The sequence below is a fragment of the Petromyzon marinus genome, chromosome 16 (assembly GCF_048934315.1).
Source record: "Petromyzon marinus isolate PM22_M1 ecotype Great Lakes invasive population chromosome 16, UKy_Petmar_22M1.pri1.0, whole genome shotgun sequence".
Lineage (NCBI taxonomy): Eukaryota > Metazoa > Chordata > Hyperoartia > Petromyzontiformes > Petromyzontidae > Petromyzon > Petromyzon marinus.
This window is the reverse complement of record NC_133682.1, coordinates 6,809,776-6,862,298: the sequence shown is the minus strand read 5'-3', so window position 1 is coordinate 6,862,298 and position 52,523 is coordinate 6,809,776. Positions and strand designations below refer to the sequence as shown.

The window sequence follows — 52,523 nt, the reverse complement described above, 5'->3', positions numbered from 1 at the left end:
ATCGTTAACAACACACACACAAAGACGTCCGTTGCGTGCGCAAAGATGTGCATTGCCTTGTACGCAACATGCAAAACTGCCACTTTTTCTAGTTTTTCGACAGGGCTTTTTAAATTTCGATTTAAAGCTTTCGTGACTGCAAGGATTCATCTTCTTTGGTTCTTTCGGTAAAGTCACGTAGAATGAGAATAAAATAATAAATTGATAAAATAAAATAACGCAATAATATTCTCACGACGTTTCGGCCACAACACAAGCGGCCTTCATCAGGTGAAGGGACGAGACTGTCTGGTAGGACAGCGCTGGAGTGAAAAGCCACGCTCAGATCACGACCTTTAAGCTGTGTGAGAAGAAACAAAGCGCCTTGACAAAGGAATTAGCATATAATTTAGCATTGAAATGGCTGAGTGATTAGCTTGTGACTGGTCACAGAAATGGCTATGTTAAAGTTAAAGCATACACATCCGCAGAGGCACCCCTTGACATCATGTCCAGAATGTATTTTTTTTGTTTAAACCAAATCTATATGTAGCAGTTATCGAGTGTGCAACCAGTAACAACTGCACCGGGCCCCACGGGGAGGTGGGCATATCATTCCTAACCACCAAGGCCCACGCCAACCATGCCTCGCCACTGAATAGGTGTGAATATATGTGCCAGTACCTGATACGCACACACACACACACGGGGGAGAATTGTTCATTTGGACAATAAGCCACGACGTGTGGCGTTTGAGAACGGCGTGTCTGTAATAATTATTATCGTGTGAAGCCATTACTAGTGTCGCACACGAAGCACATTGCTATTCTCTATCCAAGAAAGATTCGCCGTGAATTCTGTAGTTTTTTTTTCTTTAAAGAGGGTCCTGCTTCAGCATGTTTGGTCAACCCCCTTGCTGAGTGTTTGGTTACGTGGGAGGAAACTGGAGTACTTGGTGGGTGGGGGGGGGGGAAGAACACCCCAAGCATTTGATGGGGAACAGGATTTAAATCCCAGCACAAATAGATTAAACCCACAGACTGACCAAATTCAGTGAGTTGAGCAGATGTATCTGCAGAGTACACCCACTGCTGCACTGCCATGTGCTGCCAACTCGCAGCTCTTGCAGTGTACGCCTACACAAGTTAGCAAGCCCTGAGGATCAATAATGCACATGTCTGTTCTGTTATTCTGTGATGATGGGGGTTTTCTCGTGAGATTTCGTTACTGTTGGAATTGGCTAAGCTAATGGGGGCTCCACATACACGACTCCCAGAGGCAGACTTCTGCAGAAGTGAGCATTGGTGACTATACTGCACTGCTGATGAGTCCGAATGAGCATGACACCGATCCACAGTTGCCTATCACTGCATCTCCGTTGCTGTCAGTTGGTCAAATTTGTTCACATTTATTTTGTTGCTGATCTCAGACAAGAGAGAGTGCACTTCTTTAGGAAATGTTGATCGATTTTTTTGTCGTTTTAGATGTACATTGGGGCCGTGTGCTTTTTACGCATTGTTTTGAAATCATTCAAGCGCGTCTTTAAGCATGTTCGAAAATCCTGCTTGGCTTCCGAGACGTTACCAGATTGGATGCATTCAGTGTGGTTTGGTCGTTGGGCACTCCGATTGTATTTAAATCTGAGGTGAGAGGACGTATATTATGAATTCATAGTTCATATCTGTCAACCCATATTGTTTCCCTCGTATCCTGATACAGCGGAATTGAGTTTTCAGGTTCATATGGCATACAGCCGTTTCAATGCGGGCAAAATGTTTTATTATCTATTTGTGTTTCTTTCTTGTGATGGGACTTTGTGGGATGAACGTTGAGATTTATCAGGGCACGGGCTGGCCAATAAGGTCTGAATTGGTCTGTAATAAGGTAGGCACTGATAAGTGGTTGACAGGTTTGATAGTTTCCTATAACCCCTCGGCATGCTACCAGACACTAACCACGTGCTCGGTCAGGAAGGTGGCAGCTGCCTCAGTTGTGTGAGTCTCGTGCAACACCCGCTACTGACACATAAACTCTCCCTCCCCACATCTGAGAGCAAATGCATACAGCAAAGCCAAGTTATAATGATAATAAACATAATTGTTGATTATTACATCGGCTATTTTATGTACATAATGTCCACATTGTCCTGTTAAACCTAGGTTACCAAAGTTTGTATTTTGGTCTACCCATGTTGGTTGTTTTTACGGATAAATACAAGTTAATCCATTTATAGATACCACGCCACAGCAGTACAGTATGGAGAACATTTTAATATTTTGATTAAGGGTTGTTAAGCATGGCCTCCAGTGCAAGCGGCACATTGTTCGCAGTTGTCGGAATGTTTAGTTTACAATTGTCATTGAACTTGTGTCAGATTTTGCAATACATTTCGTGAGGACATTAGTTTCCTTTCATGGTGACGCGTGTTCCCGTTTCCCGTGTGTCTGCGTGTGTCAGAGTGAATTTCCCACCCAGACCACCACCACCTTCCTTGTATGTTCACGTGTAAGATACGGGAGCCACCGCTCTCATAATATTCATCACCTGTTGAAAGGATGGTAATTATAAATCAATGGGGTATATATAAATGGGTCGCCATGCATACTCTGTATATATCCTTTATTCAATTGACCAACATTCTCCCCGTGTAACCATTTCCTTGTTCTAGATGTCTCACTCTCCACTCAGGAGCACCTTGGAGCTGAAGTGAACGGAGTGCTGATCTAAATTTCGATTTAAAGCTTTCGTGACTGCAAGGATTCATCTTCTTTGGTCCTTTCAGTAAAGTCACGTAGAATGAGAATAAAATAATAAATTGATAAACAGGCGAATTTAGCATTGAAATATTTCAATGCTAAATTCTCCTGTTTGATTTGTACTTGGTGCCTTGGTGAATGTATATGCTCTGACTTTAACATAGCTATTTCTGTGACCAGTTACAAGCTAATCACTCAGCTATTTCAATGCTAAATTATATGCTAATTCCTTTGTCAAGGGGTGCCTCTGCGGATGTGTATACTTTAACTTAGCTATTTCAATTCTAAATTCTATGCTAATTCCTTTGTCAAGGGGTGCCTTTGCGGATATGTATGCTTTAACTTTAACATAGCAATTTCTGTGACCAGTCACAAGCTAATCACTCAGCCATTTCAATGCTAAATTATATGCTAATTCCTTTGTCAAGGCGCTTTGTTTCTTCTCACACAGCTTAAAAGGTCGTGATCTGAGCGCGGCTTTTTCACTCCAGCGCTGTCCTCCAGACAGTCTCGTCCCCTTCACCTGATGAAGGCCGCTTGTGTTGTGGCCGAAACGTCGTGATAATATTGTGTTATTTTATTTTATCAATTTATTTTATTCTCATTCTACGTGACTTTACCGAAAGAACCAAAGAAGAGGAGTGCTGATCATTCACGGATTTGTGAGGACCTTCCACCAGCACTGCACACTGAACGTATGCATTGAATGCGGGATACAGTACAGTACTATCTCCCGCACCGTGGGGTATATATACACGGCTCACACTGCATAATGTCAAATAGAACCAAGATGTCACGCAGGATGTAGGATTGTCCTTTACTATGAGCACGATGGTGACACGCACTCATTCTCGGGATAAGTCAAGTCGATTTATTTCGGATCGGGCCCATTTCAGCTAAGAAGCTCTTTTTCAACGGCGATCCGGCCAAAAGTCAAAGATTGTAACAAAATGAAAACGAAGATTATAATTTGAAGTTTTTTTTATCGCGTTTTTGTTCTTGTAAAGTTATTCCAATCGGCATAAAGTCAAGAGAAAAAAAAAAACATCCGTACCGAGCTCCCGCAGAGCGCTGAGTCGCCCTGTGTTGGCCCGTGGATGGAGATTTCACAGAACTCTTTGCAACACAGACATGTTAATCGCACCGCCGTTAAAACAAAATTTCACATTTTTGAGAGCTTGTAATGTTAGATAAAGCTTGTGACAAATCGAATGTGATTTTTTTTTCCCGTTAAGTCATTGGGTAACCAGACTGACACAATTAACTTGCTGCACTGGAGCACCCAGATTAATAATGGATGGCTGCCCAGAAGCAAGCTCGGGATTGCAGTTATGCTGGCTCAGTTCCTGTGAACTCTGAGCTGCTCCGCCATCTCCGAGGCTTGTAATTTTGTTTGTGCTGCAGTAGCAACTGTTTGGAGTATCTCTGGGACTTTTTTATGCCAGTATTAAGATGCTAAAAAAGAAAAGGCTTTGGTCCTTTTTTGGCAATAATACAGGGAGTGTTCAGATGTTCAAACATCAAATAGGCACCTATTGGTAGGCATTATCAAGTCTGCATTAACGCACAAAATATGCTCTCTCTGATGTAAGCCAATCAGTTTCAAAGACGATGCATAAATTATTATCAAAGCAAGTATGTGTGGTTAATGAAAGCTTGATGCCTTGTAATTGGTCGCTATTTGGTGTTTGGAGTACTTTGTGTTTCGTGGTCATGCTATTAATCATATATTAAAAAGTATATCGTTCGTTTCTCACTCCGCTTGTCCTGGTGAGGGTCGCGGCAGCATGTTGAGTAGGGTGGTCCAGACCTCCCTTTCCCTGGCGACAGACTCTAGCTCTTCCTCGGGAATTCCCAGGTGTCCCAAGGCCAGCCGAGCGACATAGTCCTGCCCAGTGGGATGTGCCCGGTGGAGTTCCAGGTGGAGTCGATCGGGGGGCATCCTTACCAGATGCCCGAAAACACCTCAACTGGCTCCTATCGATCTGGAGGAGCAGCGACTCGACTCTGAGGCTCTCCCGGATTACCGAGCTCCTCACCCGATCACGGAGAGTGAGCCCGGGAACCCTGCAGAGAAACCTCATTTTGGCCCCTTGTGCCCACGACCCCCATCCTTTAAGTCATTACCCAAAGCACATGGCCATAGGTGAGGGTGGGAACATAGATCGATCTGTAAACCGAGAGCTTCATTTGAGAACTCATCTCCCGCTTCAATACCACGGAATGGTACAGCGCCCACATCACTCTGGATGCAACACCGATCCGCTGGCCGATTTCCCGCTCCCACTTACCATCACTCGCAAAAGAGACCCTGAGGTACTTAAACTGCTCTCCTAGGGGTAGCTGTCCCCCCCCCCCCCTCACCTGGAAAGCACACTCCACTGTCCCCCAGGGGTGAACCATGACCTCAGATTTGGAGGCACTGATCCTCATCCCCAGCTGTTTCACACTCGGCATCAAACCGTTTAAGTGCACGCTGGGGATCGCAGACTGACGAGGCAAAAAGGACGTCGTCTGCAAAAAGCAGCGACCCCACAACCTCAATGCCCCCGTACTGAATACTCTCCATACCTCGGCTGCGCCTTGACATCCTGTCTATGAAAATCACAAACGGGAGTGGAGACAAGACGCACCCTTGGCGGAGTCCAACACCCACAATGAACGACTTTGATTTAACACCAAGAATACGGACGCAACTCTCACTCCGGGAATAGAGGGACCGGATCACGCACAACAGTGGCACCGGTACATCATACTCCCACAGCACCTCCCACAAGACATTACGGGGGACACAGTCATATATATGCTTTCTCCAAGTCTACAATGCAGAGGTAGGCTGGAGAAGCATATGATGCACACTCGAAATGAAGGATGTGGGCAGGTGCTCCAAATCGAGGGCAAACACGTTTATTGTGATAATCTGTAAAATGCAACAGCACGTGGTGTCACACGCAGCAATTCTCAACCGAGTCGCCATTAACCACGTGACTGGTGTAGAGGTCAGGTTACTCAATACAGTTTCCCTTAAACTCAATTCCACTACTGAAAAAAACATCTTTGTCATTAATCATAACCTTTACACTTCACTATTCTAATATTACTTTAATCCTAAGTTGTATGTCTATCCATACCATCCACTTAAATTGATATTGTACACCCATTATCTGTACTGTATATGTACTGTACGTGTACTGTATTTGTCACCATTGTACAACTTACTATACATGTGTGCGATTCTTAATAGCATTGCAAGTAGTCATTACTCTGGGTGCACGGGCATGGTTATAAAGCAAACAGTATTAGGGTTAGAGAATTACCAGTATTATCTACAGCACGTGATCCTTTACAGCGTACAGTGCTAAACCCCCCTCCTATTGAATATATCACAAACTACCAATTCAAAACCAAGCTTGAAGCCTAGAACATTTCTATAGCTATCAAAACAACATTTGGGTCCTTTACCTCTAAAATGCAACAGCACGTGCGTCACAGCAATTCTCAACTGAGTCGCCATTAACCACGTGACTCGTGTAGAGGTCAGGTTGCTCAATAACCCTGCCAGCCACCTACAGGCCCGACTCGGTATCGCATGCTGGCAGACACGCGTGCATTGATGTACCGCACAGCACATAAGGACCTTCACAAAAGCACACTTTACTCCATTGCTGAACGAGGAAATAATTATAAGAGTGGTCCATTCGGAACGTGCCACACATACTCCCACGACCCCCCCCCCCCCCACCACCAAATAGATGTGAGAGGAAAGAGAGCCGGTCCATTGTTTCACGACTCTGATGGCATCCGCATTGTTCCTCCTGAATCTGAGGCTCGACTATCTCCTTAGTTGAGTTCAATGTTACGCCACCCTTACGGAGAACAGCCTGGGCCACGTCCCGTCGACCCCTCCTAAGCCGTCGAATGGTTTACCATGGCCTCTCAAAACTCCTCGCATGCCTGGGCTTTCCATTCAGCGACTGGTGCTGCTGCCACCCTCTTGGCAGGCCGGTACCTCTCAACTGAGTTGGGACACCTCTTTCCGAGCATAGCTTGGAAAGCCTTCTTCACCTTGACAGCTTACATCACCACTGGTGTCAACCAGCAGGTCCTAGGGTTGTGCCATGACAGGCACCAACTGCCTTCAGGTCACAGCTTTTCGCAGCTGCATCGAGAATCGAGGTCATGAATATTGTCCACTCTGACTCAATGTCCACGACCTCCCCTGGAATGTAGGATACATTTTCTGCACTGGGTCTTCCACCAGAAGTTCCCAGAAAACCTGCACTATTTGTTTGGGCCTTCCACGTCTGTGTGGTCAGTGTCCCAAGCGTCGGATCCAACTTACTACCAGGTGGTGATCAGTTGACAGCTCTGCCCCTCTCTTCACCCGAGTGTCCAGAATATCTGGCCTTAGGTTCGATGATAAAACTATAAAGTCAAACATTGACCTTCGGCCCAAGGTGCTTGGGTACCAAGTACACTTATGAACATCCTTGTGTTCGAACATGGTGTTTGTTATTGACATTCCGTGACTAGCGCAGAATTCCAATAACATCTGACCATTCGGGTTCAGATCATGGGGGCCATTCCTCCCAATCATGCCTCTCCAGGTATCTCTATCGTTTCCCACGTGAGCATTGAAGTCGCCCAGTAAGACTATGGAGTAGCTAGGCGGCACTCTAACGAGTACTGCACCCACCATCTCCAAGAAGGCCGAATACTCTGAACTGGTCTTTGGTGCACAAGCACAGACAACAGTCAAGAGTTTTCCTTTATGAGACCGGAAGTCTCATTGAGGTGACCCTCTCATCCACTGGGACAAACTCCAACTGAACAGCATCCAGCCGAGGGCTTTTGAGTATCTCCACACCTGCCCGGGGCCTCTGACCAGGGGTTACTCCGGAATAGGAGAGAGACCACCCCCGATCGAGAAGTTTGGTTCCAGTGCCAATGCTGTGTGTGGAGGTGTTACCGACTATATCTAGTCGGTAATTTTCCACCTCCTCCACCAGCTCTGTCTCCTTCCCCCCCAGTGACGTGGCATTCCATGTCGCAATAACTAGGTGTCCATCGCCAAGGTCCAGTCCATCTGAGACCATCCCTCTCCCTGCCATACTGGCATCGCACCGCCCCTCACCCTTCGTCCTGAGGATGGTGGGCCCACATGACGGCACCCCGCAGACATTTTGGGCTGGGCCCAACCGGGTTACGTGGGTCACCCGGCCACCAGGCGCTTACCGGTGAACACCGCTCCCAGGCTTGGTTCCAAGGGGGGTGTCTCGGTATATCTTGTCCGGGCGAGGTTCTTTGATTTTTATGTTTCAGAACCATTCATGAGGGGCTTTTGTTTGAACCGTTATTTGCCTGGAACCTCCCCCCAGACCTGTTCGCTAAGGGAGACCCTACCAGGCGTACAAGACTCCACCACCACGATAAGGTCACGATTCTTGGTGTATATTCGTCAAATGCAATGTTTTTACGAATTCAAACGATCTATGTGAACATATACACTGCATATTCTTGGTTCTTTCGGTAAAGCCACGTAGAAGGGAAACAATAAAATAATTGTTTTATATTTTTATTATTTTATTGTTTCCTTTCTACGTGACTTTACCGAAAGAACCAAGAATATGAATCCCTGCAGTCACGAAAGCTTTCAATCAAAATATGCACTGCATTTTGGATAGTTTTCCCTTGAAAAAACCCCCCTACATATTCCTGCTCAAATGCACATGGGACATGTTCATTTTCTGTTCACAGTCCTGAGCCAGTGACGGGAAATCCATATACCTATGGTGTGGACAATTCCATCCAAAGAACAATCCACTGTTGATACCCACAGAAAGTGCTACTCATTTTATGGACTCCAGGGGAATTACTTTTTGTTTGTTGAGAACAAGCGACCCAAATACGTTTTTTAGAGTAATCCTTGTTTCGTTGTATTCGCATAACATGCCTACATTTATATTCTTGGTTCTTTCGGTATTATTTTTTAAAATTATTTGATTGTTTCCCTTCTACGCGACTTTACCGAAAGAACCAAGAATATGAATCCCTACAGTCACGAAAGCTTTAAATCAAAATTTAAAATGCCTGCATTTTGTAAAATATTTGCCAATGTAAACGTCTAATTTCTACCCAAGCCACGATTGCTTTGCTTTGTTTTCTCCATGCCTCTCCCCGTCAGCTCTCTTGGCAGCTGTCCTGTCTCCGCCGTTCACTTCGCCGGTTCTCACCACTCGGAGGAACCTTGCAAGAAGATAGCCGGAGTTATTTTCACCGCCAGATCCCACGCGGTTTCTAAGAAAATGACAAATTAAATGTTTTCTGTTTGAAACTGAATGGAAGTTTATTCAGCAAAGAGAGCCCCCCCCCCACCTCCAAGAGGTGGGGGGGGGGGGCGTCACAAAAAATATCCCTCTTTGTGATGTGTTGCCGATTGCTATGAAACAGGCATAAGGCAGCCGGGTCAGCTGCCTGAACTCGCTCTGAACCGCTGACTTATTTTTGAACCCGGCCATAAGGAATGAATTACTCGCCGATGTTGGCAACTACATCGGTGCTAAGGCGGACGGCGGTCGTTTGACCGGGTCATTCTGCCAAACGACAGACCCAGCGTAAACACATGCGCACACACACGCTTGGAAATATTTCGTACTCCGCGCGAACTGCGTGTGCAGCCCTTCCAACCACAGCGGGGGGCCACTTTGACATTGGCTTTGTTACATTTCAGTCATGAGCATTTGCGGCACGTTCGCGCGCGCGCGCGTGTGCACGTACGCTCGCGTGCTTCATGGGTATCGAATAAAAAGTAAACATTCTCCTTCCAAACAAATAGCGTGGTAGCTCGCCCGCACATAAAGAAAGCGTAATGGGCTTGTCGATGTTAAGTTTAGCGGAACATTTGCATTTCGATGATTACGACTTTTAAAAGTTTAGATTTAAAACTGTTAACGCCTTTCAATTACTGGCCAAGAAAAGACTCGGTTGACTCTCAATGCTGCCTTTTTGAATGAATAGTCCCGCGTGACGTGTTGAGTTCGGCTCTTGTTGAGCAGATTTTTGCGTGTGCCGGAGGGGGAAACTCAAGTGGCGAAGAACAGGCAACACATGCAATGGAATAACCTTCAAGAATCCACAATTAGTTAGCGACCTATTTGCTGTATTTGCTTCTACAGAAAACCCAACCGAAAGCCCGACAGGTGGAAGAATAAAAAAGAAAATTGATTCCGATTGAGCTATCCGTGTCGTGCCATGGGATGGAAATTTTCATAAAAAAACTTTCGCGGTCTGCAAATAATGTCCCCTGAAGAAGATGATGCAGAATTACATCTGAATGACGTTCAATAGAACATTTTTGCTATAGTGGGGTGCACTTTTATATGCCCTGCAATGAACGTCCATCATGTTAGACAAAGCTTAAAATTCTCAGAGCTAAAATAAGTTTAAATTTTTTTTATAACCGATGACCTGACCGAGACTGTTAACGTCACAATACTTGAGAACTTGGCTTAATCATGGGTGTCGAAAACCCAGTTTCACACGCATGATCTCAGTGATGTTGGCTCATTGCTCTGAACTCTGAATCGCTGTCACACCGTGCATTTATGAAGTACTTAAGGTGGCTTTCAGACTGCATCCATTATTTTCGTCTCCCCCCCCTCCTTTTTTCCGAACATAGATGGACTCGTCCATCTGAACAAACTTTCAAATCGCTCTCCGTGGTGCTAACGTTAAAAATAACCGCCACTTTTTTTCAAATTTTCTTGCTGTGGTTTTCACACCTGATGATGATTGCTTGTGTTGCAGTCGAAACGCCGTGAGAATTTTATTGTTTTATATTTTTATTATTTTATTGTTTCCCTTCTACGTGACTTACCGAAAGAACCAATAATATACTTGAAAACAATAAATGCGTAATAATGCATATAAAACGTTTTAACATGAACAATAAATGCGTAATAATGCATATAAAACTTTGAACATGAACAATAAATGCGTAATAATGCGTATAAAACTTTTAACATGAACAATAAATGCGTAATAATGCGTATAAAACTTTTAACATGAACAATAAATGCATAATAATGCATATAAAACATTTAACATGAACAATAAATGCGTAATAATGCATATAAAACGTTTAGCATGAACAATAAATGCGTAATAATGCATATAAAACTTTTAACATGAACAATAAATGCGTAATAATGCATATAAAACTTTTAACATGAACAATTCATCGGGCAGAAAATACTCACTTGAGTCTGTGTTCTTTTGTTTTAGTTTGAGACCAGTGAATTTCTCTCTCGAGTAGATATGTGCAACAGAAACTCGCGATGAGATAACATTCAAGAATACACACACACACGTCCGCAACCCTCTTGCTGTACTGGCTTCTTGAGGCCACCGATGAGTGTCAGGTCGCAGTTTCGCAGTGCACTACGTTATTGAATCATTATTGCAGAGCACAGAGGCCCAGAGGTCCAAAACGCCCAGCAGTCGACAGCGAGCAGTATTTATGAAGCAGGATTTATTGAAGATGTCACAATTGACCCCAATTTCACTCGATCTTTGAAGCCACACGAGAGGCACATTTTCGTTTTTTGCGCTCGCAATGAGTTTCCATTTCACAATTAGTCATACCGACATGTTAAAATCCCAGAGATGGAATAAGCCCACTTAATTAAAAAACTAAATGTAATATGATGTTTCTGTGTTTCAGTCATTGGTGTGACCTGGACGAGACCGTCAAATCGCTCCACTTTTGAACCCGGCTTGATAACAAGCGGCTGAAACCTGGGTTCGGCTCAAGCAACCTCTGTGGTTGCTGGCTCAGTGAGTGCTCTAACGGTGGTACCCTTACGAGCCAACTGGCCTCCTTCAGAGTCCTGTTATAATTCACGAGTTAAAAAAGAAATGTGAAGTACTCCAATGGACATATGAAATGAGTGGAAATGAAAACACAAGTTTAGTTTGGATATTATAGTTAGAATGTCATTATGTCCCCAAAAAAACAATGGGTAATTTGTAGTTCCAGTCTAGTTGGGGGGGGGGGGGGGTGGTAAGAAACTCAAGATTCATGGATAGGAGGTCACACTGACTGGATGGAATGTGGAGGCAGTGGCTTTTTCAGAGCTCCCTTGAACCAGAAGGGCACACAAAGTTATCTCGACTTCCTAGGATAAATGATGCGATGCTCACACTGGTGAATCGTACGTCGTCTCAACATTCCATTTCGCAGTAAATCGCCTGAATGCAAGGGCCAGGAAACTTGAGCGCTTGCACTGCCACAAAGTTTTTCTTTTACTCGTGGCAATAATTATTGAGGTGACGCCACCACCGCCACCTCATGGGTAGGTGCTGGAGTGAGGGAAATCTGGACGTTCACAGGGTGCCAAGTCCAGAATCGACGGAGGCCTGTCCCGTGGCACATTTGAGGCCGAGTGAGAGCGCGCACCAGCAACGCAAACTCGCCACCAACAAACAAAACTCACCGCCACGGCCGCGGAAGGTTTTCGTGGTCACGGCAGCGAGGGCCATATTGCTGTTTGTGGTGAACGAGGTGGTTGTGATCGGGAGACAAAGGCGTGGTGCTGGCCACCCACCCAATGCCATGCTGGCCTTCATAGTCGCTCGTTAACATTACTTGCTGCCCCTACAGGCCGTTAAGACGACATGGGGGGGATCTTTGGCGGTGGTTGTGACAGCGGCAACTGTGGAGGTGGTTGTGAGAGTGAATTGACATTTTGCTGAAAGTGCGGGTCGTCGTGTTGGCCGTGGTGAATGATGTGGTTAACAGTGGTGGTGATTATGGTGATGAATAACGATTTTTGTTTCTGGGTTGTGGTATTTTCTAATTGCTTATTCCTCAAAAGTATAGAAAATGGCTAGTATTCCCCACAAACTTTGCTTTTGTGACCAGGACTTTACGTGAAGGAAAGACACAAATGCACACCACGTTTTCTCATTGAAAATCGGTAAATTTCAAAATATCACTGTCCTGGTTGCAAAATAAGTTTGTGGGGAATAATAGCCATTTTCTGTACTTTTGAGGCATAAGCAATTAGAAAATAACACTTACTACCCAGTAACAAAATTTTTGTTTACACTAATTATCGTCGGAAGAGATCAATTACAGGCCAGAGCTGTGGAGAAAATAGGGGGCTTCTTCCGCCCCCTTGTGGTTAATTGGGGGGATGGCAAGAAGCGCGTGAAACCCCACAACGTGCATCTTATATTCTTGGGTCTTTCGGTAAGGTCACGTAGATAGGTTCAAATAAAATAACAAAAAATACTACTGTTATTTTCTTTGAACCTATCTACGTGACTTTACCGAAAGACCCAATAATATGAATTCCTACAGTCACGAAAGATTTAAGTCAAGATTTAACATGTATCTTAATAAGAATGTTTTATATCGACTGGAAGAATCCGATGAGCTCTAACGCTCTTTTTCATTGATGTTTAGTAGGGGCGGGTCAGCAAGTTACAACAACATCAATGATGCATTATGAGTGACGTCAGTTTGTGGACATGGGGGGGGGGGGGGTATTAGCCAATGTTATTAATTTCGCCAATAACAAGCGCTCATTGATTGAATATGTACCCCGTTAAATCGACATGATATTGTAAACGCAAGGTAATACAGATTGAGTTAATGCATCGATCCTTCACATTTAGAAACATGCTTTTAGATAATTTCGATTGTTTTGCTGATATACATTTCCAAACAGTAAGCCACTCCGTTGAGCTATCATTTTGTGCCAGGTCGTTTCTTAATAGCTCAAGTGACTTTACCGAAAGAACCAATAATACGATTACAATAGTTTCGTTTGTATATATTTTAAGTGATTTGCTTACCGTTTCTATAACTTTCACTCCTATCGTGTTTTTGTATTTGTTGTTGTAACGTTCTGACCTGCTCCTACTGGACATCTGTGAAAAAGAGCTTGAAAGTTAATCGGATTTCTCCACTATAAATGCATTCTGATTCTGAACTCGCTCCGGCGAGAGAGGCTGCAGTACACGGGGCGACCCACTAGGGGCTCTTGCTTTAGCACGCGACGACGAGTTTAGATTTTTTTCTAACGTTAAAACAACTTCAATTGTCTAATTACTTCAACATTAATTTGCATTAATGAATAAATATCGTTATTTATGGACAGCTGTCTAAAATGTCATTCATTTAGATGGTCGTGATAGAGTGATGTAAATTCGAATCTTGTTATAGAAGGTGCTGGCTGAATGACTGAAATAGGACCTTTTTACCGGTATCAAAGTGTAGTGGCATGTATATTCTTGGTTCTTTCGGTAAAGTCACGTAGAAGGGAAACAATAAAATAATTGTTTTATATTTTTATTATTTTATTGTTTTATATTTTTATTATTTATTGTTTCCCTTCTACGTGACTTTACCGAAAGAACCAAGAATATGAATCCCTGCAGTCACGAAAGCTTTAAATAAAAAAATGTAGTGGCAGGGTTGGCCACGATCGCCACGACTCGTAGCCGGCAGTACCAGCGCAGGCCAGTAGAGAGCAGAAGGGAGGCCGGACCTGCTCAACAGTAATCATGAGGGGCAGTTGGCCCTAGGGCAATCCCTGGGGGGGGGGGAGCATCGGGACCAACGGTTGGGACCCCAGGCCCCCGGAAGGGGGCTGGGGGATGAGGTCATTCTCCAGGGCCTTCGAGAAGGTTCTGGAAGGGAGGCGCGTGGTCAGGGGCGGGGTGAGCCGGGACCCTGTAAATAAGAATAGGTTTTAGTGCATCGTATTTGTACGATTCGCCTTTTGGCATTCTCTGGTCTGACACTGGTGAGACTAGGCCCTAAAGAAGGCTGTCACAGACCAACCAGTTTCAAAGACAATGCAAGTATATTATCAGAGCATTTTTTTGTGCATGTTTACCACAAGTACTGTGTGTGGTTAATACAGACTCGATTTCTCGCAATAGGATTGTATTTGATGTTTGAACATCTTAACACCTCATGTTTTATTACCAGAAAGGGTAAAACACATTCTTATTCATTTTTTCCATGAATGATTGAAGTTTGGCACGGGCGCAGTCCAGTTTATGCTGAGAACTAAAATCTGAAAACGATGTTTTTTCAAAGTAGGGGGTGCAAAATAACAATCTCACAATATTTCTAAAACAAATATTTTGACACTTTTTTAACGTTTGTAATTATATCTAAACATGTTTTCATATGGAGGTTTGTTCAAATTGTGTTTAATCCAAATGTAAATAGTTTGGATCCTCTCAATATTTCGCTTGCAAAAAAACTAGTTTTGCAGGCCATTGGTCAGTGCGGGTTGTCCAAACGTCTCTCGCCAGAATGCAGTGCGTTAACAACTGCGCCCACCGCTCCACAGGTGTTGAATTCAACACACACGATCAATAACTCAAATTGATCTCTTTAGAAGAGTGTGACGCTATAGCTGATAGGAAGCGGGCCAAGCCCGCAAAGCGTTACTTTGAAAGATTAAAAAGCAGATACATTTCGATTTAAAGCTTTCGTGACTGCAAGGATTCATCTTCTTTGGTTCTTTCGGTAAAGTCACGTAGAATGAGAATAAAATAATAAATTGATAAAATAAAATAACACAATAAAATTCTCATGACGTTTCGGCCACAACACAAGCGGCCTTCATCAGGTGAAGGGACGAGACTGTCTGGAGGACAGCGCTGGAGCGAACACAGCCAAGCTCAGACCGCGACCTTTAAGCTGTGTCGCGGTCTGAGCTTGGCTGTGTTCGCTCCAGCGCTGTCCTCCAGACAGTCTCGTCCCTTCACCTGATGAAGGCCGCTTGTGTTGTGGCCGAAACGTCGTGAGAATTTTATTGTGTGATTTTATTTGATCAATTTATTATTTTATTCTCATTCTACGTGACATTACCGAAAGAAGATTAAAAAGCAGCCCTGCGATTGCTTGCTCATCAGTCCGCTGCTGGCGGACTGATGAGCAGCTGGCGGACTGGTCTCCACTAGAGGGGGTTCTAGAGAGGCTCTCGAGACGATATTTGGCCTAGTCTTCCACGCTGGCTACGCGTCCCGGAAGAGGTGTGGACAGAGGCGTATGATTTAATGAGAGGCGCCCCGTTGTTTCAACTGCCCGGTCGGAAGGACTGCACAGGCGGACCCCTGGATTGCAAGTTTTGCAAGAGCAACCCCATTCATCGTTACGGTACGGTCACGATTAAAGCATTGTTTTGTCACTTAACATATGTCACACAGGGCCATGTGATGTAGCCATAGTCCGAATGTGTTTTTTTTTCTCTCTCGCTCGTTTGCCCAGGAAAGCCTCACCGAGTCTCAAGACTCTCTTTCAGGAGGGCCCCGCCAAGTTTTTCGCAGTCAGTGGGAGTAATTTGCCATCATTGGGAAGTTTTGGCCAATCCCGGTTAGTATGGAGTTTTTTTTTAAATTTAGCTATGGGAAGAAAAACGGAGAACTCGGAGGAAACTCATGGAGCACAGGAGGGAGAGAAAGCACTGTGCATCCAGAAGTGGGAGGACTGGAAAAAATGAGTTTACATACAAACATATAAAAAGCTGGTAAAGCAGCCGCTGCCATAATGGGACCTCCTTTGCCAGTACCAAAATATGAGAATAGGTTTTTCCCCTTTTATATGGCAACAAAAGAAAGCTGTGACTGGTGTGGACCAATCAGTTTCAAAGACAATGCATATATTATCAGAGTATGTTTTTGTTTGCATTTTGACCACAAGTATTGTGGTTAATGCAGACATGATTCCTTGCAAAAAGGTTTAAGTTTGGTGTTTTAACAACTTAACACCTGTTTTGTTGCCAGATAAAAGGGGACAAAACCTATTCTCAGCCGCTGCCACTTCAACAGATCTCACGAATCGCCGACTTCAATCGGTGAAATCGTCAGTCGGTGGTCGCTTTTGAAGAGCGAATGTCAGAGATTAGCGGAGGGAATCGACTGCGCTGAAAAGAGACTGTGGCCCGCGCTATTCAAAGGGCCCATGAATAAGTGTTTTCCCGTAGAGCGAGACAATGCCTGTTTTGCCACTGTATAGTCCCGCTGATGACTACGTTACAGCATTTTATCAATCCACTGCTGCATGACAGATTGCTCTCCACGCCGTGTCGGCCATGGCAGTTGTTTGACCATACTTCAATTTCACCACGCTGGGCTTGGTAATGGCAAGGGCCTCGGAACCGGTTGACATATCACCGATGTCAGTCGTGGCCGGGAATTGTACGACTATACTATACTGTTGTAGCCAGGTTTATAGCGAAGCGCGCTAACCACTGCACCACCGCTTTACCCCACACACATTAATTTAAACCGGCACAACGTCTGCTGTGTCTATTAGCAGCGAGAGAACCCCCACCACCACCACCATGGGATGTAAATCCTTTACCCCTCCCAACCCCCGTCTATAATTACCCATGGCTCGGAATCGAACTCAGGTTGGACTACTTTACCGTGTAATGTGCGCTTTAACATATGATGAATCCGCGACAGAATGAATGATCAATTATGTTAATGTGCAGCGAGGGCCAATCAGCGTCAATGGGCAAAGCCACGACCAAATGACTCCATAGTTGGGCTTGAATATTTTTGAAACATAATTTTGTTTGTATTCATTCTGTCGCGGATTCATTATCGGTTGTTACAGCGCTAGCCACAGCGCTATCGCCCCACCAAGGGATTGTCACGTTGCCGTGCGAGTTGGCCAGGAGATGGCAATGCGGAGTGAGTTGTCTCCGGAGACCTCGGTGGCCTCTCATACCTCCCACTGTAGCGGCCTTCTGAAAAAAAAGTCCGAAGCCTCATTGAGGTTTGTCGTGGGTAATTGGAATAATAAATAGATGCCATTGAGTTCGTATTTGAGCTCGTGAATTTCAGCGCCGTGACTTTACCGAATAAAACCAAAGAGTATGGATTCTTGCAGTCACGAAAACTTAAAATCTAGAAAGGAGAGGGTTATACCCAGGCTAAGATGTATGTTGAACTTCTTTCACACCGTACGCAGTCAACCATGCTAATCGGAGGTGCAGGGGGAAGGACAACACACTAAACACTAAAAAAATTTCTAAATCAATTGAGTTTTTAATCTATATTTAAAAGTGCATAGCTCCAGTGGCTTCCTGATATCGGAAGGAAGAGCGTTCCAGACGGCCACAGAAGCGCATCTGAAAGTGCGCGATGCAGTGAAGAAATTTGTTCGATGGCCAGCAGCCAAAATTCGCTAGCGAGGATGACCGCCGTGAGAGTTCGCGTGGTGATGGTTGATGCTCCTTGACGAGATCAACATGGTGTTGTGGTTCATTTGTGGCAATCACTTTGTGTGTGTAATGAGTGCGACCTAATAAAACACAAGGCATACATTATCCGAATTTTTACGATTAAAACTTGAACTTTGGCCACCGTCCATGAGCAGATTTGTTATAATAACACCCCATAGAATTCCCCAATGGTATTCAGAATGTACATATACCGCACATACGCCAAAGTCATTTATCTAGGCACGGGAATACAAATATAACGCGAGAAGCAAGTGAAAGGGGGGCGAAAATAAAGAGTTTGGCCCAATGTGTTGGACGTCGGCGAATGGAGACAATGTTTTAACTTTTATTTAAGTAAAGCCACAGTCTGCCTTAGACAAATAGGTCACATGTTGCGCATATGTGAAATATTTACCCTCGGGTCTCACGCCCAATCGCCTGGGTCGCTCCCATGTGAAGCCACATAGGAGTTGAAAGAGTCACACGCCTGGCGATACGATTAGACAATCGATTTTGTTTTTAATATCACCAGCAATTATCAATCAACCACACACACACACACGCGTCGCGTCGCGTGTGTGTGTGTGTGGTGGGGCAAAATGTAGGTGGGTACTTCCACCTTAATCCACGACGTGTGGCTAGCGTGGAAGTGCAGATGGCCTCGCTCGAGCTCGATCCACAGAGGCCCTGCTGTCGGTTGGGAGGCGTGGGCGAGACTGAAACAAAACCACAATTTTTATTTTTTACCAGGTAACGTTCACTGAGCTATGTAGCTGTTTTTTTTTCAGAAGCGACCTGGCCACACGTGATAGCTCAACGAAGTGGCTTATCGCGTGGAATTTTTTTTTCGGACAAATACTCTAAACGCGTGTTTTCTAAATGTGGAGGGAAAACCCAGAGGACCGGGAGAAAAATCCACACAACCACAGGGAGAGAGAGAGAGACACGCAAACTCCAAATATACAGCAGCAAGGCGACAAGGTCGGGGTCGAACCCACGACCTCCTGCATAGCAGGCGAGGTAGCTAACATCTCGCCACCGTGGCGCACCTTTACCTTTCTAATTCTTAAAACCTTTAAAACTTCACAACTCGATCCTTCTCTTTGTTCCACGAGCTCCAATGGGTCTGCAGCCAAGAGTGCCCGGGGCTGAGCACGTGCAAGCCCGTCTGCATTCTCCACGCGGAAAGTCTTGCGTGCATGAAACATCACAAAAGTGTCCACTCGTCTATCGCATGTAATAACCCTCGCAGATGTGGCTTGCGAGGGCAGATTGGCAGCGCTTTCGGGAAAAAAAAACAACTCAATAATGAGAATCAGGGGTGCGTGCCACTGTGCGTGAAGATTAAGGTTTGGCCATCGGCGTACAGCAAGGGTTAATTTCTCATGAAATGTATTTGTTTTAGCAGAGCACCGTAACCTCCTCCGATCTCCCGTACCTCCGGGCGGGCGTGAGTGAGGAGGAGAGGGGGGATAGGAAAATATTTTCCGGAGCTCATCACCCGGACAGCTTTTGATAAACCCCCGAAGCCCTGTCTGTATAGAGTACCACCTGCTGTGATGTATTTATCGGAAACGTGGACGTTGATAGATAAAGCGTGAGAAAAACTGAAAAGTGCGTAAAAAGGTGTGCAGAGGTGCGTGCTTAGAGCTACACTGAGATACCACATTGGGGCACGGGGATTGGAGAACAGGTTCGAGACATTGCATAGATCAGTGATTCTTAACGTGGGGTGCATGCACCCACTGGGGTGCAAGATGCCCTTTGCGAGGGTGCGAGACATGCCAGATTCTTTTAGAAGGTACAACTACTTCGTTTCATCAAACCTATGTTTTTATGAATATAACTTGTTTTAAAACGATTGAAAACCAAAATGGGTGCAGGGGCTGCAGGAAAGGTTAAGAACCACTGGCATAGATGATAAAAGTGTTCTTGCGTGGGACACGTCGCTACGAGCGATGATGGCCGCTGGTCGAGACCAACGATGTAGTGGCAGCTAAAACAGGGAACACGCCCCGAGAGGACGCCACCGCGGATGGAGATGGAGTGATAAAATCAGCTCATGTATGTATGTGTTGTGTGAACGATTCGTAGACAGATTTTCCAATTATTTACCCAGGAAAGCCTCAATGAATCTCAAAAAAATATTTCCAGGAGGCTACTACAAATTTGAATATTTAGCCAATCCCATAATCGTTTAGAATTTTGTGGGAGGAAAACCAGAAAAGCCGAAGAATACCGACCACGAATAGCGAGGTGGTGACACTCAGCAACTGCCATTTCCTGGCCACACCTCGCAGCTCCATGCCTGCAGCGCCTGGCAAGAATCAGTGCCGGATTATCCTAATCGCAGAAGTAGCTACATAGTAGCTACATATGTAGCTACTATACACATGTAGTAGCTACGGGCCCCGCACTTTCACGGGCCCCACGCTAAATGCTTTCAAGCTATGAATTCCGATTCAGTGATTCTGTACTTGCTCTATTACTTATAGTACTATACTGCCTTCAAATTTTATGATCGACTGGGTGTTTAAGGTCAGCGATGTGTATTATCTGGCTGTATCGCAAATAAAAAATAGTACAATTACTTTCCTATGCAAGTACAATTTTGTGTTTTAATATTTGTGTATTTAGGGCCCCTTTTAAACATATGCTCCAGGCCCCGCACGGGCTTAATCCGGCACTCGCAATAATTGTAATCATTGGTCACCCACCCAAGCTTTAACCAGACTTAAAAAAACATGCGTAGCTTTGCGTGATCGGACGAGCTCATTGCATGTCGGGCGATTTGGTTGCAGGCCAATTTGGCACCAGGAAAAGCTCCACGTTATTTTTCTGAGTTTGTTTATCCCGTTGCCGCCTTGGTCTCTCTCGGCCGCGCCACATGAGGTAGCCCATTGTTTATGTTTATTCAGCACATGGGCTCAGAGGATGCGTGTGGGGATGCCACATGGCTGACTGTCATTTGAAACGTTGTGCATGGGCTCAGAGGATGTGTGTGGGGATGCCACATGGCTGACTGTCATTTGAAACGGCGTGCCAACGTTCACGTACACGTCAGACCACTGCTGGATGAGAGCCTCCACAAGCCGCGCAAATTCGTCGGGGTTGTGTGACCTTACTTCACCTCGCTGGTCATCAACGTAACAAAAAACAATACATCAACACGCAAAGACAAATACCTATCTATAGCCGTACAGACTGTTGGTGGATGTGCTATTAGCGAGCACCAATTAAGACCGATACCGCAAACAAAGGGGTCTGTTTGGCCAGCACCACGTCTGGTCGCCTTTGTCTCCCACGTGTTGATATTCTTTTTTTTTACACCGTACCAGACACTATCTTAAGACTGAGTAGACCTAGGAGAGACATATGCCCGGCTCACATATTCCTCACAGATGTCAATGAGCCTTGTGCCGGGAATCGCACTCAGCCCCTAGGGCTCACAGCGCAGTGCGCTAACCCCGAGTCCACCGCTCCCCATGACGCACACACCACCACCACCACACACATGGCACGCCTGGCGGTCACTCATCCAAGTTCCAACGAGGCTGAAGGCCTGCTTATCTTCCGACTTCAGACGCGATGGGGCGCACTCGTAGTGGGGGGGGGGGGGGGGGTGATGTGGTGGTCACTTCCCGCAACACAAAGGTCGCGTTGAAGTTATGGACTTCACGTAGAGCCACAAAAATAGCGACGCCGTTCGTAAATTCCTCATGCGCGGCACAACGCTGGCTCGGGCTCAGCCGAGGAGGAACCGATAATTTATCGTCTGTGGATGAAAACTTTCGTGACTGCAGGAATTCATATTCTTGTTTTTTTTCGGTAAAGTCACGTAAAATTTTTAAAATAATAACAAAATAAATTTATATAATAAATAAATAAATAAAACATCAAAATAATAAAAGCAAAAAATCCCACAATAACCAAAATAAAAAATAAATTGGAAATAATTAAAGCAAAAAAAAACCCACTGCTTTTATTATTTTCAACGTATTCTTTTAATTGTATTTTTTTATTCGTATTGTTTTTAATTATTTTTCTTTTATTTAACATTTTTTTTTGTTTTTTTTTGTTTTTACATGACTTTACCGAAAGAAACCAAGAATATAGTCGTCTGTGGGTTACGCGCTTCTTCGTGGACTGGTTCCATCACCACCGTCGTCATCGACGTGATGATGACGATCCCTCTCGGGACTCGTTCCCATCATCGTCACCGTTAACTTTGTCACCTTCCACGATCTATCCGCCGCTGGATGCAATTCTCCCCACGAAAGGCGTCGCCACCCTTCACGATCGTGCTGACGCACCGATGGGTACTATCCGCGTGGGTCCAGCGCACGAGCTGATCTCGACCGAGCTTCTTCGCAGCGTTGGGGCGTCCTCTCTGGCGCCTTCTTCTCTCGTTTGGCTGCCACGAACAACGCCGTCGTTCTCCACCGTCGGCCAATACCTCTTCCGTTCGGAGATAAGTCCATGCTCCTCGACTTATATCTCAGACACCACCATCATCATCATAACCTCCTCCACGGATTGTGGAAACACAGGGTGGGTGTGTGTGTGGGGGGTATGGATCCTGTGCTCGTCACCGCTTTTTTTCACTGAAAGGATGAACAAGATCAGCCTTTATATCCCCACCCCCCCATCCGCCGCCACTTAAATATACAGTATATCGAAGCAATTGACAGGGCAGATGGAGGCGAAGGCTGAGAGGCGACGGATAACGAGAAAGGACGGACGATGCTGTCAGCGACGTAAGTGTGGGGTTTGAGGCAGCGGTGTTAATGACGTGACGACGTATTTGCGAAACCACGTAAAAGGGGGAGACGTGAATCGGGGTATTGCTGTGTATCAATGCATACGTGTTATTTTTTTTTACTATTAAATTAAAACGAATTGGACATTCACATGAACTGCATTCCAGATTACTTTCACGTAAGGCCCACTGAGCATTGTGACTCTTATTTCAGCAGCGACCTGGCCACAAATGATAGCCCATCGAAGTGGCTTATCGCGTGGACGGTTATAGCAGCCGAATTACTCTAAACGCGTGATTACAAAATGTGGCGATAAAAACCGGAGGACCCGGAGAAAAATCCACGCGACCACGGGGAGAGAGACACGCAAACTCCAAATATAAAGGCTCAATGTTGGGATCGAACCCACGACCTGCTGTAAACCAGGCGAGATAGTTAACATATCGCGACCGTGGGCCTATAGATGAATTGTTGCATCTAGCAGTGGATACATCATGGCTGAGAATGAGCGTGGGTAAGAACAGTGATTAACGGATATTTAGTGTTATTGAAAAAAAAATCTTATTGTGGATATGATTTATTCATTGTATGGATACGTCACTTGTTATGCAATGACACACAACGTGTTAGTTGCGATGTTGTTTCGCATGTATGCACTGTAGTTTACACACAACAAACACACGTGTTCGTCATCACAACGCTTCATTTGAGATGAAGGTTAAGAGATCACAGCAAGGCGCTGGTGTTTGGAGCCCGGATAGCTCAGTCGGTAGAGCATCAGACTTTTAATCTGAGGGTCCAGGGTTCAAGTCCCTGTTCGGGCGCTAGTATTTTTTTAATAGATAAATTCCTTGCATCGTGAGAGACGCAATTGTGACAGACTCACTCGGAATTGGGAAGATATGCTGCATTTAGCAGTGAACAGACCACGGCCATTGATGATGATAATGACGACGATGATCACCGAGTTAAGGCGCCACGCCCTCATCCTCCTCCTCGTGTCACCCCACCCCCCTTCTCCCCCTCCGGCCACGGAGTCATTTATCCAACCCCCACTCTTTCCACCCATCCCCCCCTGCCACTTGCATCACCGCTGCGCGTGAAACTTTAGGGGATGTAGAGTCGGCGGCACGCAGCGCCGCAAACGCACTGAGCAGCAAGTGGCTCGAGGCAAAACTCCCCACCCCTCTTTGCGAACAGTCGTCCAAGTCCACCGGGACACTCCAAGATTCGCATCGTCCTCCTCCTCCTTGCGCTCATCCTCCTTGCGACCCTTTTGCGTCTCGGCTTCATCTTCAGCCGCACCGGCGCCTTCCTTCTTGCTCCTCTTTTCGCCCTCGACTCATTCCTTCTTTCTACTAGTCCTTCTCCTCCTCGCGACTCTGTGCTCCCACGCTTCATCTTCAGCCACAGCAGCCACTCCCCCCTGCTCCTTTCGGCGAGGCGCGTCCGCAGCTCCCCGCGCGCCGCCGACCCTGCTGACCGCTGCCTCGAACCACCGTCGATTGTGGTGGTGGTGATGATACAGCGATGGCGGTGGTTGTGACGACGACGATGGCGATGTTGGTTGCGATGGCGATGTGCGGCGTTAGCGTCCGTACGGTTGGGTCATCCGCGCCGGGATCGGATATGTTCACCGCGCTGTCTGACCTCCAAGCGGCCGTGTCCAGCGAGAAGAGGCTCGTGCAGAAACTCGGAGAGTACCTGTCCCTGGAGGAGGCGAGGCTCGAGCACCTGCGCAGGTGAGTCGCCTCGTCGTCAGACCGACTCCCCGACGAATGTCGCCTGCTCTGAATAATAATAATTGTTATTATTAACGGATGCGCTTTCTTTACTCGGGATGCACGTGTCTGCCTCGCTGTTGTGCGCTGGGGATGATGTCACGTTTAGACACCACGTTGGTCGGTGACCAAACCGTATATAAATGGTATAAGACGATAGATTGCCTCCATGTAGTTATGTATTGCTCATGGCTGCTGCTGATGATGATTCTGGTGATGTGTATGAACTCTAACGCAGAGGTGGCTGCTTCTTCCGAATGTGGTGACCGGGCAGTGTGGTGTTGGCCGGTGCCACTGGGAAACGGGAGTTCGTTTCCCAATCACGGCGAACATCGGCAGAGATTGAGTTAGATCTCAGCCGCTTAACCAATCCGCATTGACCAGCGGGGTGAAATATATTCTTTGTTTTTTTTTCCGGTAAAGTCAGGTAGATAGAAAAATAAAAATAAAGTGAATAAAAAGATACAAAATAAAAAAAATACTGTAGCCTGGTTCTTAATCGGAGTGAGTGTACTGGCAGTCTATAATGTAGACTGTAGCCTGGTTCTTAACCTCGGTGAGTGTACTGGCAGTCTATAATGTAGACTGTAGCCTGAAAAAATAAAATGAATAACAATTAAAAACAAACAAAGCCACCTGTTTCGCACAACCTCTGTGTCCGTCATGGCGCAGGGAATGCCATCATCCAGCAGCTAATTGACAAATGGCTGTATCGTTTTGTTCCTCCTTTAAATGAATATGAATTTCAGCGCTCGCAAAGGTCAGGTTAAAAAAAACAATACAGTATATACGAATGATGAATTGTTTTAAGAACTAACCCAGGCAGTGGGAGGAAGGGAGAGAGTGTATGATTAGAGACGGACGGTTTGGTACGGGGGTAAAGGATTTACACCCCGTGGTGGCAGGGGAGAGGGGCTCTGGCTCTTAACAGACACAGCAGACGGCGTGCAGGTTTAAATGAATGTGTGGGGGCAGAGCGGTGGTTCAGTGGTTAGCGCACTGCGCTATAAACCCGGCCATATGAGCACATATGAGCGATATGTGAACCGGTCCCGAGGCCCATTCCTTCTCCAACCCAGCATGGGCCAGTGTGGGGAAGAATGGTCAAACAACCCCCAGCAATGACGGGGGGTTTGCCTTCATCCAGCAGTGGATTGACAAAGGACTCTGATGCTGCTTACCAGAAAAATGAAAAGGTCAGGCTAAAGGCAAAAATAAAGTAAATACAAAATCGATTTTATTAATTTAACGTGGGCCTTAAAAATCATTACCAGTCCACGAACCGATGCATTGATATACGCTTCGTAATTAGCGTTTCAGAAATTGCCGGGTGACTCGAGTCGGAGAACTGAATGGGCACCACTGCTGAGATCATGAATTCGAATCCGGGTTTCGGCCGGATTCTCAAGATGCGGCGAGTTGATGGGGCCGGTCACGAATGGTTTGTCACCAAGCTCGCGATGACAAGAGAATTGCGTGCCGATATCGAACGAACGCTCTTTGAAAGGCGTTTACATAACAGCTGCGAGCTTGTGTATAAAGTGGGCTACTGAATCTTTATTTGAAGCTTTCGTGACTGCAGGAATCCATACTCTTTGGTTCTTTCGGGGAAGTCACGTGGATAGAAAATTAATAGATCACGACGTTTCGATCCCAACACAAGCAACCGTCATCAGGTTGAAACAAACACAGCGGGAGAACTGCTGACGTAGCATCTATTAATTTTATATCTACGTGACTTTACCGAAAGAATCAAAGAGTATGCGCTACTGAAGTTACACTTCTCGACACTGTTCGGTGCACAGCCGGCTGTGAATTATACACGGAAACGCAACTGTGATGACGTTGATGGCACCACTTGAATATCATTTGATACACTGAAGCATTCGGGAGACCTGCATGCCTTGATTATGTTGAACAAAAGTTGGTATCTAAGTGTTCATACTGTACTCTTTGGTTATTTCGGTAAAGTCACGTAGAAAGAAATTAAATAAGTATAAATATTATAAATAATATAAAAATGTGTATAATAAATAAATTTATTTGATTAAGTCATAATAAAAATAATAATATGATATTATTTAATTTAATTTCTTTCTACGTGACTTTACCAAAAGAACCAAAGAGTTATTCCTGCAGTCACGAAAGCTTCGAATCTTGTTCATGCCCTCTTTACATTTGAGCCACGGTTAAGATCCAGCTGTTGGAAATTCCACACTGCCATGGCAGGGGCCAGTCCTGAACACTCTTGACCTGACCCGTGGTAAAGTGCCGTATTCTGGTCCATATATTGTTAAATACTTACAAAGGAGTAACAGCCATTGCGCATAAGCATGTGGCAATCCATTGACAGATAAATTTGATTTATTAACGAATACCTAGATGGAGGTGGCCGGGTGACTTAGAGGTCAGCTTTGAGTTGGCACTGCTGATATCTTTGCTTCGAATCCAAGTGACTTGATGGTCAGGCCAGGAGCGTAATGGTGCTCAATTTGAATAGAAGAACATTACTCTCCCTGGCTGAGTGAGAGGGAAATTGCTCCAGCCGACTGTGTGGACCAGAGTTCACTCGAATGCATTTCAGAGTTTAGCTCGGCGGAATCTGATTCCGTCCGCCATTCTCTAACGTGAAGAGCTGCACTGTTCTGTGAGAGATGTGGATGGACTTTTTGTCTCATTACGTGATGCATATTTGCAAAATCGGGATGAAATTGTTGAAAAATACAATAATAAATAGAAAAAGGTGTACCTGGGGAACATGCCATCCATTCCCCGCTGGATTAACATACCACTAAGCGCATTTAGTGGTAGCTGCTCCACTTGATGTCAGCAGTTTTTGTTGTTGTCGTTGTGTGGAAACACTGGGATGGCTCTACCATATACACATGCACTTTCCTGCCCACCATTGCCCTCGGGTTCGGAGGTCCACGAGTTTGCGAGACTGGCCACTGTTGCCCAGAGGGCGTGAGAAACGCGTTAAGTGAGTGATACTTAATCATGTCTCTGCAACCACAGGCTGAAAAGAGGAGTGATCGATGAGCCCCGTGATAAGTGTCCTCAGGAGCCATGAGCACATTCTCCACTCGAGTCGAAGCAAGAGCCACAGCTTCAATTGTAGCCCCAGGCAGGCCCCTTTGCTTAAACCGCGTTCTCACGTGCAGCGAGTCGATGGTCTCAGACCTGGTCACTGTACAACCCGCCCCCCCCCATAACATCCAATTTGAGTTTTCACTTCATGCCATTAACAGCACATTAGCGGACTCCCACACTGAGAGTCCAGAAGGTAGGAAAGTCCACGATTGAACGGTGGACAAAAAAAACCACACACACGGCAATTCCTTCACGAGAAAAGGGACGATGGCTGGTGGTTGAAACTAACAGCAGAGTGGCAGACAATGGAGGAGACCTGTTTGAGAGGACGCCCACTGCGGAGATGGAGGTATGAAATTGGATCGCGTGCTGTAACCTGGACGGATCGCCGCCATCCTCCAGTTGCGGGACTGGTGGGGGAGGCGGGGAGGGGGGAATGGCGACGGCTTTGGGGGGGGGGGGGCTTCATCTAGCAGTGGATCGACGATGGCTTCCTCCTCTCCCAGGTTCCTGAACAAAGTGCAGCGGGCGCACGAGCGGGCTTACGACGCGCGGGTCGCGGGCACGGAGGGCGCGGTGCCCACCAATCCACTCGACGCCTTCGGCCTCATCAAGCGCCTGCACCTGGAGTGGGCACGGGTGGTGCACAGCCCGGCAGCGGACGACAACATGCGCGGTGCGTGCGCGTTAGTGTGTGTGTATCACAACGGCGTGTGCGCGCGTGTATGTGCGCGTCTGCCTAAGTGGCACAGTAGGGGGGCACAGCCGGTGCATCTGCCAGTCATCTTGGTCAGCCAACCCATGGCATCTGGCTCTGTCCCGAGAGCTCCTGCCAGCGAGCCTTCGACACTTCACGTGGCCTCAAAGTGCACCTGGCCTGGCACGGGCGCCGTGGTGACGTCACCGTCACTTAGTGGCGAATGGCGGGTGTTGGTATTGGCCTAAGTGGTGGGGAGCGGTAGTGTAGCAGTTAGCGCGCTGCGCTACGAACCCACTCGTGGCCAATATTAGTTACGATTATCAGAACCGGTCTTGGGCCTCCCCTAGGTCGACTCGGCCTCAAATGAGTACCTGGTGCGGTGTTTAAAGATCGCCAGTGGGGAGACAAAGGCGGCCGGGCGTGGTGCTGGCCACCCACCCCCTCGTGCGTCGTGCCGGCCTTCATAGGTGCTCGCTAACAGAACTTGCTCCAACAGTCTGTTACAGGCTACACGGGGGATCTTTGTCTTTTTTTGTGTGCGCACGTCTGCATAAGTGGTGCAAGCGCATGGTTACGATTTCGGTGACCCGAGCTCAGTTCTCGGTCATGCGCACGGTGCGAAAGAAGTTCAACATACATATATAAATATCATGGTTGGTAACTGCACCTGATCTGGGATGACCAGTGGGTAATGTTGCAATGTTACGCAGCCCTTTGTCAATCCATGGCATGATGATTGCTTTCCTACACCGTGATGGTCATGCCGGTAGTTTGACCACACTTCACCACGGTGGTCTCTGTGGGTTGAAGGAGGTTTCGTTCGGGACCAATGCAGATACCACTCCGCCACTGTTAGCTTAAGGCCAGGATTCGAACCGCCACAGTAAATACAACCTTTTAATTAACACCCGATGCAGTGGTGTGGTTAACATCAGCAGGTGGCGAGACAAAGGTGGCTGGGGAGTGTGTGATGATATATATATGGCTCAGAAGGAGCTCTTACAGTACATATGTCACACACGCCTTGTATGGCTACATGCGGGATCCGAGTTTATTGGTTTATTTTGAGACACCTAAACTAGCCAACACATATTCTCGTGTCCCCATATACCGCTCACGCCCATGGGCAGTTGAGATGTACCTGTTTTTAACCATAATAATGCATTTGATTTCTATCACGCTCTTCCCACGCTCAAACCACTGAACGGTAAAAAGTATCCAGTGCTATATAAACTAAATACAACTATTACATGACAGAAAAAACACAATGGCTTATGTATAAAACATAACCATATCCAGGCTTGACAACTCAAAGGGCACCCAACAATTGATATAAACCGTGTGCAGGGTTATACGATTCTGCTGTTTTGCTCTGAATGCTCGCCATCATTTTAGTTTGAAGTAAGCTATAAAACGATATTTATTTATTTTAACCCAGGTAAGGCCACACTTAGCTATATGGCTTTTTTTTCAGAAGCGACCTGGCTATCACAAATGATCGCTCGTGTGGAAATTCATAGCAGCCAAATACTCTAAACGGGCGTTTCTAAATCTGGAGGGTCAAACCGGAGGACCTGGAGAAAAATCCGCGCGACCACAGGGGGAGAGAGACAAGCAAACTCCAAATATACAACAGGCGTCAGGGTTGGGATCGAACCCACGACCTCCTGTGTACCAAACGAGGTAGTTAACATCTCACCACCGTAACGCCCCCTCTGGTATTGCCGTCAACATCTGGGAACCCAGCGGCAATTTGTGCTCCGAACGCTGAGAAAGCCTGAAGTGGTGCCTTTTCTCACCCTAATCAAAAGCTGGTGGAAAACACATGCTTATGGACTTGGGGAAGTAGGTTATATATATATTGTTTTACGTCGACAAACATTTGTACTATTATGTGCAAATGTGTGGGTTTAGTATGCAACGTATTACTGCTGTTTACTAACCGTGCATAGCATGCGGTACTTTGTACTTAAACGCGTGCGCTTAAGGTGTGCACGTGTATTCCATGCCACATTTCCGTTGAAGCGAGCGAAACGCCTCGAGTAGTAAAAACACGCTAGCTCACATCTCTCCGAGGCGTTTCCAGCTGCGTGCCCGCGCGTTTGTTTCGGCGGCGATGTCCGACGTTTCGCTTCGCATGCCTAAGAAGCTACCGGCGCGAAACGTCGGACGCCGTGCCGACCAAAACCCGGTGGCGCACCTGCAAAACGCAACCCGGAGATCCCGTGCGGCACAACCGCGAAATCCCTGTGCGGTCGCGTCACACCTATATTTAGAACGCATTTTTTCAGTGACAGTTCAGCATAACGCCCTAAATCAGACGGAGGGCTCGGGAAATGTGATGGGGGCGGGGGAGGGTCTAATTCACCGGGGGCATTTTGCGGTGCGTGCCATAACACACGTTCAGGAAACCCTTTTAACGTTCACTGCCTTAGTAAGCTAAATAAGCGGCACACGTTTGCACTCGCTTCTACAGCATGAGCAAAGCGCCTCCCTTTGACTCACATTGGCGGGGAGAAAAGGGCCGCCGTTATTCAGAGGCAAATCCGTGAGAAGGGTAAAAAACGCCTCCACCTCGGCGACGGAGCGACGGGATCGGTCCGCACGTGTCGCAGTTGCCAGGTGGATTGACGCCGTCGTGGGGCTCTTGAAGGATGGAAATTGCCCTGGGGTGGGGGTGGGGGGAGCGGGGCTGAGACCTTCACGCAGCAGTGGATTGACTTTCGATGGTAGTGTCAGAAAAACACGTTTAACAAGAAGAACTAAAAGTGTAAATTCTAGCATGGCCATATAAGGCCTTTTCCCCTCTTAACGCAAATTCTGGCAGCTTCTCGCGACGCACGCGTTTTTTTTTTTAAATTCTCGGTTGGCCTCCGACGACTTTCCTCTGCGCGCGAGCATTCGACATCGACCGGACGGCCCGCTTGGGCATGGCTTGCACAGCCTGGCAGGCGCAGAGCTGGTCGCATCCCGAGTTCGGAATTCCACCCATCTGCGTCGTGTTATATCTACATTCTGATAGGATATCGAGATAAATCAAGCGGTCTCGCATACGGAATGATCCTGGGCGCAGCTGCTTGCGAGCTTCGAATCGGACGTGGCTTTTGTCCCACGCACTCGAGTTCACGGGAAGCGGTGTGCCTGTTCTCCCGCACATCACACATATCTATTCCACACGCGCCTGGATGCCTTCGTTTCCCCAGTGACCATGCAGCATCGGGGACTCATTTTGAGGCTTTAGTCAACCTTTGGAGAGCCCAGATCAAGGCCCCAATGCCATTTGGCACTGCCGCTCTATGCCTCGTCCAGAAATCAACCCGGGTCACTGGAATAATAGTGCCGTGTGAAAACCACTACATCATTCGCCTGCGCACATACACATATCACACAAAGCATGCACGCACACGCTGGTGTTGTACATCCAGGGCCACATACCAAGTGCGTACAAAAGTCTTTCGGTCGTTCCATTCTACATACAGTACTAATACAAAAAAAAATGAACCATTAAATGTTGCCATAGACACCGCGATATACACAGATTGCATGCAGGCGCATGTCTTGAGTTACACGCACTCACACTTTCACGGCTCACAGCAGCGGTTAAACGGCAATGCGGGACCCTTTTTTCAACAGCCCTGTGTAATATCAGGCATGGCCATAACATAATAAACCAACTCCAAATGTGCGTTTCAATTTTAAACACTGGCCCGCGGTTCCCCATTGCGTTCCGCTCCTCGAGTCTTCCCGGGTCTGGCTTCCCCTCGGCTGACCCTGCCCCACCGGCCTCTCTGAGATGGAGAACCCCTGTGGGGTGGAGGAGGGAGGAAGAGGAGGAAGCCGAGGGGGCGACACACGGGCCTTGCGGCTGCATCAGATCGACCGTTGCTGTCAAGACTTGGGGGATAGGGAGCCTGCTGGGAGGGGAGAGTGGGGGGTCGGGGGTGGGGGGGATGGGAGACCCCTAGGAGGTGAACTCATTTGAGGGCTTTGCCCGTAGGGACCTCGAGGGTTGGCACCGTAGGGAAGATGCTTGCTACCTGCTGTCCTGGCGCCTTAAATCGCCACTGAGACAACCCTGCAGCGTGGCCCTGTTTTAAGGGTGGGAGGCATACAAAACCTCAGGCAGGGGGGCAGGGGAGTGGCACGGCACAGTAGATTTCAAACAAACTTTCATCGAATGTTCAACGCTTAAACAGTGCGATGCAGACATTATGCTCTAGCTCTCACCCCCTATGTATAACAGGAAAGGACTGCGACACCCAACGCTTAATTGTTCATGAGCAATCGGCAGGTGAGGAGGCTAAAACCAACTCAACACAGCAGGGGCTGCATTTTTGTCAGTGAGCCTTACCCGGTAAAATAAAAAAATGATTTAGCTTATAATTGAACAGTCCTCTCCCTGATGCCGCCCACCCCCATCCCATCTCTCCAGTGCTGGAGGAGTCCTACGCGGAGGGCCCCGTGCCAGGCGCGGTGGACCTGGAGGGCGCTGCGCGGGCCCTGATGCGCGCTCAGGACGTGTACGCGCTGGACACGCGGGCCCTTGCCGCCGGGCGCTTCCGCAGCCAGGCCCCGAGCCTGGCGCTCGGGGCCACGGTGGCAGCCAGACTCTCCGCCGACGACTGCTTTCACCTTGGCAAGGTGCGCCGCGAGAGGCGCGCAATGGATCACGGCGGTTGTTAGCCCACCTGTTGACGACCTCTGGGCTGCCCCTGAACATTAACAATAATTTGTCATTCATGCCGGTGCAGATTCATTCTTACACATTTAAACGAATTTTTTTTTTTTTTACTTACTTACCAGGTAAGGTCCACTTGAGCTATTTGGCTCTTTTTCAGAAGCGACCTCGCCACAAATTATAGCTCAACAAAGTGGCTTATCATGTGGAAATTTAAAGCAGCCAAATACTCGAAACGCACGTTTCTAAATGTGGAGGGAAAAACCGGAGGACCCGGAGAAAAATCCATGCGACCGCGGAGAGAACATGCAGACTCCACATATACATGTGGCAGGATCATGGTCGGACTCACGACCTCCTGTATACCAGGCGAGGCAGTTATCATCTCGTCACTGCGGCACCCTCTCCTGTTAAAGCGCATCCAATATGTTCGGATACAAGGTCAAGTGATTTCCTTTCTCAAATGAGCATTGTGGCAGTGCTATTCACCCATTAGCAGACCCTGACCCAGTGGTCGAAATTCCACATTCCTATGTCTGGGGAGAGTCTTTCACACAAAACAACCACTGTTGACTTATCCACAAAGTGGGTACGTACTTATTTTATTGACCCCGAGGGAATGATGGTCTGAGTCAATCCTCAACCAGGATTTGAACTCTCAAACTTACGATTGCGAGCCGCTTGCTCAACCGCTGAGCGATTTGGCCAGCGTCGCCCCAGTGTGGAATAACTCACCTGCTCCTCAATCAGAGTGGAGTGAGAAGCCACTGAATTACATATTTATTTGCACAATCCGCTGCTGGACGAGTTGCCAATTTTACATGCGCCCACTGCTGTATGTATACGAATCTGATAAATACCACTCTAGTGGGGCTCTCTAGAGCTCCCTCTAGTGGAGGCCTTTACACCAGCAGTGCCGTGAGCACGCAATTGCACGACCGCACCTTTATCTCCACCTTGTATTGCTTTGTATCGCCATTGTGACCCAGTTCTCCCTTTTAATAGAGACTCTTATTCTCATCGTAGCTCTTGGATTCTTTTGAATAATGAACATCTATCTCTCTTACATGCAATATTGGTTGAAGCGATTCACCTACAGCGATTGTTGAGCCGGTGTTGCCACTCGCCCGCCCATCCGTCTCTCCGCCCGCCCTCCTTCCCAGGTGGCGTACGAGGAGGGCGACTGGTACCACTCGCTGCCCTGGCTGGAGCTGTCGGCGCTGGGCTTCAGGGCCCGACGTGGCTCGCCACGGCGCCTGGAGGACCACGCCAGCATGGTGGACGCGCTGGACCACCTGGCGTTCACGCACTTCAAGGCACGCACTTCCCCCCAACGCACACCACCTCCCCCAACACCCTCCGCCACTCATTGTAACAATTTTTTTTATACAATTTAAATAATTGGCATATGAATCCCATGGCTGTTAGCCTGCCCGTTGAAAACATATATTGGCTGCCCTGAACATTAGCGTAATTTATCATTCGTTATGTCGCGGATTGATTCTAACACATTTTTACAAATTTTATTTTATCGGGTAAGGTGCCCACTGAGCTAGAAGTGACCTGGCCACAAATGATAAACCACTTTGTGGAGCTATCACGTGGAAATGTATAGCAGCCAAATACTCTAAACGCATTATTCTAAATGTGGAGGGAGAAACCGGAGGACCTGCAGAGAAAAGTTAATGCGACCACTGGGAGAGAGACGCACAAACTCCAGATATAGAGGAATCAGGGTCAGGATTGAACTCACGACTTCCTGCATACCACGCGAGGGCGTTAACATCTTTGTCCCATCACCTGCTCGCGAGTGTTTGTTGAGCCACGTTGTCGCTTCCGTCTGACGGATCTGGGTTGGGGTGCCCAAACGTACGGTGAAGCATTTCCCTTGAAGGTGAAGGGGGTGTTCTTAGGAGCTGCGGTCCATTGTGGAAGTTAATCGAATGGAGGTGATTGTGCAGATCGTTGGACAGTTTCTTATAAGAGTAGGTTTTACCCTTTCTGGCAATAAAAGAGGTGTTAAGATGTTAAAACACCAAACGGAAACCTTTTTCAAGGAATCCTGTCTGCATTATAACCACACATACCTGTGGTGAACATGCAAACAAAACATGCTCTGGTAATGTATGCATTGTCGTTATGGCCTAGTGTTAGAACGCCAAAAGGCAAACAGCACAAAGACAATGCACTATCAGGGCATTTTTAGCTCGGGGTGAGCAGCTACAACACAGTCAAACTTATTATTATATTTTGATACTGGAAAGAAAGGTGTCATATTGACAGTTTCCTGTTTTCAAAGCGGAGGACTGTTCTATGAAATTACGCAGGCGCCTAACATTGTGAAAAAGAGCTTCATAGCTCATCGGATTCGTCCAGTACAAATATTCTGATTCTGATTGAGACAAACGTGCTGCAGGATGAAAGCGTGTATTCAATTTGTTTTACCATGAGCGAGCAAAATGATACGGGTAATATTAAAACTAACACGTGTTTGTACCTGTGCATTACTTAATTCAACCTCAAATCAAACTCCAATTCCAGTTGGGATTCCCTGTAAACTTTACTTCGCTAACATGGTGATATATATTTTTTATGCAGATTGGAAATATCCAGAAAGCCATGAACCTTTCAGCTGAGCTACTTTCATATGGTAAGCAACTTAGATTTGTTTTTACTTAATGTATTCCACAAATAAGTATTAAGCAAAAATGTTTCAAAACGAATTAACATAAGATAATGAATATTCAAATCGAGAGAGTGTCCTGTTCATAGCCAGCGATTCTTAGCACACCCCCTGCTCTGCTCCTCCACCATCCTGACCGACGCCAGGGTTTGTGGATCCGTAGCGGATGGGAACTGGGAGTCATGATGTAGGTTATTGTATTTGGTGGGGGGAGGGGGGTTGACCATACTTCACCATGCCGGTCAGCGTGGGTTGACGTTGGGAGGACATTTTGCCTCGCTTCTCGCCGAGTACCTGACTGGTTTGGGTGCCCCTATCCAGTGGTGCCACGGTGGCGAGATGTTAACTACCTCACCTGGTATACAGGAGGTCGTGGGTTCGATCCCGACCTTGACGCCTGTAACATTTGGAGTTTGCGTGTTCTCCACCTGGTCGTGTGGAGTTTTCTCCGGGTCCTCCGGTTTTTTTCCCTTTGCATTTATAAACATGCGTTTAGAGTATTTGGCTGCTAGAAATTTCCACGTGATAAGCCACTTCGTTGAGCTATCATATGGCCAGGTCGCTTATGAAAACAAACAGCTATTTTGCTCAGTGGGTGCCTTACCTGCTAAAAAAAAAAAAATTGAGCTAAATTTTTTTTTGTTCGCTCACCCACAGAGCCGGCACACCAGAGGGTTCTGAAGAACTTGCAGAAGTACGTGAAAATGCTGGGCAGTGCGGGCGAGCGGGAGGTCGCCCCCTCGCCGGTCGGCCGTCCGCGCAGCACTCACCCTCGCACGCGGGACGCCTACGAGTACCTGTGCCGCACGCACGGCAACCAGGTGAGAGCGGCGCCGAGAGCAATGGCAGAGAGACACACGCGCGCGGCCCGGGTGAGGGCGCCCGCTCACCTCGACTGCCGCCCACACTCTGCAACACTCTTCCCACAGCCGTCTGCGCTGTAAACCTCCCTGGGCCCTCGTCAAGTCCAGGCTGAAGGCCTTCCTTCCCGTGATTTGCTGTCTCCCTTGCCCTATGGATAAACTCTCTCCATAAAATCAGTATGCCGCCACCCCCCTCGTTTCTATAGACTGTCTTGAGATGCAGTCGCGTTTAGGTGCTACGGAAGTCCGCGTTGTATTTCTCCCTGCGGATTGTTGAGGCAAGTGCTGGGAGTGAGCACTTATGAAGACCACCACCACCACCACCACCACCACTCGGCCCCGGTTTTTTTGTTCTCCCCAGTGCTGGCTGGTGTTGGCACCGGGTGCCGTTGTAAGGCTGAGTCGACCTGAAGAACTGGTTCAGATTTGGTTCAGATTTCACTCGGGCCGCCTGACGTTAGCCGTGGCAGGGGTCACACTGGGCCGCCTGACGTTAGCCGTGGCAGGGCGTCACACTGGGCCGCCTGACGTTAGCCGTGGCACGGCGTCACACGGGGCCTCCTGACGTTAGCCGTGGCACGGCGTCACACTGGGCCTCCTGACATTAGCCGTGGCACGGCGTCACACGGGGCCTCCTGACGTTAGCCGTGGCACGGCGTCACACGGGGCCGCCTGACGTTAGCCGTGGCAGGGCGTCAAACTCACGTGGCCGGCATTGGGGCACAGTGTCGCCAATCGCCGCGCCACTGCGCCCCCTCAATCACACTGGGGGGACCGTCCATAAATGACGTCACGCGAGTTTGTACGAGTTTTTATCCCCCATCCCCCCCCTCGTCACATGGCGTCACAAAAAGTCAGACCCCCCCCCCTCAAATATGACGTCACAAAGCTCTGCCCCCCCCCCCCAAAACCATATTTCCATTTTGGAAATAAAACATGCTTCAAATCGCTTTAAACTATTGTCATTGTAGTGCGTAATGTGGCGCTGCACTCTGATGTTGTAGGAGTGTTGTTATAGCAAATATATATTTTTTTAAATTTGCGTATTTGATGTGACGTCACATTTCTCAAATCCCCCCCCCCTCGTCACACATCGTCACAAATGTCTGACCCCCCCCCCCTCCCTAGGTGCGTGACGTCATTTATGGACGGCCCCCTAGCACACACTCGCACACGGAGGACCGCCTATTTAGTCTCACAGAGCGTAGGGTCAAGTGGTGTTGAGAAGCACCGATTAAAGCAGGCATATGGCACGCAAGTGTGTGGTATTACCAGGACTGTGTCTGGCTGTATTAACCCCACCCCCCTCCCCATTGCTTTTTAAATGCCACACTAGGAATTGAGTGAAGAATGGTTTTACCTCGGGGAGGCCCAGGACAGACACTCACACGTCCGTTCACACGCACGAGGCAACGACCCCCCACCCCCGTATGGCCGTACAGCTGGGGCAAGTGCCGTTAACGAGCACCTATTGAAGCTGGAACTGTGCAGGAGGAGGTTGTATGGACAGCACCACGCTCGTATGCCTCTGTCTGCCACTTGCTCACGCTCATGTTTACACAAAGAACTGGGTATGAGTAGCGCAGTAAACTAACCACTACACTGCCAGTCCCCCTCACACAACAAAGACACAGACCCTCTGTGTAGCCATAACAGACTGTTGGGGCAAGTGCTGTTCGGGAGAACCTATGAAGGCCGGCATGGCACACAAAGGGGTGGGTGACGAACACCACGCTAGGCCACCTTTGACCTCCGAGTGGTAATATTTACACATCGCGCTAGGTGCTCGTTTGAGGCTAAGTCGACCTAGGGGAGGCCCAGGACGGGTTCATATAATCGTCTCACTGGTGTTAGCCATGAGCAGGAATCGAACCCGGGTGACCGGGTTCGTAGCGCAGCGCGCCAACCGCTACACCGCACACAACATACACACCATCAAAATACAATGGCAAGGGGTTCTCTCGTTAGCCTTTTTCTTTCGTCATATAACACCGCCAACTACGTACAATGGGCGCTCGCTAACCGTGCGTTCATTTTTTCCTCCGCACGCAGCGCTACGCGTACCGCGACCCGCGTTTCGGCTGCTCCTACGAGGACAACGGGAGCCCCCTGCTGCGCCTGCAGCCGGTGAAGCAAGAGCTGCTGAGCCTGCGGCCCCGCGTCCTCCTGTTCCACGACTTCGTGCGCGACCACGAGACGGAGCGCATCAAGCAGCTCGCCGCTCCCATGGTGAGCCGCGTCCACCGCGCAATGCCGGGGGTTGGGGGGGGGGGCGGCGGCGAAAGAGCGGTCGGGGTTCTGCGAGGGCCTCGAGTGGCTCCCGCGTGAAAGTCTGATCAGATGTGTTTTTTATTTGACGGTTTAATCCATCAGCCATTTGGGCCTAAGCGGAATCGCGTAGATTACATGGTCACTGCCCGTCTTGTGAGACAGGCGTCTGCCCCTTTTTGCTTTAAGCTAAAAGTAAACGCACGCACGCACGCACACGCGCGCACTTGAGTTGGCAGCGCAGTAAAGTCCACTGTTCTCACCATGTGTTTTGGGATAGTGCAGGGCGTTGGTTTGCGCAGGATGTCTTGCCAAGCAACACGTGCGCACAACCCGAAAACGCGCCGCAGAGCTATACACGGCACAGCCACGAAAGCCTACAAAGTAGCCAAAGCCATTGTTTTCCTGTACTTCTATGCTTCCATGGCTATGCTCCCCGCCTTCATTCAACGCACACGGACCAGCATCGCAAGGTATGGTAAAATATCCCCCATGACCAGCGCAGGCATAGGGCGTGGCCCTTGTCCAGCGGTGGATTGAAAACAGGGTCTCTCAATTATTATTGTTGTAATAATAATATCCTCTGGCAACTTGCTATGTGCTCACGTCCACGTAAGTTTGCCACTCCAGGCTTTTCCAGCCGCCAAATGTTTTTAAAGACAGGAACAGCGAAGAGCACGCAGGCCCTTGAGAATGATGGCGATTACGATAAAACTGAGCATTGATATTATTGTTTGTCTCAGGGCCGTGAAATATGGTACCCGATAGCTGTGCCCACGAAGATTTAGTATCTCAGTGGGCTCTTCATTTGTTTGTATCATAAACTTTGCCTATTGGGAGGATGCGCTCCAGTTGGAAACGCGGATTATTAACGCCGGATTTTATTGCACCGAGAAGCACGGCAATTAGATTTTAAATGTTTTCACCCGAATTACCAACGCTCGCTGAGCAATAAAAGAAATGCTAATGTGGAAAAACAGATGCCCAAAGCCAGAGCTGGGACGAACAAAGATTAGCTTTGTTGTCTCTCGTTACTTTCAGTTTACGATTGAGAAAAATAATTTCCCATCCCGTTGGGGTGTGTTGAGAAGTGTGGATGGGTGAGTGGAGAAGTGTCGAGGATTCGACAGTTGGGATGCGTGATAAACAGGGCGTTATAATTATCCGCGTGTTGTTGGGCATTATCTCCCACGTTTTTCTCCACGTAAGCCTCTTCAGTTCCTGAAGAATGTCACAGCACTTGGAGCAAAACGTCGGGCTTGGTACCAAACACCGCGCGGTAAAACCCGGAACCTTAAGACAGATTGGCCACTTCTCTAATTGATCACAAATTTAAAGCAAGCCTTCTCTCTCCAATTACCCCCCCCCCCACTGCCTCCACCTGCTTGACACATGGGGCTCACAAACCCCATTAGCAGATAATTCCACTGCAAACCACCCCAGCCATCCCCCACCCATCCCTCCTCGCACCGGACACCAGAAATGCCACTGTCGACACCACATCCGCCCCCTATAATTGCTTCATTGTTTCTCCGTTTCCTCCTGGAGCGTTTTGAGGTTTGAGTGCAATTACGGAGGCACGGAAGCGGGCGTGTAACCCAGCGACTGGACGCAACGGTTTTAAGAGGTGCCGGTAGCCCGTGACGATGCAGGCTTAACGACGTGTATCCCCTAATTAACCTTGTGCAGTTGCAGAGGTCAGTCGTCGCATCCAGCGGACAGCAGACGACAGTGTCGTACAGAATCAGCAAGAGGTAAGGACGAACGAGCAGCGCATTGTGACGAGGAGCGGTGCGGACGCGGTTTGGAAGCCGGATGCGTCCTCCGAGCGAATGGTTCCTGCCGATTGCTGGTTACATTATGGAAAGCATCCTTGAAGTTCACCCTCCACTTCATCGCGGATGTGTATGCACGTATGGGTGTCGAACTTCTTTCGCACCGTACGTAGGCAGCCGCACCCATCGGAGATGCGGGGGAAGGACAACAAACTAAACACAATAAGCGGTTCTAAAGAAGATTTAAACGTGCATAGCTCCGGCGGCTTTATAATATTCGAACGAAGGAGCGTTCCAGACGGCCGCAGGAGCGCATCTGAAAGCGCGCGATGCAGTGACTGTCTTTGTTTGATGGATAATGGATACAAGAGGAGTTCTGCTACCATATAATTCTGTTAATTCTACGCAACTACTGGCTACTGACTCAAGTTTTTGAGCTGACTGTTTGCGCACTACTCTGCAATTAAAGGTCATCGTAACAGTCAGCATCTTTGTTGAAGTGGATTTATGAATATTATGAATATTGTGCCAGTCTTTTCGCCGTATCTAAACATGTTAGGTGTGTCCTGACACCCGCGGAACCCACAGTAGTGTGAGTATGGAAAATAATGCGGTTTTTATTTTAGGTTCCCATGAAAATCAATTTGAAGAAGTCTGCTTTATTCGTAAGCAGCCGAGTTTGTAAACAAGTGTGATAATAAGTTTGTTTCCAAAGTAACTTTTAAATGAATAAAATAAACACGCCAAGGAAACATTGGACCAAACTTCTTCTTTGCACGCCAGATTGGAAAAAACACATGGCTTTATGAATTTGATTATCAGTCTCAGCTGTGCTGTGAGATGTTTTTTTTATTATATAAAATAGAAATTCATCACGGTATCATTCTTGCTCTTTTTTTACGAGAAAACTTCAACAAACAATCGTGAATTGTCATCACCAGCAAAACAAAAACAACAAAACCCACGAAATCTGTTTTTTCTGCCAAAAAAAATCCAACCACATTGAAAGTAAAATGAATGAAACGGGCATGTCCAGCAAAGCAAGTTGGCTTGGCAGTTTTGGTAGAAACGTTTCCCCTGCCCTTGAACATTGCGATGCTCCCTCAAGGCAGCCACAGAGCTCCGCGGTGAACGTGCTAAGCCACTCGGCCATTTTGCCTCGAGTTCAAAGGTCAGTTCCCCTCCCGTAGCCGCCCAGCCGTTTCCGCAGGGAATTGCGGGGTATGGCGCCTGCTTCCAGCTGGGCATTAAAGACGAAACATAGGTCGATTATGCGTGGCATTGTTGTAAATCTAGATTGAAAACTCGTTTCTTTGGAGCTGCTTATTGTGTTTAGTTTGTTGTCCTTGCCCTCGCACCTCCGATTAGCACGGTTGTTTACGTACGGTGCGAAAGCAGTTCAACACACGTACACGTGCGTACGTGTGGCCATCGACTTAACGTCGGACATGAAGCCCGAACAAAACGTGGCGCGACCCGAAATGACATCGGAGAGCTATTGGGAAAGAAAGTAATAATAAAAGCCCACAACAAAATAAAAACAAAAAGAATCGCCCCGAATCGATGAGACGGTGCATCCAATTCACCCCCCTGCTGTCGTCAACGAACGTGTGCCGGTTCTCGCGGGGCCGCGCGACTCGCCCGCAGCGCGTGGCTCAAGCAGGAGCAGGACGCCGTCATCCGGCGTCTCGACCGGAGGGTGGCGGCCATCACGGGGCTCGACACGGGCCCACAGCACGCCGAGCAGCTGCAGGTGTCCAACTACGGCATCGCCGGGCACTACGAGCCGCACTACGACCACGCCACGGTGAGCCAGACCACCGTCGACATTCGCCACCGGCACAGGCGCAACCGGCATCGCCGCCGTTCAGCTATGCTCGCTTGCGAAGTGACTGCAGTGAAAAGAAAAACTGTGGGGGGGGGGGAGGGGGGGATTTTAGGGTAATCGCTGCAGGAAATTGTCTACGTTAATGCATTGATTATGAGCAGCTATGGCAACTTGGTGCAGCAATGGCAAAGGGTTGGAACCGAGTCCTGTCTAGGCACCGTGCAGTGTGCTAACCGCGCTACCATTGCTCAACCCCTGCTTTAAATGGACAGTACCGAAATGGAGGAGACACTTTGAGATCTCACCAATATTAAGGAGGCTGATGATCTCCTCTGACGGGCCCAGGGCTGGCAGCTTTGCAGATCTTCACCGCCTTGCAACACCTATGCACGAGGAACCTTCCTGTCTACAAATGCTGATGAATATTGACTCCATCTGCGGTTTCGTTTACTGTGCCAACTCCCGCAATGGCTCACTGCATGAAACAAATGAACCACGAGTCTTAAAAAAGTTTGTTAACAAAAAAAAAACACACACACACACTTGCGTTGGTCGCCTTGAGCACTTGACATTTTTGTTTAATTCTTGAGTAGTTTTTTTTTTTGCTCAAGAATTTTTTTGTCTGGGCCGGTTGCGCTGTGAATGACTAGCGAGCACTTTGCAATAATTGACATGTAAAAGCGAGCGCGTGTACCTTTTTTTCTTCTTCTTCACGAATGCATTTTTTTTACGCAGTCTGAAAACAGCTCCTTGTATCGCATGCCAGCTGGGAATCGAGTGGCTTCCATCTTAATTTACGTGAGTTGCACAACCTTTTTTTTTCATACGTATAACTTCTCAAGGTCACAGGATCCGCCCTGGTATTTCGTGAAACTCTTTTCACGCAAAAACCATCGTAAAACAAAAAAGAGAGAGAGAGGCATGCACCTGCATTTTTAAAGCGGATTATTCGTGTTTTTTACGACTAAAGATATTTGGCCAGAATCACATCGGGAAAGAATTACCCCCAAAAGCACGTTGCATCGTCGGATTTTACGCCGTTTTTTGGTGGCAGAGACGCGCCCGAGCACTTTCAGCAACAGCAGCAAAAATGCGCACGGAAAGGGACGCAGGGACAACGTCACGAATCCGACTCGCTGGGGACTGAGGCGCAGGTGGATTTGTGAAAAATGTCGATGGGAAAAAAGACGGTTACGTCATTGCCAAAATACCGAAGTGGGCGTAGCCTCTGAATTTGTTTCCGGCGGACATGACGTCACGTTCGGATATATATTTATATGGACATGTGACGCTGTGCTGAATTCGCCAGCACTTGAATCTGGCCCATTGTATCGGACAGGAAAGACACCTGACAACACAATCTATCGTTTCGAGCACTTCACCATGTTTATGAATGCTCTGTACAATCAATTACGGATCGTTCTAAGTCTCCGTTTGCTTTTCGCCACGCAGCTCAGCTCCGTGGAGGTGGGTGGCTCCACGGCATTCATTTACAAAAACTTCAGCGTTCCAGTCATTAAGGTAACATTAAGTGTTATGGAAGGCACGGCACATACATTCATACATGTTTTCCCCCGCTTCTGATGTTTGTTGAAAGTACGACAAGTGATTCATAATAAAGATTTTTGGGTTAGATCGCGTTATTTATAAATGTGTCGTAACCCTCCACCACCCGACACGGCCAATCAGCAAAAAAAAAAGTGTCACGTTGACAAAAGACAAATAATTCACTACTTTAGCCCACCGGTGTGTTGAAGAGTGAATCCACAACATTTACAGTTTGAGTACGATGTTTCGCTGGTAAATACATCCAGCATCATCGGGCAATTCGCCAGAATGGTAAAGCCCTCACTTGTTCCCGGTCTTAAATAGAGCAGCAGGGTGACGTCATCATTTAACTCATATCAGGTGCAGTGATTAGAGGCGGAGGGGGGGGGGGTATTGTAATTATATAATCGATTAGTAATCAGTCATTGGTTTTGATTAGTAATGAGTTGTAGATTAGTAATTAGTTGTAATGTGTGTTAGTGATTATGCTATGTTAGTAATCCGTTAATTAGTATGTGTTTCCCCTATAAGGAATTGTAATGTGCATTCATATTCTTAGCTTCCTCGGCAAAGCCACGCCGAAGGGAAACAACAAAACAACAAACATATATATTCTATTATTTTATTGCTTCCCCCCCAACGCGACTCCACCGAAAGAGCCAAGAAGTAATGTTTAAACGGCACAGAGAGGCGGTGAAGGTGCAGCCCTGCAACGGCTTTCTCACGCCACTCTGGCGAGAGGGGCCCCACTAGAATGAGTCACATGGAGAGCCACTCCTGCGGATATTTTGGTCTACTCTTCCATGCTGATGTCTTGGAATAGGTCGAGGGGGTACCCACACACTTTACCCCACCGCATGGTTATTGACTCATGGGGTGACAGATGCTGGGAGGCGTCAAGGCGCCTGCGCCGATTGTTTAATCTCTCGTCGCAGCAGCATGAATATCTTGTCAAAATATACCATGCTACGTATGTCATAATAATAATAAAATTTGTACAAACTAAACCAGCCAACTTCCTATGAGGCGTGCAATGACACATCATCAATTAAATTTCTCAAGATATCAATAATCAATTATTGGATCGAATCGTGACACTGCATTATTTCATTGAATTGTAATCAATACATGCCCACTATCCCTTTTATTGTCTAACAACATCCCAACTTTCACGTCGCTTTTTTTGTACTTCGCACAGACGCTTAGAAGCGGTAGGTGGTGGCAAACCATTGTTTTTCCCGTGCAGTATTTTGATAAGTACCCTTGCGTGAGCGGTCAAATGTTAAACAGCAAGGCTCCCATTCCGTTTGCCGCATTATTTCTACCCCCCCACCCCTTACCCTCCACCCCCGCCCCCCTTACCCTCACCCCACCCCCCCCCCCAACGGATCCTCCGCACCCATTTCCCCCGGACGTTGCTTCGAGCAGAATGCCGCCGTGTTTTGGTGGAACCTGAAGCGCAGCGGGGAGGCAGACGGGGACACACTGCACGCCGGCTGCCCCGTGCTGGTCGGCAACAAGTGGGGTACGTGCTGGAGGTTTCATTCTCACCAAGCTGCACAGAGCTGCAGATGAAGGCGGCAACGGCTGCCCCGTGCCATGTGAAGCTCCCGTTGCAGGGAAGTTTAACAGTCCTGAGAGGTGGCTGCCAGATGGATCGCTAATCAGAGTGCTGAGCTGGCACCGCTGAGGCCAGCTCAAAAAAGCAGATTTCAATCACATGTAATGATAGTGGGCTGGTGGTCTCAGTTTGATCACCAATGACTGCAACAAATGAAGGCGCATTAAGCACTTTAGTTGGCTACATTTGAGCTCTGAGAATGAAAAAAAATATTAGATTGACTGTCATGCGATGAACATTACTCTCAGGGGCAAAGTGGGTTGTAAGTGCTGCCCCGAACTTTCTGGATTTCAGAGGTTAGCTCTGTGGTGGCTGCTTCAGTGGGCTGCTCTCTAATACAATGGGTTGCACAGTTCTGCAAGGGACCTGAATGGATCCTTTGCCTCACGGTGAGATGCTCATTACGCAAGTGGGGACAACATTGGGGACGCATTAAAAGCTTAACGTTGACCTTTCAACTCCAGTCCCCACACCTCCACCATAGGACAAGGCTTCCATTTGTTTTAACTCGTCACCAGATGCACCAAGTGTAGACATGGCATGTGCATGGAGACACGTAGCAGATGTGCAAAGGTAGACCAATGGGGGTTTGGTTGAACTGGAATTTGGAAAGCCATTTTAGTTTGTTTATCTATAATTATGTTTATGAGGTGGCCGGGTGCCTCGGGGCTAAGGCCATTCCCAGAAAACTGAGCCAGCACTGCCGAGTTCTTGGGTTTAAACCTGGGCAACTACTCATGTGTGATGAGTTGATAGTCTCAGCCTTGTGACCTACGACTGCAAACCTACCCGCCCCCCCCCTCCATCATAATGAATGTGATTTTGTGCTTATCTCACCATGTGCTCACAGAATTAAACATGAGATTGATTTGAATGCAACACTCTCGATAGGGACATGTGAAAAAATGTGTACCCTTGGCGTCAATAAAGGGCCTTGTCTGTGTGACTTCAGAAGTAGCCCCGCTGGTGCACTGCTCGCTGCAAAAGTTTCCGAATGAAAATTTATTCCACACATCTCACAATGCCAATAGAAACATTGGAAGGGGAAAAAAAAGCTAATTCTAATTCGTGAGCTTGAACAGAGCTTGGACATTGGTGTTCAGTAGGATTGCAGGTTGCGAAAGTTGTGTATTAATCTTGATTTGAAGCTTTCGTGACCGTAGGAATCCATACTTTTTGGTTCTTTCGGTAAAGTCACGTCCATCATCAGGTACCTGATGATGGACGCTTGCGTTGCGTCCGAAACGTTGTGATTTATTATATTTTAATTTAAACTTACGTGACTTTACCGAAAGAACCAAAGAGTTTGTGTTTTAATCCTGTTCAAAATCTAAAGATGCAGCCCTGCAATTACTCCATTAGAGAGAGAGAGCGCTTTGTAGAGAGCCACTGTAGAGGGTACGTTGGCCTACTCATCCACGCTGGCTAAAGACATCGTTAAAGAGGTGGGATCACCCCCGTTTTACCCCATCACACGTGGCCTGCCCATTCACTGACTGCGATGTACCTGTTTATACCGCTGGGTGGACAGCAGAGGCGGGGACATTTATTGAACCCACTCCTTCAGTTGCCACGCCGCGTTGATTCCAAGTCCAGAATTCCACCACAGCAGCAGAGTCTTGTTTAGAGTGAGTGTGTGTGTTATAGAGGGGGAGCGGTAGCGTAGTGGTTCGCGTGCTGCGCCACGAACTAGGCGACCCGGGATCAATTCCCGCTCGTGGCCAACATTGGTGTCGAATATCTGAAGCGGTCCTGGGCCTCCCCTAGGTAGACTCGGCCTCAAATGAGTACCTGGTGCGGTGTGCAAATATCGCCACTGGGACAAAGGCGGCCGAGTGTGGTGCTGGCCACCCACCCCCACGTGTGCTGTGGCGGCCTTCGTAGGTGGTACTTGCTTACAGAACTTGCCCCGACACTGTTACGGACCGTACGGGGGGAACGTTTGTCTTTCTATGTGTATAGCAAGCATGAAAACACACGCACGTATGTTGAGCTTTTTTCGCGCACCGCACGTCGCCATCCGTGCTGATCGGAGGTGTCTCGTCTCTCTGCAGTCGCAAACAAGTGGGTGCGTGCCTTTGGGCAGGAGTTCTGTCGCCCGTGCAGTCTCGACCCTCGCGAGTAACAACGGCGAGGGCACGACCGTCGGAGGCAGCCTCTGCGAAACCTCATGGGCGACATTCCCCCATCCCCCACCCTCCCCCTCCCCCCACCACCCCCCCTCCCCCCCTACCCCCTCCCCCCGCCCGCTTCAACCTGACGACGTTCCACCGTGCGAAAAACGCTATTTAATAATTTATTCGACAAATGTTAAAGAGTGTTATTTTATTTGAAGAGCACAAAAGCTGGAGCGCACGCACGCACGCACGGATCGACGAGACTCGCTGTGCGTCAGGACAAGCGGAATCGGCCTCTGGGGCGAGCGAGCGAGCACTCGAGTGCAGGCGGCGTTGAAAGACTGCATTTTTTGGCAGCGGAATTAACGCGGGGCTTTGGAAAATTTCCGAACACGTGCCGGGCGGGAACCGCCCGACCCTCTCCCGGATACTTCCTGCACAGGGGAAAACAACACCGTGGAACGACAGCAATAACAACGACGATACACCGACAACAACAACAACAAACACAAATCATCATCGTCAATCATCATCAAAATCAGCCATGATCAAATCCGCTGCTGGATGAAGCCCTCCCCAAGTCATCGCTATCTCGCAAGCAAGAAGGCCTCCCCACGGTTCTGCGATGCGGCAACTGCACGCGAACCGATTTCATCGCTCCATCTCCTCCGGTGGACGTGATTATCGGAGGCGCCGCGTCCCTTGGCGGCCGCCTGCATTTCCGTTCGCTGACCGTCAGCCGTGATGCCCTTTTCCGGAAACGTGTCCTGACCAAGCTCCATTTTTTTATTTGTTTACTGTTTGAAACAAAACAATACAAATAATAAGCAATGAAAGCCGATCGTTAAGATGGTGCAATCAATCGCACCGTTCACACTTGTGGGGAAATGACTCAGAAAAGTGAACGGCGTAGTGCGTGCGAGGCAAAGTTCTCGAGTCTTGAAGGGAAGCGGAGTGTCACTTGCCGGGGGCAAGACGTACGAGTCGGCTTGAACGACCTCGCATGACGACGCATCGCACGCCCTCCACTGGGCCCTGTGGAGAAAATAAATATATATATAAAAAACCACTGCCTGTGTTTAAAAGTAAACGCTGGCGCCTTGGGTGAAAACAAAAAGGCCAATAATACAGTCCCGTTAGTACGTCGCGACTGCAAGGCATCCACAAACGATCACAATGCTTCGTTTTCGAAAGAAAAGCCATTCTGTGGCAGATTAGTCACGCAAATTGCACACGTGCTTCCTGTATGTGGGGTTTTTTATCACCTTGGCTCTTGTCCTCACTTGGAAAAAAGCCTTACTGTATTTGGATGAAGAAATTCGATATGTTTGCGATTGTCATTTCGTCATGTTTTTCAACCCTTTATCAATCCACTGCTGGATGAAGGCCTCCCCTAATTGCCATATTGGTCATTAATGAGGGTTGTGTTTGACCATATTTACTTCATCGATCAGTATGGGCTGTTGAAGGGGGAGCCCAGTACTGATTCTGATATCACTCGCCACTGATATTAGCAGTGGACTGGCTTCGAACTTGGGTCACCTTGTTCATAGCGCAGTGCGTGAACCACTGCACCACCAATCCACTCACCCTTTGTTTGACCTACCTATACTGGGCATCTGTTAAAGAGAGCTTTACAGCTCATCAGATTCCTCTAGTCTAAATAAAAAAAAATCTGTTTCTGTTTAATGGGAATAAAACGTAGTGAATGCAGGAAACAGGGCATGCCTGTCTGACGCGGAACAGAAATTACAACTCCCGGCTGCTTTTTCTTTTTGCCAAAACGAGTTAGAAAAAGGAAAACGAAAAGAATAAAAAAAGTAAAATATTCGGTTGTAAAAAAAAACCCAACCAGAGAGAATGTAAAAGGCTCCGCGTTAGTGACCAGTGCGAGGAGGGTTATGCGGTACACGTCCGAGCCGAGAAGGTAATCTGACAGCACAGCTGCGTGGCCCAGGGGAGCGACGCGTCTGTTGGGCGAATGCTTTGTAGGAGCCAGTCGTCTCGGTCAGTCGACCCGTGGCACCTGCTGGGTCTGCCGCGGGCGTTCGACACTTCACGTGGCCTCAAGGTGCACGTGGCCTGGCACAAGCGTCGTGGTGACGTCACCGCCACTTAGTGGCGAATGGCGGTTGTTGTTGTGGTAGGAGGGGAGGGATGGAAAAATAAAAAAATCAACCACGGAACGCGCACGCGTACACCCCCTTTTGTCAATCCACTGCTGGATGAGGGCCTCCCTATTGTAACGTGGACTGCGTGGGGGTTTTTTTGACCGTACTTCACCGTGATAAATCAGTGCGGGTCGGTGAAGCTGGCGGTCGTAGTTGTGGGAGCATTGAAGTGCAGCACAACGATGGATTTTGCTGCACTGACCCTGCCGCACTAAACGTAGCAAACTCTGCAGACGCCTGTGGCTACCTGCAGCACGTGGCGGGTAGCTAAGCTTTGGAGCTCAGACGATATCGATTGCGTTTCAGATAATGATTTGATTGTTTCTGCTGCAATAGCGGCTATGGATATATCGGTCTTAAAGCAATCATTCTAAAGTAAAGAGTACAGCCCTTTATCCACTGTTCCATGAAGGCCTCCCCACAACGATATGGTTGTATGGGATTGTTCGACCATATTTGATTAACCTTGTTCAGTGTGTAAGTTGGGTGAATGAAGTGCCCAGGACTGGTTCCGTTCAAGCACAACAATACAATAATAATAAGAACGACGTAACTGTCCGCGAATGTGAATCGAACTCAGGTCTGTGGGTTCATGGGGCAATGCGCCTTCCACTGCGCTGCTCACTCCCCCCCCCCACCCCAAGTGACACAAGATCCATTGGAAATGTCAGATGTCCGTTTGCCCTTGAGGCCTCGTTTAATGAGGCTGTGCGGCGCTGTGAAATAAACAGTGTGAACAATGGTCAGCATTCAGCAGCAACGGACCACAGACGGACGCTGTACAGACACCTGTACAGAAACGCTCGTTGTGATTAACCCCAGCCGTGGAAATTCCATGAATTGTCACGATTTTTGGCCGGGGGGGGGGGGGGGTCGTGATTTGAGTCATGATTTTTTTTTAAATGACGTGAATGCAGCAGCGGCCTCTAGTGGCAGAAATGGGGGGGGGGGGCGGGGGGGGGGGAGTCGCGTGAGCCCCATTACATACTCAAATGAAAGAAATACATTCTAAAGCGCACAAATCGATGCACGCCTCGTGAATGCAACATTCAATTTGAATCGAGGACTTGACGCATCGTTACACCCTTATTGTACATACACACTTGATTCCGCCTGTGCTTCCCTTCGTTGTCAATAAAACGAATTAAAATTAACAACCACTAACTTATGCGTTCTGCTATCACCATCCACTGCTGGACGAAGCAGCTGCCATCTCTCTCACAATTCCCACGACTCGATATTCCACCGATAATATCACCCGCGCACGAGTTGATTTCATCGCTGCATCGCCCCGGATGGGATGTCCTCTCCAGGCGCGTTCCCTTCCCGAGTTGTGAAATTGAGTTTAAGAAACCTTGGCTTCAAACCAGTCGATGAACAATAACCCTGCCGCGTGAGAACGCTCAGAGATGTCGATACCTTCTTGACCTGAAACCCGCTCCCATGCGTTCTCAAATTGTGCCGCGTGTTGTTCGACAACAATGTCCGACGTTTCGTTCCACGTGCCGGGGGCTTTCTTCGGTTTCACTTCCTCAACGAGCTCCCAGTAACGTGGAGCGAAACGTCGGATAGCACACGGCAACAAACCAAAAACACAGTGGAGAGCTGTACAGCACAACCGCAAGAACCTGTGACAGCGGTGTGATCTGAACTGTGGGTATGATGTATGTCCTGTATGGATCCGTAATAGAGGCTTTTTTTTGTTTAGATCGCGTAAATATAAATGTGTCCATATTCTTAGTTTTTTCGGTAAAGTCACGTTGAAGAGAAACAACAAAATAACAAAATATATATAAAACAATAAAAATTCTCATAAATTATGCAAACCGACACACCTGATGATGACCGTTTGAGTTATGGTCGAAACGTCGTGAGAATTTTTATTGTTTTATATATATTTTGTTATTTTGTTGTTTCTCTTCAACGTGACTTTACCGAAAAAACTGAGAATATGAATTACTGCAGTCACGAAAGCTTTAAATCAAAATATAAATGTGTCGTTAAACCCGCCACCACCCGACACAGCCAATCAGTTAGGTTTGTCACGTAAGCAAAACATACCAATTCGTTACTAGTTCAGCACACCGGTTAAGTGTGTTGGAGAGTAAACCCACAACATTTACAATTCGAGTAGCGTGACGTTTCGCCGGCAAATAAACACCAGCCTCATCAGACGACCGCCAGAGTTGTGGAGAAATCCTCATGTTTGTATGCGCTTTGAACTTCTCTCGCACCGTACGTAGCCAACCGTGCTCATCGGAGGTGCGTTCCATGTCGATGCGAATCGCACCAGCAAAGCTTGCGAGCCCCGTGTGCCATTCCCAGCTGTAAGGAGACCTCTACGCACGGTCAGTGAAAATAAAAAACCCCTTCGGGAACAACCAAGAGTGTTTTCTTTAGCAAATAGCAGCGCCAGGGATGAGGTTTGCTCCCGGGGTGATTCCTCACGCCTGCCACGCTCGCTCGCTTCCCAGCTGTGGCAGCAGCTCCAATGCCGGTGGCTGCCGGTGTCAGCTCGCTCCAGGCGAAGCGGTGTCACCACCCCCCCCCCCCCCCCCCCCCATTGTCGGGGCTCAACGAGACGAAGGCTCGATGGGGGTGGGGGGGGGGGAATGATCAGATCCCAGCGTTGTTCGTTTTAACCAGCT

General features: G+C 47.8%; 1 protein-coding gene, 1 long non-coding RNA gene and 1 other non-coding gene across 3 annotated transcripts; 2 read left to right on the top strand and 1 right to left on the bottom strand.

Moving 5' to 3' along the window:
- The first annotated feature begins 23,503 nt into the window (after positions 1–23,503).
- On the top strand, positions 23,504–23,576 carry TRNAK-UUU (transfer RNA lysine (anticodon UUU)). The gene has a single exon. It is a non-coding gene; the product is annotated as a tRNA-Lys (tRNA).
- A 45-nt stretch (positions 23,577–23,621) lies between these two features.
- Positions 23,622–49,890, top strand: P4HA3 (prolyl 4-hydroxylase subunit alpha 3). The gene is made up of 13 exons (XM_032955379.2): positions 23,622–24,494; positions 28,130–28,299; positions 32,756–32,964; positions 34,165–34,317; positions 35,600–35,651; positions 36,342–36,505; positions 38,600–38,776; positions 40,505–40,569; positions 42,238–42,397; positions 43,154–43,216; positions 43,871–43,939; positions 45,395–45,491; positions 47,642–49,890. The coding sequence occupies exons 1-13, from the start codon at positions 24,283–24,285 to the stop codon at positions 47,710–47,712; spliced, it is 1,662 nt and encodes a 553-aa protein (XP_032811270.2). The 5' UTR covers positions 23,622–24,282; the 3' UTR covers positions 47,713–49,890.
- On the bottom strand, positions 29,348–43,587 carry LOC142924740 (uncharacterized). The gene is made up of 4 exons (XR_012941816.1): positions 43,113–43,587; positions 36,336–36,481; positions 34,099–34,296; positions 29,348–30,989 (listed from the first exon to the last, which is right to left on the bottom strand). It is a non-coding gene; the product is annotated as an uncharacterized LOC142924740 (long non-coding RNA).
- Positions 49,891–52,523: the final 2,633 nt, after the last annotated feature.

Coding starts and splice junctions, on each gene's coding strand:
- P4HA3 (XM_032955379.2), top strand. CDS start 24,283: ATGGCGGTGGTTGTGACGACGACGATGGCGATGTTGGTTGCGATGGCG. Junction 36,506..38,599: donor GCCGCACGCACGGCAACCAG/GTGAGAGCGGCG, acceptor CTCCGCACGCAG/CGCTACGCGTACCGCGACCC. Junction 43,940..45,394: donor TCAGCGTTCCAGTCATTAAG/GTAACATTAAGT, acceptor TGCTTCGAGCAG/AATGCCGCCGTGTTTTGGTG.